General features: G+C 47.7%; 1 protein-coding gene across 2 annotated transcripts; it reads right to left on the bottom strand.

The window, feature by feature from the left end:
• Positions 1-12580: 12580 nt before the first annotated feature.
• Positions 12581-20374, bottom strand: LQY1 (DnaJ/Hsp40 cysteine-rich domain superfamily protein). Of its 2 annotated transcripts, XM_048715769.2 has the most exons (7): positions 20079-20226; positions 19904-19987; positions 19693-19744; positions 18577-18723; positions 17270-18188; positions 16963-17179; positions 12581-12994 (listed from the first exon to the last, which is right to left on the bottom strand). In XM_048715769.2, the coding sequence occupies exons 5-7, from the start codon at positions 17555-17557 to the stop codon at positions 12879-12881; spliced, it is 621 nt and encodes a 206-aa protein (XP_048571726.2). In that variant the 5' UTR covers positions 17558-18188; positions 18577-18723; positions 19693-19744; positions 19904-19987; positions 20079-20226; the 3' UTR covers positions 12581-12878. The 2 variants fall into 2 exon arrangements, with proteins under 2 accessions (XP_048571726.2, XP_048571727.1); XM_048715770.2 differs by lacking the exons at positions 12581-12994; positions 16963-17179 and having other exon boundaries at positions 17956-18188; positions 18577-18733; positions 20079-20374.
• Positions 20375-72089: the final 51715 nt, after the last annotated feature.

Genomic DNA, 72089 nt, shown 5'->3' with positions numbered 1-72089 from the left:
ATGATTTCCTGGCTATGGACATTGGATGTCATTGATAACGGGATCACATCATTAGGAGAATGATGTGATGGACAAGACCCAATCCTAAGCATAGCACAAAGATCGTGTAGTTCGTTTGCTAGAGCTTTTCCAATGTCAAGTATCTTTTCCTTTGACCATGAGATCGTGTAACTCCCGGATACCGTAGGAGTGCTTTGGGTGTATCAAACGTCACAACGTAACTGGGTGACTATAAAGGTGCATTACAGGTATCTCCGAAAGTGTCTGTTGGGTTGACACGATCGAGACTGGGATTTGTCACTCCATATAACGGAGAGGTATCACTGGGCCCACTCGGTAATGCATCATCATTATGAGCTCAAGGTGACCAAGTGGTTGGTCATGGGATCATGCGTTACGGTACGAGTAAAGTGACTTGCCGGTAACGAGATTGAACAAGGTATTGGGATACCGACGATCGAGTCTCGGGCGAGTAACATACCGATTGACAAAGGGAATTGTATACGGGGTTGATTAATCCTCGACATCGTGGTTCATCCGATGAGATCATCGTGGAGCATGTGGGAGCCATCATGGGTATCCAGATCCCGCTGTTGGTTATTGACCGGAGAGTCGTCTCGGTCATGTCTGCTTGTCTCCCGAACCCGTAGGGTCTACACACTTAAGGTTCGGTGACGCTAGGGTTATGAAGATATGTATATGCAGTAATCCGAATGTTGTTCGGAGTCCCGGATGAGATCCCGGATGTCACGAGGAGTTCCGGAATGGTCCGGAGGTAAAGAATTATATATAGGAAGTGCTGTTTCGGCCATCGGGACAAGTTTCGGGGTTATCGGTATTGTACCGGGACCACCGGAGGGGTCCCGGGGGCCCACCGGGTGGGGCCACCTGTCCCGGGGGGCCACATGGGCTGTAGGGGGTGCGCCTTGGCCTTCATGGGCCAAGGGCACCAGCCCTACTAGGCCCATGCGCCTAGGGTTTCCACCACGGAGGAGTCCAAGTGGTGGAAGGCACCCCGAGGTGCCTTGGGGGGGAGGGAAACCCTCCCCTGGCCGCCGCACCTAGGAGATCAGATCTCCTAGGCTGCGCACCACCCCCCTTGGCCCTCCTATATATAGTGGGGGAGAGGAGGGATTTCATACCTCAGCCTTTGGTGCTTCCTCTCTCCCCGTTAAGTCTCTCTCTCGTAGTATAGGCGAAGCCCTGCTACTGTGACGCCCTGCATCCACCACCACGCCGTCGTGCTGCTGGATCTTCATCAACCTCTCTTCCCCCCTTGCTGGATCAAGAAAGGAGGAGACGTCATCCGTTCCGTACGTGTGTTGAACGCGGAGGCACCGTCCGTTCGGTGCTAAGATCATCGGTGATTTGAATCACGTCGTGTTCGACTACATCATCCCCGTTCTTTGAACGCTTCCGCTCGCGATCTACAAGGTACGTAGATGCATCTAATCACTCGTTGCTAGATGAACTCCTAGATGGATCTTGGTGAAACGAGTAGGAAAAATTTTGTTTTCTGCAACGTTACCCAACAGTGGTATCAGAGCTAGGTCTATGCGTAGTTCTCTTGCACGAGTAGAACACAAAGTAGTTGTGGGCGTTGATTTTGTTCAATATGCTTGCCGTTACTAGTCTTATCTTGATTCGGCGGCATCGTGGGATGAAGCGGCCCGGACCGACCTTACACGTACTCTTACGTGAGACAGGTTCCACCGACTGACATGCACTAGTTGCATAAGGTGGCTAGCGGGTGTCTGTCTCTCCTACTTTAGTCGGATCGGATTCGATGAAAAGGGTCCTTATGAAGGGTAAATAGCAATTGGCATATCACGTTGTGGTCATTGCGTAGGTAAGAAACGTTCTTGCTAGAAACCCATAGCAGCCACGTAAAACATGCAAACAACAATTAGAGGACGTCTAACTTGTTTTTGCAGGGTATGCTATGTGATGTGATATGGCCAAATGGATGTGATGAATGATATATGTGATGTATGAGATTGATCATGTTCTTGTACAAGGAATCACGACTTATATGTCGATGAGTATGACGATCTACAAGGATGATCATGGAGCCCCAAGATGGAGATCAAAGGAGCTGTGTGATATTGGCCATATCATGTCACTATTATTATTTGATTACATGTGATGTTTATCATGTTTTGCATCTTGTTTACTTAAAACGACGGTAGTAAATAAGATGATCCCTTACAACAATTTCAAGAAGTGTTCTCCCCTAACTGTGCACCGTTGCTACAGTTCGTCGCTTCGAAGCACCACGTGTTAATCGGGTGTGATAGATCCTTTCGTTCACATACAACGGGTGTAAGAAGTTTTACACATGCAAAAACACTTAGGGTTAACTTGACGAGCCTAAGCATGTGAAGACATGGCCTCGGAACACAGAGACCGAAAGGTCGAACACGAGTCGTATGGAAGATACGATCAACATGGAGATGTTCACCGACGATGACTAGTCCGTCTCACGTGTTAATCGGACACGGATTAGTTGACTTGGATCGTGTAACACTTAGATGACTAGAGGGATGTCTAATCTGAGTGGGAGTTCATTAATAATTTGATTAGATGAACTTAATTATCATGAACTTAGTCTAAAATATTTACAATATGTCCTGTAGATCAAATGGCCAACGTTGTATTCAATTTCAACGCGTTCCTAGAGAAAACCAAGCTGAAAGACGATGGCAGCAACTATACGGACTGGGTCCGGAACCTGAGGATCATCCTCATAGCTGCCAAGAAAGATTATGTCCTACAAGCACCGCTGGGTGATCCACCCGTCCCACAAAACCAAGACGCTATGAACACTTGGCAGACACGTACTGATGACTACTCCCTCGTTCAGTGCGGCATGCTTTACAGCTTAGAACCAGGGCTCCAAAAGCGTTTTGAGAGACATGGAGCATATGAGATGTTCGAAGAGCTAAAAATGGTTTTTCAAGCTCATGCCCGGATCGAGAGATATGAAGTCTCCGATAAGTTCTTTAGCTATAAGATGGAGGAAAATAGTTCTGTCAGTGGGCACATACTCACTATGTCTGGGTTACATAACCGCTTGACTCAGCTGGGAGTTAATCTCCCGGATGACGCGGTCATTGACAGAATCCTCCAGTCGCTTCCACCAAGCTACAAGAGCTTTGTGATGAACTTCAATATGCAGGGGATGGTAAAGACCATTCCTGAAGTATTTGCAATGCTGAAATCAGCAGAGGTAGAAGTCAAGAAGGAATATCAAGTGTTGATGATGAATAAAACCACTAAGTTCAAAAAGGGCAAGGGTAAAAAGAACTTCAAGAAGGACGGCAAGGAAGTTGCTGCGCCCGGCAAGCAAGCTGTCGGGAAGAAGTCAAAGAATGGACCCAAGCCTGAGACAGAGTGCTTTTATTGCAAAGGGAAGGGTCACTGGAAGCGGAACTGCCCCAAATACTTAGCGGATAAGAAGGCCGGCAACACCAAAGGTATATTTGATATACATGTGATTGATGTGTACCTTACCAGTACTCGTAGTAACTCCTGGGTATTTGATACCGGTGCCGTTGCTCATATTTGTAACTCACCGCAGGAGCTGCGGAATAAACGAAAACTGGAAAAGGACGAGGTGACGATGCGCGTCGGGAATGGTTCCAAGGTTGATGTGATCGCCGTCGGCACGCTACCTCTACATTTACCTACGGGATTAGTGATAAACCTCAATAATTGTTATTTAGTGCCTATATTGAGCATGAACATTGTATCAGGATCTCGTTTAATACGAGATGGCTACTCATTTAAATCCGAGAATAATGGTTGTTCTATTTATATGAGAGATATGTTTTATGGTCATGCTCCGATAGTCAATGGTTTATTCTTAATGAATCTCGAGCGTATTACTACACATGTTCATAGTGTGAGTACCAAAAGATGTAAGGTTGATAATGATAGTCCCACATACTTGTGGCACTGCCGCCTTGGTCACATAGGTGTCAAACGCATGAAGAAGCTCCATGCAGATGGACTTTTAGAGTCTCTTGATTATGAATCATTTGACACGTGCGAACCATGCCTCATGGGAAAAATGACCAAGACTCCGTTCTCAGGAACAATGGAGCGAGCAACCAACTTATTGGAAATCATACATACTGATGTGTGCGGTCCAATGAGTGTTGAGGCTCGCGGTGGCTATCGTTATGTTCTCACCCTCACTGATGACTTGAGTAGATATGGATATGTCTACTTAATGAAACACAAGTCGGAAACCTTTGAAAAGTTCAAGGAATTTCAGAGTGAAGTTGAGAATCAACGTGACAGGAAAATCAAGTTTCTACGATCAGATCGTGGAGGAGAATACTTGAGTCACGAATTTGGCACACACTTAAGAAAATGTGGAATAGTTTCACAACTCACGCCGCCTGGAACACCTCAACGTAATGGTGTGTCCGAACGTCGTAATCGCACTTTATTAGATATGGTGCGGTCTATGATGTCTCTTACCGATTTACGGCTATCTTTTTGGGGCTATGCTTTAGAGACTGCCGCATTCACTTTAAATAGGGCTCCGTCGAAATCCGTTGAGACGACACCGTATGAATTATGGTTTGGGAAGAAACCTAAGCTGTCGTTTCTAAAAGTTTGGGGATGCGATGCTTATGTCAAGAAACTTCAACCTGAAAAGCTCGAACCCAAGTCGGAAAAATGCGTCTTCATAGGATACCCTAAAGAAACTTATGGGTATACCTTCTACCTCAGATCCGAAGGCAAGATCTTCGTTGCCAGGAATGGATTCTTTCTAGAGAAAGAGTTTCTCTCGAAAGAAGTAAGTGGGAGGAAAGTAGAGCTTGATGAAGTATTACCTCTTGAACCGGTAAATGGCGCAACTCAAGAAAATGTTCCTGAGGTGCCTGCACTGACTAGAGAGGAAGTTAATGATGATGATCAAGATACTTCTGATCAAGCTCCTACTGAAATTCGAAGGTCCACAAGGACACGTTCCGCACCAGAGTGGTACGGCAACCCTGTCTTGGAAATCATGTTGTTAGACAACAGTGAACCTTCGAGCTATGAAGAAGCGATGGCGGGACCGGATTCCGACAAATGGCTAGAAGCCATGAAATCCGAGATAAGATCCATGTATGAAAACAAAGTATGGACTTTGACTGACTTGCCCGTTGAACGGCGAGCCATAGAAAATAAATGGATCTTCAAGAAGAAGACAGACGCGGATGGTAATGTGACCATCTATAAAGCTCGGCTTGTCGCTAAGGGTTATCGACAAGTTCAAGGAATTGACTACGATGAGACTTTCTCACCGGTAGCGAAGCTAAAGTCCGTCCGAATCATGTTAGCAATTGCCGCATTCTACGATTATGAGATATGGCAAATGGACGTCAAAACGGCATTCCTTAATGGTTTCCTTAAGGAAGAGTTGTATATGATGCAGCCGGAAGGTTTTGTCGATCCTAAGAATGCTAACAAGGTGTGCAAGCTCCAACGCTCGATTTATGGGCTGGTGCAAGCATCTCGGAGTTGGAACATTCGCTTTGATGAGATGATCAAAGCGTTTGGGTTCACGCAGACTTATGGAGAAGCCTGCGTTTACAAGAAAGTGAGTGGGAGCTCTGTAGCATTTCTCATATTATATGTGGATGACATACTTTTGATGGGAAATGATATAGAACTCTTGGACAGCATCAAGGCCTACTTGAATAAAAGTTTTTCAATGAAGGACCTTGGAGAAGCTGCTTATATATTAGGCATCAAGATCTACAGAGATAGATCAAGACGCCTCATAGGTCTTTCACAAAGCACATACCTTGATAAGATTTTGAAGAAGTTCAAAATGGATCAGTCCAAGAAAGGGTTCTTGCCTGTTTTGCAAGGTATGAAATTGAGCTCAGCTCAATGCCCGACCACGGCAGAAGAGATAGAAGAGATGAGTATCATCCCCTATGCCTCAGCCATAGGTTCTATTATGTATGCCATGCTGTGTACCAGACCTGATGTAAACCTTGCTATAAGTTTGGTAGGAAGGTACCAAAGTAATCCCGGCAAGGAACACTGGACAGCGGTCAAGAATATCCTGAAGTACCTGAAAAGGACTAAGGAAATGTTTCTCGTTTATGGAGGTGACGAAGAGCTCGTCGTAAAGGGTTACGTCGACGCTAGCTTCGACACAGATCTGGATGACTCTAAGTCACAAACCGGATACGTGTATATGTTGAATGGTGGAGCAGTGAGCTGGTGCAGCTGCAAACAGAGAGTCGTGGCGGGATCTACATGTGAAGCGGAGTACATGGCAGCCTCGGAGGCAGCACATGAAGCAATATGGATGAAGGAGTTCATCACCGACCTAGGAGTCATACCCAATGCGTCGGGGCCAATCAAACTCTTTTGTGACAACACTGGAGCTATTGCACTTGCCAAGGAGCCCAGGTTTCACAAGAAGACAAGGCACATCAAGCGTCGCTTCAACTCCATTCGTGAAAATGTTCAAAATGGAGACGTAGAGATTTGTAAAGTACATACGGACCTGAATGTAGCGGATCCGTTGACTAAACCTCTCCCTAGGGCAAAACATGATCAACACCAGAATTCCATGGGTGTTCGATTCATCACAATGTAACTAGATTATTGACTCTAGTGCAAGTGGGAGACTGTTGGAAATATGCCCTAGAGGCAATAATAAAAGCATTATTATTATATTTCTTTGTTCATGATAATTGTCTTGATTCATGCTATAACTGTATTATCCGGAAATCGTAATACACGTGTGAATACATAGACCATAATATGTCCCTAGTAAGCCTCTAGTTGACTAGCTCGTTGATCAACAGATAGTCATGATTTCCTGGCTATGGACATTGGATGTCATTGATAACGGGATCACATCATTAGGAGAATGATGTGATGGACAAGACCCAATCCTAAGCATAGCACAAAGATCGTGTAGTTCGTTTGCTAGAGCTTTTCCAATGTCAAGTATCTTTTCCTTTGACCATGAGATCGTGTAACTCCCGGATACCGTAGGAGTGCTTTGGGTGTATCAAACGTCACAACGTAACTGGGTGACTATAAAGGTGCATTACAGGTATCTCCGAAAGTGTCTGTTGGGTTGACACGGATCGAGACTGGGATTTGTCACTCCATATAACGGAGAGGTATCACTGGGCCCACTCGGTAATGCATCATCATTATGAGCTCAAGGTGACCAAGTGGTTGGTCACGGGATCATGCGTTACGGTACGAGTAAAGTGACTTGCCGGTAACGAGATTGAACAAGGTATTGGGATACCGACGATCGAGTCTCGGGCGAGTAACATACCGATTGACAAAGGGAATTGTATACGGGGTTGATTAATCCTCGACATCGTGGTTCATCCGATGAGATCATCGTGGAGCATGTGGGAGCCATCATGGGTATCCAGATCCCGCTGTTGGTTATTGACCGGAGAGTCGTCTCGGTCATGTCTGCTTGTCTCCCGAACCCGTAGGGTCTACACACTTAAGGTTCGGTGACGCTAGGGTTATGAAGATATGTATATGCAGTAATCCGAATGTTGTTCGGAGTCCCGGATGAGATCCCGGACGTCACGAGGAGTTCCGGAATGGTCCGGAGGTAAAGAATTATATATAGGAAGTGCTGTTTCGGCCATCGGGACAAGTTTCGGGGTTATCGGTATTGTACCGGGACCACCGGAGGGGTCCCGGGGGCCCACCGGGTGGGGCCACCTGTCCCGGGGGGCCACATGGGCTGTAGGGGGTGCGCCTTGGCCTTCATGGGCCAAGGGCACCAGCCCTACTAGGCCCATGCGCCTAGGGTTTCCACCACGGAGGAGTCCAAGTGGTGGAAGGCACCCCGAGGTGCCTTGGGGGGGAGGGAAACCCTCCCCTGGCCGCCGCACCTAGGAGATCAGATCTCCTAGGCTGCGCACCACCCCCCTTGGCCCTCCTATATATAGTGGGGGAGAGGAGGGATTTCATACCTCAGCCTTTGGTGCTTCCTCTCTCCCCGTTAAGTCTCTCTCTCGTAGTATAGGCGAAGCCCTGCTACTGTGACGCCCTGCATCCACCACCACGCCGTCGTGCTGCTGGATCTTCATCAACCTCTCTTCCCCCCTTGCTGGATCAAGAAAGGAGGAGACGTCATCCGTTCCGTACGTGTGTTGAACGCGGAGGCACCGTCCGTTCGGTGCTAAGATCATCGGTGATTTGAATCACGTCGTGTTCGACTACATCATCCCCGTTCTTTGAACGCTTCCGCTCGCGATCTACAAGGTACGTAGATGCATCTAATCACTCGTTGCTAGATGAACTCCTAGATGGATCTTGGTGAAACGAGTAGGAAAAATTTTGTTTTCTGCAACGTTACCCAACATGAGCTCCTCCACAACACCGTAAACTTGCAGTCTTCATCCCGCGCAGGAGCATGCTGTGACCCGCTCCTCCACATTGTCGGATGACATCGTGATTGTGCAGGCGACCCCCACCCCACGGTCGACATCAACCTCAACGTCATGCCTGGATTCGGTGACGTCGGCCAGTCGGCCCCCGGGATGCAAAAGAAGCAACCGCAGGTGATTCCTACGACCAACCTCCCCGATGCTCGCAGGCTGTTCGACGAAACACCCGACCTGAGGTAGGCGCATCATCTACGTGGGACGTGGCCAAGCCTTCCACCCCGAGGGCCATGGCCAAGATTTTGACCCCGACAAGACCCAAAGCCAAGAGGATTGCAGCCAAGATGATAGTGACGAACACATTGGCGGCCACGACAACCAAGAAGAGACCGACGACCAAGACGATTCATTGCATGAAGACATCTATTGCGAATACGAAGAAGAGGGCGTTGACATTAAGGGAGAGCCATTGTTTATCGATGAGCTCACCCTAAGAGTCAATGCAAAAAGAGGAAGCAAAGCATTCACACGAGATCATACACCAAAGACGATGACAAGTTGATTTGCGAGAGTTGGAAGGAAATAGGGCAAGATCCAAAGACCGGTACCGAGCAAAAGGTTTCATTTTAGGGGGAGAGTTCATGCGACCTTTCATGAACGTAGGAAGCTTCAGCCCTATAAGTTTGCGAGCACCCATGGCATCAACTCAATCCAAAAGAGGTGGGGGTTTATGCAACAAGAATGCTACAAGTTTTGTGCCATGCTTGAGAGCGTTGAAGCGAGTCCTGTGAGTGGCCTAAGTGTGGGTGATTTGGTATGCACTTCTTCTCTTTGTTCCTATGCCATGTTCATGTTTGTTGCATTTTGTGTCATTCATTATTACACTGTGGCCTTCACTTTTATTCTGTAGGCATTCCAAACTGTGAAAGCCTTCAAGATCCAACATGTGAACAAGTTATTCACCCTCACCCGTTGTTGGACGCTCATCAAAGAACGCCCCAAGTTCAAAGACCAATATGCCGCTCTAAAGAAGAATGGAGGGCCGACAACCGTCGTTGGGCATGAAGATGGATTGAAGCGGCCGAGGGGTAAGACCAACTCAAAGGTGGACGAGAAGCGTGATGCAACATCTTTCACCTTGCAAGAAACTTTACAAGGCATGATGACCCAAAAGAAAGCAAGGGACGAGAGGAAGGGCAAGAAAAAGAATAACAAATGAAGGCCTACATGAAGCTACAAATGAAGAAGCTCAAGATGAAGGAGGCTGTCAAAAGGAGGAAGCTCGAGATCGAGGAGGCCGTCCAAATGAAGAAGCTCAAGATCGAGGCCACCAATGCAAACACCAAAGCAAAAGAGGTGGTGCTAGCTTTCATGACCGTGCACTTGAGCTAGATGTCCCCGAAAAGAAAAAGTTGGTTCAAGAAGAAGCAAAAGGAGATGCTCGAGCAAGATGATTGAGCAACCGCTAAGAGGAACATCATTTTGTATGCCGGCATGAACTAGTGTGCCGCGAGACATGAACTATGGCCGTTTTTTATGCGCTGACAAATGTGCCGGCCGCTGACTTTGTTTGCCGGCGTGAAACTGTGAGGGTGATCATTTTATGGCCGCTGGCATGAAACTATGACTGCGAGGCCTAAATTTAAGTTTTCATTTCCTTTGCAAAAATTTCAGGCGGCCGGATGAACGGACATACGACCAGCGTAAATGTAGAAACGGCCGGACGTAGCCTACCCAAATGAATAGAATCCGGACAACTCGGACATCCGTTTGGATCACCCGTTGGAGTTGTCCATCCACAAACCATGAAAAAGCATATCACCTGCCGTGCGTCAGGGCTTTAAGAGGCTCTTAATTATAAAGTTTTAATCAAAGCCCAATTAGCTCCACCCAGTTAAAGAAGATGCAGTGATGATTCCTGCCAAAAAGAGATACCGTGATGATTTCCTCGCGTGCGAAGGCCCGAGGGAAGATCCCAAGCTCAAAGAGAGATCAGTGTGCTTCCTTTTGTGAAATGAAAGCGCTGCGGGAACTTTCTTTTGCAATATTCAATTGCGGGCAACCCAGCTTTATTGATCATGGATGCAATCTGCTTTGCGAGAGGGGGGCTCTCCCACTTACCATTGCTGGCTAGCTGCATAGCTTCCAACGGATAATGCTACGTACTTTAGCCAGAAAAGATGCTGATAAAGATTGCATGGCGTACAAGAAAGCTGAGAAAATGTTGTGGTATTTCCCTCAACCAATTCAACGACACCTTGAGCTGGGCCCGAGAGGATCCTCCCGGTTCCACAGCACAGCGCAGAGCAAGGTTAAACCGGACTTTGGGTGCTGTCCTGCCGCCGAGTCGGACCAAAAACCTGATGTTGGAGAAAAAATAATTCAACCGTCGATGGTCAGGGCTGTTATCGAACCCATGAGCAGTTTTTTTTTAAGATATATAAAGGCAAAATGATTTCCGACAAACGCACAGTTTAATGTAAGAAACAATAAGAAGGAGAATAGGTCAGGTTTAAGGTTTTACCTGCAGCGTGTACTTGCGTTTGTGATCCTATCTAGTTATTTAACATGACTGATAGACACCGTTATATGTTTTTTTTTTTGAAAAATGAGACTTGCCCCCGGGCTCTGCATCTGAACAATGCATGCAACCATATTATTAAAAGTCTCAAAGTAGTACGAGTCAAAAGAATGTTACATCTCGCAAATGGAGCAAAGAACACATAAAAAGCTCAATACCACAACCGGTATGAATAAAATGACAAGATCCCTAGACTCCTATCTTGTTATGCGACCGCCATCCAAACCGGTTGAATATAGCCCGTGCTACCATCTTCCACTGGTTGCACCCAGTAACCAATGGCTTTCCGGAGTCCGTAGGAGTGAGTAAGGACCACGTACGGATCCATGCCGTAGCTCTGAAGACACCGTTATATGTATGTAATCAACATGTTGTTTATGTGAGGTGCATTCGAATAACTCCAACCACGACAGTGTCATCCCGATGTCGTTACCTCTTCGGCGGTGTGTTCTTGCAGCTATACGTTCCAACCAATGGCCAGGTTCGCAACATTGAGGTGTGTGTGCTCTTGAAGAAATTGCTGAGCTCGTATCTCAAGCAACCACGACGCCTGTCCCCAACATCATAAAACCCTGTGGATGTGAGGTCCTGAAGAGGCATATCTACTCGACGTGGTTCCGGGTGAATAGTCAATGATGACAGAGTCCGTGGAGATCACCCGCCTTCATGAAGGCATTGTTTGTTAGCCCTTGCCCTTGCCATTGGCGTGGGTCCTTGGTCTTCGCTGGCGGTGACAACGGGTTCGGTGATGGTGCTGTGCTACCGTCGTTTCACCCTCTGTCCTTCATGGGGTGCTTATGACGTTGATTCTTCGTCACTACTCATCCTTGGACCCCTCCCATGGCGGTGTAAGTGTTGTGATGACTTTCATGATCTCGCCACTATCTCGGTTGATCTTTGCCCTTCGGTGACCAGGATGCTCGCCCCACCTTGCCAAATGTTTTGGTTGTCTCTGTGGCAGAGCTTCCATTCAAGGTTCATGTTCATTGGTAGTCCCATGACTTGCACTACTCTTGTGTCATGCTCATGTAGTGGAGCTTGCGGTCAATGATAGTCGTTGATAGCATCTGCTCATTTATAGCACAGTGGGGATACCGATACCTACCCGGGTGTTCTGGAAATTTGGAAGTTCTTGGTATTATAATACCCTTCGTCGGTGCACCTCATTCGTGGTGATGATCAGTGTGTACGCCAACTGGGTCGTGCTTTGTCATTGGCACCCACTTCCCTCTTTTCTTCCTGCCCCATGTTTAATCTCTTGATTCCTGCATTGTGTGTTTGTTGTGACAATGGCATGTGTCAGATGGTCGATGGGGCTTCGTTGCTTGTGCGACTTTTTAGCCTGGTTTTCCTCATAAATAGGGTCCCTCTCTTAGGTTTTCAATCTGGTCTCCCTCGTAAATTGGATCTATCTCTTTTTTGAAATGATGTCAATTCAGGTGGAGAGCCCTCTCCCCGGCCTGACAGATTCAAAAAGAATAGGAAATCCTTCTGTTACTTCATCAGATATTTATGTCCTACGATGCATTACTAGATTATCAAACACTTGCTAGGACAAACCAGATGTACCAGACAGTTTACTTTGTGCAAAGAATATTTTGAACCGGGCATTACCCCTTTCCATTACTGCAACATAACGGAAATACAACAGTCCAAAGAAGGAGAAAAGGGGAAGCGAGTTCAACGCATCGCCGGGAAACCCACTGTGAGCACTCGCCATCGAGATTACTCACTGTGGGGCGAAAACCCGACGACACCATATCTCTGCAGCTAGGGACCAGTACCAAACAGCCCCAAAAGAGCACAAAACACAAGCTCGCAACAGTCGAGCAGAATAAGTTCAGTCCCACATAGGGGAGAGCAGCTCAAATATCAAGCTAAACCACAGGGACACATCTCCAGCAGAATCAACAGGTCGCCTCTTCACGGTTCGCAGCACAAATCCTCATCATCATCGACGCATTTTCCTTCAGCATCTTCGCGCCGTCCCTCATGGCAGTCGTGTCATCCTGCTTCATCATTCCTGCCCAATAGCAAATTAAGGCACAAGTAGAGAAGATACATTCAAACGGGCTTGTAAGAGGTTTGAACTCAAAGGTGGCCCTGTTGCGACACGACCAGATCGCCCAGCATATAGCAACGATTCTTGCTGTATAGAACTTCCCCCCCAGGTAAGAATGTAAAACACCAAGAGTAGGCCTGCCAAATATTATCAGGGCATAAAGCAGTGCCAAACATACATGCCACTGCCCTCCAGGTTATCCTGGCAACAGGGCAAGCGAAGAACAAGTGCTGTGCGGTCTCTCTTCCTCCGCAAAAAGAGCATTTTGGATTCCCTTTCCAACCACGATGTTTCATCACATCCCTAGTCATGATAGCATCCTGAAAAAGTTGCCACAGGAATATTTGAATTTTGAGAGGGATTCTGGCACTCCAAATCCATCTGTAGTCGCACCCAACAATATTCTTTTCCAGGAACGAGTACACCGATTTGGTGGTAAAAGAGGTTCTACCACCCAAGCCCCATTTGATCACATTAGAGGCATCTGAAACACATGCTTCCCTGGCCATATTACCAACCACGACCCATTGATCAAAAAGCTCACCATTTAGTCTCCTTCTAAAGAATGAGGAGGGATCAGCATTTAAGCACTTATTAACAGTGCACTCAGGATAATTGTAGATCGAGAAAAGATGAGGGAACTGCTCAGCCAGAGGGATATTGTCCCCAATGGGGTCAATCCATAGCCTAGCAATGTTTCCTGATTGAACAATTACTCTCCTCCCTGCCATATAAAGATTTTTCACCTTCATGACCGCTTTCCAGCATGGTGAGTCATTGCACTTCATTTTAATGTCAGCCACAGTAGCCCTACTGAAATATTTAGCTTTCACAATATCCTGCCATAAGCCGAATATAGTTTCTAACTTCCACCACCATTTAGTAAGCAGGCTAAGGTTCTGCTTATGCAAATCTTTCACACCCAGCCCTCCTTTATTCTTGGATCTACAAATTCTAGTCCACTCAACAAGGTAATACCGTTTCTTATTCTGGGTCACATGCCAATCTCCTTCTACATTTATCAATCCTGGCCAGTATAGTTTTAGAAAGAAGGAACATAGACATATAATAAAAAGCAATGCTAGAAATGTTAGCATTGAGCAGCGTTAAACGTCCCCCAGATGAGGCATTGCCCCCCAGGCCAGAGTCACATCTCTTAATGAATCTGGACTCTAAAAAGTCCCAGTCAGCAACTCGCAAAGAAGAAAAGGTCACTGGCACCCCCAGATATTTCATGGGAAAGTGCCCTATTTGACAATCGAACATATCAGCATATGCTTTAAGGATATCGTCATCCCCCCTACACACAGGATCTCACTTTTTTGGAAATTGATTTTGAGCCCAGACATGAGCTCAAAAATGTATAACAACAACTTCATGTTCACAGCTTTTTCCAGATCATGATCAATGCACAAGACCGTGTCATCTGCATATTGCAATATGGCCACTCCCTTTTCAAAAAGGTCTGGAGCGAGCCCAACAACTAAATTATTCTTCTGTGCCTGCAGCACCATTTTACACAGGCACTCGGCAGCAATATTAAAAAGGAAGGGTGACACCGGATCCTCCTGTCTAACCCCTTTAAAGCTCTTGAAATATGGCCCCACAACGTTGTTCAACTTCACACTAACTGTGCCATCAACCAAAACACTTTTAATCCACCCACACCATATGGGACCAAACCCTCTCATCTCGAGACATTCCAAAGAAAGTCCTAATTCACTTTGTCATATGCTTTCTTGAAATCAAGCTTAATGACAATGCCCACCTTCTTCTTGATGTAAGTATGATGCAGAATTTCATGCACAGATAATACTCCATCCATGATATTTCTATGCTTGACAAATGCATTCTGGTGTCTACTAAATAGCTTATCAGCAAAGGGGGTCACCCTGTTATCCAGCACCTTAGTTATCAACTTATAGGGACATCTAAGCAGGCAGATCGGCCTGAACTGCTGAATCTTATTGGCCCCGTTGATTTTAGGCAGTAAAGTAATAATGCCATAGTTCAATCTACAGACATCAAGTTCCCCAGCATGAAAGGCAGTAAACAGTCTCATGATATTGCTCTTCACTATCTCCCAGCAATGCTGGTAAAATTCAGCGGGGATATTATCCGGGCCAGGGGCCCTGTTACTTTTCATGGAAAACAAGGCTCTCTTCACTTCTTCCTCTGTGAAAGGTTTATTAAGAATCTCGTTGTCCAGCTCATCGAGCTTTTCTTCTGCCCCCCAAATATCCGGGTCAAGGTGGAATATGTTTCCCTGAGCCGGCCCAAAAAGATTTTTGTAAAAATCAGTGGCATGCTCCAGCAGTTTCTCAGTCCCCTCAATCACCGTACTCCCAGCATGAAGCAAATGTATAGTGTTTTTCCGCTTATTACCGTTAGCAATTTTTTGGTAATAAGCGGTGTTGTGATCCCCCCCAAGCAGCCATCTTTCATTAGATTGCTGCAGCAGAAAAAGCTCCTCATTGACAAGAATTCCATTCATCTCCACAAGGAGACCAGTCCTCCTACAAAACAGTTCATGGTCTATCTCCCCCTCCTCTTCTATTTTCTCAATGAAAGCAAGTTCTTCTCTAATCTCCTGCTTCCTTTTCTTTTCATGACCGAACTTATTCGATCCCCAGCCTTTGAAAAACTTCTTAAATCTTTTTAACTTGATATTTAGAATATCAACAGGATCGGTGGCATTCACGTTCTGATTCCAGATTTTGCTAACTAGAGGAAGAAATTCCTCAGATTTTAGCCAGCTTATTTCAAATCTGAACTCTCTTTTTTGTGGGGCTCTGATAACATGGTTATCAGAGTACAATAAGAGAGCATTGTGATCAGAAATCTCCCTAACGAGTTTCTTCATGTTAACCATAGGAAACATCTCCTCCCACTCATTACTCATAAGAACACGATCCAATTTCTCCAAGGTCGGATGAGCTTGGTTATTAGACCAAGTGTACGCCCCCACTCATATAAATCTCCCTCAAACACATAGTGTTAATGATTGAGTTGAACAGGTCAGAATGTGCTGTTCGACGCCATCTTTTATTCTTTTCTTCACTATGTCTGAGGATATTGAAGTCTCCCCCAATCAATAAAGGAGTTTGAATATGGCAACAGAAATCGGCCAATTCACTAAGAAAATCACTTTTATCCCCCTCATGGGCTGCTCCATAGACACTACAGAGAGTCCAGATCTTTTTCATACTAATATCATAAAGAGATACCTGGAGAATGAACCTGCCTTTTCTCCAAGCAACTACTTCAAACTTCTCCTTCCGAACCCCACATAGGATACCTCCAGCCTTGTCAATTGAGGGGATCCACTCCCACTCAAACAAGTTGTGAGGGTCGAGCTTTCTAAAATAACTATCCAAAAAATTATTCTTCAACGTTTCTTGCAAACAAAGAAAGTCAAGAGAATGGTCCTTAATCATATGGGACAGGCAGGTTCTCATTCCTTTCTTTCCTGCCCCCTGCAATTCCAAAATAGGCCTATCATTTGTATCTTTTCCCCTTTCGCCCTCTTCTGGTGGCCCTGGTATTATGGACAGGGCTGCCAGCCTGTGTTCTTTCCACATGATTTTTTTGACTTCTAGTAATGGGCCTGGAAGTAGCCACTTTCACTTTAGGGCTTTTCCTTTTCCTAGACCGGACCAAGGTAAATTGCTCTTCCATGTCCTCTTCCCCATCCCCCAGTCAGTACTAACAGGGGTTTGGTCTCCCTTACCATTAGTGATATACATCATTTCTTCCTCTACCCTCACATTTTGACCCCTCTCTGTTTTGGACATTTCCCCCCTGACTATTTCAAGTTCTCTAATAATATCCACATTAGAGAAGTTATTGTCAGGGAAAGCTACCCCCATTTTCACAGCACAGTTCAGGATTAGCTAGTGCATCAAAGGAGTTATGGTTAGCTGAATTACCTTCAAAATTTTTCTTCTTGGAAATGGCAACAGCTCTCTCTTGCATTCTTCCCTCCATATTCTGCAAGTTCCTCAAGCTAAACCTCTGAACCTCTTCAGATAAAAGGGGAGGGGTAGGAATCACCTCTCCCACATCCTCAGAAGGGGAGGCAGGAAACTGTACCAGATAATCTGATTTCTCCAACTTGGAAAGGTCCTCTCCCTCAAGTTCCACCACCTGTTCATAATCCATAGCCACATTTAAATGAGCTATATCATCATGGGGCATAACAGCAACATGTGAACATGTATCAACATTTTTTTCTACCTGAATCTCATCAACATTATGCTTGGTGTCATCAACACCTAGCATTGCCTGAGAGGCCTGCGCTTTTTCTTTGTTATATGCCTCCACAACCATGGTTTCAATTAACAGTGTGTTATCTTCTGATTCCTCAGATTCCATGCTTTCTCCTTTCTCATCGACAGGGTTCTCGTCCCCATCACCACCATTTTTACTGTATCCATCATTTTTTCCTTTGTGTCCAGACTTAGGGTCATGCTTGCCCCATGTGGATGTTCTCACAAAAGGGGATTTGTTAACATCCGCCTCCATCTGCACTTCCCTTTTCTCTCTTTCTGGATCACGAACCAACACCTTCTCGATTTCATAGAAAAAATCAAAGAAGTGCGTACCCAACACTGCCTCAGCAACCCCAGGGAGCTCGTCCACGTTGCGACATATTCATGTACACGTAAGTTTTACAAGGGATGACCTGTGGTCTTAGGTCAACACTGCCCTCACTGTGCTCAGAAGCCCTCAATTTGGTTTCCACTATTGTGTTACATCCACTAACCAATTGGCTGAAAAGTTGACATCCTAAAGATTGTGGCATATAACTTGGCTGCTCCACAATATAAGCACCAACGCAATGCAGAGTCATCTTCTATCTTCTAGTACATTGGAAAGAACACGCTATGTGACATATATTGAAAATGTTCAACAAGAAAATATCATCTTTGCCCACTGAGGGACAGTCATTTTCAGACATCAAAAGAGTGTGCATGTACATCCATACATATTTACCAAAAAGGGAGATGAATATAATACAACACAAAACAATCATATCATTCCTGATGGACACATCGTCACCAAGTATTCAGCATCATCCTTAGATCAGATTCCTCACCTTACCGTCGTTAGCTCGTAACGAAAAAATCTTCAGTCATCATCATCCTTGAACTCCCTGGTTAGTCAACCAAATAAACAGACCATCAGACATCTCCTTTGTTCAAGGTACATCCATTTATTCGGAATGTCGCCACTTGGCCAAAATGTTTGGGCATAAGAAACGGGTATATTCAATACTCCTGTTATCAAGGGCATAAAAGGCAAGGTCCCGGCATGACAGGTTCCTATACAATATGAAAAACACTATGGGCCATCTGTAGCTAAGTAATTTTGTCATCTCTACATGAAAGATCCACATTATGATGGCTTCAAGTAATTTTTATGTGTTAAGCATGCTTTCATTTGGGTAATTCAATAGTACCACTCTGAAGTTGTTAAATAAACTAGCATGGTGTTATTCCACAGACAAACATATATGAAAGCATTAGAGAACAACCCATTACCTGCGATCAAGATAGCGTGGCTGAATGCCACTACCTTGGCATGTGGTACATGTCAATGAGCCAATGCCATCGCAGTTGACACACTTTGATACTTCAGATTCACCATTGCCAATTACTACAGTAACAGTCCCTGCTCCGGTGCAAAACCTGCATACCTCTGGAAAATCAACGATTTCTTTTCAACATTTTGATCTACTAGATGCTGACACAGAGAAAAAGGAAAAGAATAATGTGTGCGGCATGCACCATGAAGTCATCATTTGATTTTGCTATGGCTAGTCATCCTCTTCCGGTTTAAGGGAATAGTCTAATTAAGTTGTTGAAACTCACAAAGAGAACTTTTGATTCTTTTTTATCTAAGGATTCCATTTAAGATATAGCTATTTCAGACAGGAGAAGGCTTGTCATTTGACATCATACTCTTTTAACATCATCAGCTTCGTTGCTTAACGCCTTGTGCAATCAAACAAATAGTCGAAGAAATATCAAAATTCCTTTATTAAGTTTGACGACTGAATTCTCCCAATGCCACCCGGTTCTATTGCCACATCAAATTAAGAACTAGCTGGAAAGTGGAAACACCATGTGGTCGAGGAAGAGAAGGTTGTGTTATATATAAAGCACCACAGATTATTCTGCCTGACATGGAAGATGCCACATATGGTTGAACCAAGTTACTATTGGATATAGTGTTTTGCAAAAAATAAATTGATTTTTTTTTCAAGAAACAGGCCGCAGCCCAATTCCATTTCACTGAGTGAAACAATGAATACATCAGTTCAATTATTCAGTTATAACATAGGTGCAAAACAAAAATTATTCAGTTAACATCCACCGTACAAGGCACGAAAGACCTAGATGCAACGCCCAACATCTGAAAAGGTCATTCCAGCTAAAACAAGACTACCAAAATGGAGAGCAAATATAATGCAAGCTAAACTAACCGGTTGTTACATCTTATATGGAAATTTCCTATCAAACTCAAACTTTAACGCTTCCAAAATCCAACAGTTCGTCTCATTGTACATGTAGTGTACCATGGCATTGGAACGAACATATTAAAATTTTGAAGAGCGGACCAAATTAGGACATCAATCGAAGGGCATAATCACATACGCGCGCCGGAGCCGCTGCAGGGGAAGCACGGCTGGTTGTTGTCTCTCTTCGCCTGCATTGGAGAAAATCAAAATCACATTTTGCATCAATGCAAGGGCATGGTCTAGGCTCTTTCAGTTTCAGTCAACATGTTTCTAGAAAAAATGCTACTCCTAATCTTACTTCAGCAAACTTAATTGTCCGAATACCATTCTTGCTTAAGAAAACTTACGGAATTATCAATTTGATTCTCGTAGAAAATCGGGATGCCTATCCCGGCGGCGACGCTGACGACGCCGACAGTTATGGCCACGACCTGAAGCCACCAAGAAACCGCTCGTTAAAACTCGGCAGGAAATCAAGTGGCAACCTCCATAGAACGGGCGTTGTAGCCTTTTTGGGCGCACCGTGTTCTGGTCGAACTCGATGGCCTGGATGCGTGGGTACCGCGCGCCGGGTCTCCGCCGCCGCGGGAGCGCCGCCATGGTGGCGGGCGAGCATGGCGTGGAGGAGAGGAAGGAGTACTGGGTGGTGGTGAGTCGGGAGGAGGTGGTGGCCATGGCCATAGACGCGTCGCCCGTTGGACGCTGCTGCTTCAGATGCCTGGGCAAGCAGGCACGGTGATCATGGGTAGCCGCAGCAGGACACAACGCCACACTTCTCACCCCTTGCGGGCACTGGTGGCCAGGGCTTGGTCTTCTCGGATATGGGCATTATCCATTCTGGAAGTTTGCGAGCCTCACAACTCTCTACCCTTGGATTGGAGGCAGGCCAGTTGGGTCGCTGATCAAGCTGCTGAGGACCGAGCTGGTAATGTGACCATCCAACGGTGAAGAGTGCTCGTCAGAAAATATGGCACATCCGCACGTGGTGGCCAGCTCGATTAGTTTCAGATTTGATAAAGAACAGAAAGATCAATCTAAGAGCATCTCCAACAACAGCTATATAACTGGGGCATTAAACTGGTAGTACGTGGGTTCCTTCGGTGTACCGGAGCACAGGCCTCCGGCGAACAATGCACGATAGTGTGGGACTCAGTTTGCACCCCAAAGTGGGTTGGTGGCCTCGGCACTCCGAACATGAAGTGGCTTAATATAGCGATGCAGGCAGATGGCCGTAGCTACAACGTACCGATCCTACAAGGCCATGAGCGGAGTTCCAAATCAACGTGCCTGAGGAATCAAAGCAACTTTTTAGGGCGGCGACTCACTGCACAATTGGTGATAGGAACAATGCTCTATTCTGGGAGGACAGATGGCTGAATGGCCGAAGGATACAAGAGGTGGCGCCGAACATATATGCCCTAATCAAATCCCGGGTGCGCTCTAGCTGCACTGTTAGCCATGCATTGACGGACGGCGGCTAGGCTACCGGTGTTGGGCCGGAATTGACAGCCCCAATGTTGCAGGAATACCTAAACTTGTGGACTGAGACAACGCGGGTGCAGCTGAACCCTGATGTACGCGACTCCATAGCTTGGTCCTGGGAGAAGGACGGGTGCTTCTTGACGAGGACATCATACGCAGCGAGATTCTGGGGCAGAGAGGTGGCCTCGACGGCTGAGTTCACTTGGAGATCCAAGGCCCCACTTCAATGCCGTTTTTTTCCGCATGCTTGCCCTACAGAACAGATGTTGGACATCCGACCAACTGGCTCGTCGTGGACTGGACCACCAAGAGCAGTGCCCTTTTTGCCACCTGGAAGAAGAAACCATAAACCATCTACTCCTCTATTGCGTGTTTGCCAGGGGAGTCTGGACAGTAGTATGTGGAGAGGTGGGCAAGCCGGAGTGGGCTTCGAGAAGGGGTGAGTTTATTTCGCAATGGTGCGCCGGTAAGTGTGGGACGGGAAGAGCCAAGACGGATGCCAGGGCGATCCTAACCCTCGTACATAGTCTGGGAAATGCGGAAGCACCGCAAGGCCGTTGTGTTCGACGGCACGACCCCATCCATGAACCATGTTATCCTCAAAATTGAGGCCGAGGGAAGAGCGTGAAAGCAAGCGGGGATACTCAAGGGGGACGTTAACACCTTCCTTGGGGAGTTAGTAGTGTGGGATAGTATGAGTAGTTAGCATCGATACAATAGTGTGTCGCGTGGAGTTGGTGTTCATGTTGGGTAATATGTAACATCAACATGGAGGGGCTCTCTACCCCTACTTTCTTCTTTAATATATAGTACGTGTAGAGAAAAAACTGTCATTTTAAAGTTGTTGATGGAGATGTTATTCAAAATGGAGGCCATATTGATTAGCTAGTGGCCTTGGCCAAAGTGAGTGGTCTTTTTTCTTTGAATGGCCAACCGGGGGTGGATATCCCCACCTGAATATATTTGTATTGAATTTGCCTAGAAGCCACACAGCTCCATACAAGACAGGTTCAAGTGAACCAAAGTACACATGGAAAACAAGAGAGGAGACACAACTAAAACACACACACACACACACACACACACACACACAGGCGAACCCCAGAAGACCCGTCGAGGAAGGGCACATAAGGAGAAGAAGGCCTCTAGACAACACCAAGCGGTGTTGTTGCCAGGCCTCGATAAGCCCAACCACCAACAATTCGAAGCCGGAATCACCACCACCACCGACCGCCATCACTAATCTCATCAGCACAACCAACTGATGAGTGCTATTTTTACGCTCATCACACGTAAGATTAAACCAGTTTATTTCACAAAAACTAATATATCCACTTCCATATTGCTACTAATGACTAATGAATGCAAAGGATTCCACAAACCTATCTTTATTTAGTTTCCATAGGAAATGGGGCTAAACGTGGACAAAATCAAGCACATAAATGGAAAGGAGTAAAAAGGAGAGGAGAGCCTAGGTGGGAAGCGCAGGAAGACTCCAGAGCACAAGAAAGCGCCTCATACGAGCGTATGCGCTCGTATGAGCTACCAACGGTGCCCCTGATCTAACCCAACAAATATCATGAAGGGTCCAACACCAAAAAGAGAAGAGAACATTGCAGAAACCTTCATCTTCGTCATCCACAACAACCCTAGCCGCCACCATTTCCCGTCTCCATAGCCACAACCATCACCATAACACTCATCCAAATTAGCCATACTTTGTAATTGTCTATCGCATCCGACAACTATTGTAAGACATATTATCAATCAATCAACCTTCTTGATGTGTTCTTGAAGGAAATATGCCCTAGAGGAAATAATAAAGTTGTTATTTATATTTCCTTATATCATGATAAATGTTTATTATTAATGCTAGAATTGTATTAACCAGAAACTTAGTACATGTGTGAATACATAGACAAACTGAGTGTCCCTAGTATGCCTCTACTTGACTAGCTCGTTAATCAAAGATGGTTAAGTTTCCTAGCCATAGACATGTGTTGTCATTTGATGAACGAGATCACATCATTAGAGAATGATGTGATGGACAAAACCCATTCGTTAGCTTAGCACTATGACCGTTTAGTTTATTGCTATTGCTTTCTTCATGACTTATACATGTTCCTATGACCATGAGATTATGTAACTCCTGAATACCGCAGGAACACTTAGTGTCGTGGAATTGTCACGGCAGATGTCCTCGTTGAAAGGACTTAGTCATGAGGCCAACGCATCTATGTGGTAGCTTGGGAGGGGTTGAGTGGAATCGAGAGACGCAACACACAAGACAAGGATTAGACAGCTTCGGGCCCCGGGAAACATCATCCGATAATAGCCCTACATGCTGTTTGTGGCTAGGTCCCATTATGCTCATGAGGGAGTCGCCGCATAAGCCGGCTCCCCTTTTAGTTGTGTCTAGCCTTAGTCATTATTTTCTGTCCCTCTTGGGGTGCCCTGCCCCTCCTTATATATGTTGAAGGGGTAGGTTACATGACTAGTCCTAGCAGGATTAGGATTACTCTATTACAAGTGGAGTCCTAGTATTGCTTCCTTTGTAGGAGAATATTCCTTATGCCTTTCCTCTTAAGCCGGCCCACCATAACATGAGACAGCCTTCTGGGCCTTGGGCCTTGTCCTCTATCTGACCCGCCGTAGAGGCCATTAGTGGGTCGCCAGGCTCGTGAGTCGTCAGTCCAATAAGCCGCTAGACTCGTGACGCACCAATCCTCCAGCGGGTTACCAATAAAACGCCAAGTCCGGCCGGGTCATATATCCGGCCGGGTCCTACTGCGGGGTATGTCCCCGACATTAGCCCTCAGTTTAATTTGGATTTATCCATGTTAAATTGATCCTGCAAAATAACGCAAGAACAAATTTGACAGGTTGTGCTCCGGGTTAAATATTCTTGTAAGCCAGCACCTGAACATTCTTAAATCCTTCTTCTAGAAAATCCGTGTCAATAAGCCAACTTCATAATCAATTTGCTGACATTGGTTTCTCACAGAGAAAAATTGTGAAGAATAATTCATTTGACTCAGCTCCCAATGCTTAAAAATATTGGTCTTGAAATACTCATCTGATCTTCAGCCGGCTTCAAAATGTAGATCTTGCCACTTTGAAGAAATCCATGATGTTCATCTCAGTCTCTAGTAAAGACTAAATACTCCATATATGTAGCCCCCAAGTGCCGGGTTGTCATGCTTGCAGCAACCTGGGACTTGTAATTGCCTTATGCTCATAAAAACTTCAACCAGTGTAGCCCCCAAGGGCCGGGTCATTATGCAATAATGAGCAGGGACTTTGTAGATATGATTATGTAGACTTGAACAACAACTAGTAGCCCCCAAGGGCCGGCTTAGTAAGATAATACTAAGCTGGGACTTTATATATACTTCATTGAAAATGATATCATATGATGTAATCCTCTCCATGGGGCTCGAACCCACATCCATATGGTTAAGAGCTTTGTACTCTTCCAACTAAGTAGACGGGCAAAACTAAAAGAGGAGAGAAGAGAGGGGTTGAGCGGAATCGATAGATGCAACACACAAGACAAGGATTTAGACAGCTTCGGGCCCTGGGAAACAACATCCGGTAATAGCCCTACATGCTGTTTGTGGCTAGGTCTCATTATGCTCATGAGGGATTCGCCGCATAAGCCGGCTCCCCTTTTAGTTGTGTCTAGCCTTAGCCATTATTTTCTATCCCTCTTAGGGTGCCCTACCCCTCCTTATATATGTTGAAGGGGCGGGTTACATGACTAGTCCTAGAAGGATTAGGATTACTCTATTACAAGTGGAGTCCTAGTCTTCCTTCCTTTGTAGGAGAATATTCCTTATGCCTTTCCTCTTAAGCCGGCCCACCATAACATGAGCCGGGCTTCTGGGCCTTGGGCCTTGTCCTCTATCTGACCCAACGTAGAGGCCATCCGTGAGTCGCCAGGCTCGTGAGTCGTCAGTCCAATAAGCCGCCAGACTCGTGACCCACCAATCCTCCAGCGGGTTACCAATAAAACGCCAAGTCCGGCCGGGTCATATATCCGGCAGGGTCCTACTGCGGGGTATATCCCCGACACTTAGTGTGCTATCAAACGTCACAACGTAACTGAGTGATTATAAAGATACTCTACAGGTGTCTCCGATGGTGTTTGTTGAGTTGGCATAGATTGAGATTAGGATTTGTCACTCTGATTGTCGGAGAGGTATCTCTGGGCCCTCTCGGTAATGCACATCACTATAAGCCTTGCAAGCAATGTGACTAATGAGTTAGTTGTGGGATGATGCATTATGGAACGAGTAAAGAGACTTGCCTGTAACGTGATTGAACTAGGTATGGTGATACCGACGATCGAATCTCGGGCAAGTAACATACCGATGACAAAGGGAACAACGTATGTTGTTATGCGGTTTGACCGATAAAGATCTTCGTAGAATATGTAGGAACCAATATGAGCATCCATATTCCGCTATTGGTTATTGACCGGAGATGTGTCTCGGTCATGTCTACATAGTTCTCGAACTCGTAGGGTCCGCACGCTTAACGTTCGATGACGATTCATATTATGAGTTTATGTGTTTTGATGTACCGAAGGTTGTTCAGAGTCCCGGATGAGATCACGGACATGACGAGGAGTCTCGAAATGGTCGAGAAATAAATATTGATATATTGGAAGGTTCTATTTGGACACCGGAATGGTTCCGAAGTGTATCAGGTATTTTCCGGAGTACCGGGAGGTTACCGGAACCCCCCGGGGGATTAATGGGCCACAATGGGCCTTAGTGGAGAAGAGAGAGGGCCGACCAGAGGTGGCGTGCACCCCCTTGCCCAGTCCTAATTGGACAAGGGGAAGGGGGTGCCCCCCTCCTTCCTTCTCTTCTCTCCTTTTTCCCTTCTTCTCCTTCTTGGACTAGGAAAGGGGGGAAACCTACTCCTACTAGGAGTAGGAATTCCCCCCTTGGGCGCACCCCTTGTGGCCAGCCCTCCTCCTCCTCCCCTCCTTTATATATGGGGGAGGGGGGCACCCCATAGACACACAAGTTGATCTTTAGCCGTGTGCGGTGCCCCCCTCCACAGTTTTCCACCTCGATAATATTGTCGTAGTGCTTAGGCGAAGCCCTGCGTCGGTAACTTCACCATCACCGTCACCATCCCGTCGTGCTGACAAAATTCTCCCTCGGCCTCAGCTGGATCAAGAGTACGAGGGACATCACCGAGGTGAACGTGTGCAGATTGCAGAGGTGTCGTGCATTCAGTACTTGACCGGTTGGATCACGAAAATGTTCGACTACATCAACCGTGTTACTAAACGCTTCCGCTTTCGGTCTACGAGGGTACGTAGACACACTCTCCTCGCTCGTTGCTATGCTTCTCCTAGATAGATCTTGCGTGATCGTAGGCAAATTTTTGAAATAGTAAGTTCCCCAACAGTGATATCAGAGCCAGGTCTATGCGTAGATGTTATATGCACGAGTAGAACACAAAGGGTTGTGGGCGATAATAGTTATACTGCTTACCAACATGTCATACTTTTCTTCGACGGTATTGTTGGATGAAGCGGCCCAGACCGACATTACATGACCGCGTTCATGAGACTGGTTCTACCATCGTGCTTTGCACACAAGTGGCTAGTGGGTGTCTGTTTCTCCAACTTTAGTTGAATCGAGTGTGACTATGCCCGGTCCTTGTTGAAGGTTAAAACAACACACTTGACCAAAAATCGTTGTGGTTTTGATGCGTAGGTAAGAACGATTCTTGCTAGAAGCCCGTAGCAGCCACGTAAAACTTGCAACAACAAAGTAGAGGACGTCTAACTTGTTTTTACAGGGCTTGCTGTGATGGGATATGGTCAAGACGTGATGATATATAAATTGTTGTATGAGATGATCATGTTTTGTAACCGTTATCGGCAACTGGCAGGAGCCATATGGTTGTCGCTTTATTGTATGAAATGCAATCGCCGTTTAATTGCTTTATTTTATCTCTGAGCGGTAGCGATAGTCGTAGAAGCAATAGTTGGCGAGACGACAATGATGCTTCGATGGAGATCAAGGTGTCAAGCCGGTGACGATGGTGATCATGACGGTGCTTTGGAGATGGAGATCAAAGGCCCAAGATGATGATGGACATATCATATCACTTATATTGATTACATGTGATGTTTATCCTTTATGCATCTTATTTTGCTTAGTACGGCGGCAGCATTATAAGATGATCTCTCACTAAATTTCAAGGTACAAGTGTTCTCCCTGAGTATGCACCGTTGCTACAGTTCGTCGTGCCGAGACACCACGTGATGATTGGGTGTGATAAGCTCTACGTTCACATACAACGGGTGCAAGCCAGTTTTGCACACGCAGAATACTCGGGTTAAACTTGATGAGCCTAGCACATGCAGATATGGCCTCGGAACACTGAGACCGAAAGGTCGAGCGTGAATCATATAGTAGATATGATCAACATAGTGTTGTTCACCATTGAAAACTACTCCATCTCATGTGATGATCGGACATGGTTTAGTTGATATGGATCACGTGATCACTTAGATGATTAGAGGGATGTCTATCTAAGTGGGAGTTCTTAAGTAATATGATTAATTGAACTTTAATTTATCATGAACTTAGTACCTGATAGTATTTTGCATGTCTATGTTCTTGTAGATAAATGGCCCGTGCTACTGTTCCATTGAATTTTAATGCGTTCCTAGAGAAAGCTAAGTTGAAAGATGATGGTAGCAACTACACGGACTGGGTCCGTAACTTGAGGATTATCCTCATTGCTGCACAGAAGAATTACGTCCTGGAAGCACCACTAGGTGCCAAACCCGCTGCAGGAGCAGCTCCAGGTGTTATGAATATCTGGCAGAGCAAAGCTGATGACTGCTCGATAGTTCAGTGTGCCATGCTTTACGGCTTAGAACTGGGACTTCAACGACGTTTTGAACGTCATGGAGCATATGAGATGTTCCAGGAGTTGAAGTTAATATTTCAAGCAAATGCCCGGATTTAGAGATATGAAGTCTCCAATAAGTTCTATAGCTGCAAAATGGAGGAGAATAGTTCTGTCAGTGAACATATACTCAGAATGTCTGGGTACCACAATCACTTGACTTAGCTGGGAGTTAATCTTCCAGTTGATAGTGTCATTGATAGAGTTCTTCAATCACTGCCACCAAGCTACAAAAGCTTCGTGATGAACTATAATATGCAAGGGATGGAAAAGACAATTCCCAAGTTCTTCGCGATGCTAAAGGTTGCGGAGGTAGAAATCAAGAAGGAGCATCAAGTGTTGATGGTCAATAAGACCACTAGTTTCAATAAGAAGGGCAAAGGGAAGAAGGGGAACTTCAAGAAGAACGGCAAGCAAGTTTCTGCTCAAGTGAAGAAGCCCAAGTATGGACCTAAGCCTGAGACCGAATGCTTCTACTACAAAGGGACTGGTCACTGGAAGCGAAACTGCCCCAAGTATTTGGCAGATAAGAAGGATGGCAAAGTGAAAGGTATATTTGTTATACATGTTATTGATGTGTACCTTACTAATGCTCTCAGTAGTGCCTGGGTATTTGTAAGTGCAACTATCCCTGGGTGGTTTTGGTAATTCCTAACAACATATAGCTCATTGAGCTAATATTCTTTCAAGATAAATATTTCAGGAAAGCTCAATGATTGGCATGGCATGGATTAGAAATGTGGACCCCTCAAAATGCTAAGGACAAAAGATTGGCTCAAGCTCAAGCTCAAGACTTTACATTTTACCTTTTAGTGATCCAAGATCACATTGAGTCCATAGGAAAAGCCAATACTATTAAAAGGGGATGAGGTGTTTCTTAATGGGTTACTTGGTCAAAATGCTTAGTGATATGCTCCAAAATCCTCAACCACTTTCTCATATCCACATATGTCCCAAACCAAAAGTCAAACTAGTCCCTACCGAAATTTTCTATCCGGCGCCACCGAGTTCAGTTGACATAGCCACTGCCACAAAACCCTAGTCACTTCGGTCCCACCGATAGGTACCTCGGTCTCACCGAGATGGGATTGGAAACTCTCTGTTTCCCTTCGTAACGTTTCGGTCCAACCGAGATGAGTGATCGGTCCCACCGAGTTTGCAATGCAAACTCTCTGTTTCCCCTTCGTAACGTTTCGGTCCAACCGAGATGAGCGAATCGGTCCCACCGAGTTTGCCTGACCAACTCTCTGATTGCTTATTACCAAAATCGGTCCCACCGAGTTTGTGTAATCGGTCTCACCAAGATTACGTTATGCCCTAACCCTAATGAAATCGGTCCCACCAAGTTGACATGTCGGTCCCACCGAAAATCCTAATGTTCACATTTTGAACTAAATCGGTCTGACCGAGTTTTCTGATTCGGTCCCACCAAGTTTGGTAAATTGTGTGTAACGGTTAGATTTTGTGTGGAGGCTATATATATACCCTCCAGCCACTCTTCATTTGTGGAGAGAGCCATCAGAACATGCCTACACTTCCATCATACATTTTTTGAGAGAGAACCACCTACACTTGTGTTGAGGTCAAGATATTCCATTCCAACCACATAAATCTTGATCTCTAGCCTTCCCGAAGTTGCTTTCCACTCAAATCATCTTTCCACCAAATCCAATCCTATGAGAGAGAGTTGAGTGTTGGGGAGACTATCATTTGAAGCACAAGAGCAATGAGTTCATCATCAACACAACATCTATTACCTTTTGGAGAGTGGTGTCTCCTAGATTGGTTAGGTGTCACTTGGGAGCCTCCGTCATGATTGTGGAGTTGAACCAAGGAGTTTGTACGGGCAAGGAGATCGCCTACTTCATGAAGATCTACCCTAGTGAGGCAAGTCCTTCGTGGGCGATGGCCATGGTGGGATAGACAAGGTTGCTTCTTCGTGGACCCTTCGTGGGTGGAGCCCTCCGTGGACTCGCGCAACCGTTACCCTTCGTGGGTTGAAGTCTCCATCAACGTGGATGTATGATAGCACCACCTATCGGAACCACGCCAAAAATCTCGGTGTCTACATTGCGTTTGCTCCCTCCAAACTCCTCCCTTTACCTTCATGTGCAATGTTTTACATTCCGCTGCTATACTCTTAGACTTGCATGTGTAGGTTGTTTACTTGAATAGTGCTAAGTTGCTAAAATCTGCCAAGACTTAAAATTGGGAAAAGGCTAGATTTGTATTTGGTTAAGTAGTCTAATCACCCCCCTTCTAGACATACTTTCGATCCTACAAGTGGTATCAGAGCTTTGGTCTCCATTTACCTTGATTTCCATAGCTTTTGGTGATCATAGCCTTGGTTTCACAAACTAGGAGAGTATGGCGTCTAGCGAGGGAAATTACCACCGTAGAGGTCCTTACTTTGATGGTACAAATTTTGCTAGTTGGAAGCATAAGATGAAAATGCATATTCTTGGACATAACCCTGCCGTTTGGGCTATTGTGTGTATTGGCTTGCAAGGTGAATTCTTTGATGGGAGAGAACTGAACCGTGAAGCTAGCATGAAAGAGTTGAAGATGCTACAATACAATGCTCAAGCTTGTGATATTCTCTTCAACGGATTGCGCCCCGAAGAATTCAACAAAATCAGCCGTCTTGAGAATGCAAAGAAAGTTTGGGATACTTTGATTGATATGCACGAAGGTACCGACTCCGTCAAGGAATCCATGTGCTTCAAAGTCAACTTGACAAGTTCAAAATGAAGGATGTTGAAGGTGTCGCTGAAATGTACTCTAGGCTTGCTCTCATCACAAATGAGTATGCCGACTTAGGAAGTGAAGAGATGACCAATAGATTCATCATCAAGAAGATCCTAAGAGCCTTGGATGGAAAATATGATACCGTGTGCACATTAATCCAAATGATGCCCAATTACAAAGATCTCAAGCCAACGGAAGTCATTGGAAGAATTGTTGCTCATGAGATGTCACTCAAGGATAAGGAAGAGCTTCACAACAAGTCAAGTGGTGCTTACAAAGCCTCATGTGATGATCCCACATCATCAAGTGAGAAACAAGCCTTCAATGAAGAATTGAGCCTAATGGTGAAGAATTTCAACAAGTTCTACAAGACTAGAAGCAAGTGAAGAAGTTCGAAGTCAAGGTCCTACAATGGCAAAAGATCTTCAAGTCGTGAACGTAATTGCTACAATTGTGGAAGACCCGGACACTACTCCAATGAGTGTACAGCTCCCTACAAAAGAAGAGAAGATTCTCCCAAAAGAAGAAGTAGAAGAGAAGAATCACCACCAAGAGAGAGAAGGAGTAGAGATGGCCGTTATGAACTAAGAACATCATGGAGAAGCAAGGATTCGGAAAGGAAGGACAAATCATCAAGGAGCTACACAAAACGAAGACATCAAGCTCACGTTGGTGAATGGGTATCCGGCTCCGACTCCGACAATCACTCCAAGAGAAGTTATCACTCCGACTCCGAATATACTCAAGATGAAGGTGTTGCCGGTCTAGCACTTGTGTCAACCAACTCCTACGACATATTTGAGTCACCAAATGAAGGAATTGGAAGATGCTTCATGGCTAAAGGCCCAAAGGTATCACACCCTGAGTATGTTGATTTCAATAGTGATGAAGATTTACTTGTTGACAATTCTAGTGATGAAAACTATGATGATGATTTACTCATTTACAATTCTAGTGATGAAAACTATGATGAACTTGCTATTAATCATGCTAATCAAGATAAAACTAATGACGATGATAAGAAGGAGATTGAGTGTCTAACTAAAGAACTAAACACTCTGAAGTTAGCTCATGAAACTACCTTGGAAAATCATCGAGAGCTTTTAAAGACTCATGAGAAGTTATGCTTCCAAAAGCTCAACCTTGAGCAAGAGCATGGGTTCTTAAAAGCAATCAATGACAATCTTTGCAAGAAAAGTTCTTCTTACATTGCCAAGTGTTTACTGTTGTCTACTTACATGCCACAAGTTAAATCTAGCAACAAGAGTAAGAAAGATTCTTCTTCTAGTAGTAACAATAATCATGCTAAACCCAATTTTGTTGCTTCTAGTAGTTCTCTTGATTCCACTAATGATTCTCTTAGCCAAGTTACACTTGAGCAAGAAAATAGCCTATTGAAGGGAATTATAGAGAAAGGTGTTTACAAAAGCCTTGCCGGAAGTAAGCAATTTGAGGAAATTGTACGCAAGCAAGGAAGACACCAGAAGAATCAAGGTGTTGGTTTTGAACGAAAGTTCAATGCCAATGGAGTTGAGTGCGAAGAAGATCAATACCCCAAGACGAAATTTGTTCCTCAACAAGAGAAGTATGATCCAACTTCTTTCCAAGGAACACAAGGTCAAGACGATCTTCCACCACAAGACCACAAGCAAAAAGGCAAGGACAAGCTTCAAGAGGAGATTGATGCATTTGAGGAAGCTCCCAAAGCCTTGGTCAAGTGGGTTCCCAAGACTACATCAAGTTCTCTACTTCATCAAGTACGACTACAACTTCAAGGATTCCCATCAAGATGGTGTGGATCCCGAAGAAGAACTATACAGTTCTTGAGGGTGACTCAGCCAACATACTTCACTCATATCATTTTGGCGAGGACAAGTGCACACAACTTCCACATCTTGCACTAGTTCAAGGAGTCGCAAACCCTCTTGTTGGTAAGACAAGGGACAAGGTAACCTAATGCTTTCATGGACATCATGCTATGTGAACATCACTCTACGTCTATGGATATCCTTGTTTGTTCCTTGTGGGACTAACCCGTGTAGGTATTGAAAGTGCAACTCACTCTAATGGATTGCTCCAAATGATCTACATCAACATTGAGCACCTACATCTTCAACACCTACATGAAGTCATCATCAACAAAACCCAAGGTTAGTTCATCCCTCTTAGGGGGGATATCACATCTAGGGGGAGCTTTATTCAAATCAATTGAGCTAAATAAACTCTAATGGTGTGAACACAACAATGCTTTATGTAAAAGTGGCAACCCCACTTGTACTTAAACGATGAGTATGACCTACTATCAAATGTTATCATTTGACTCCTCAGTCAATATACTCATATATAGATGACCTAGTCATCGCAAATTGCTTGATAGATGCTAGAGTGATTGTGCATGCTTTGTCACATATTTCATTTGCCATCTTATTGTGTGAGCATGTTGGTTGCATATTTTACTCATTCGAGGACAACCATTTGTTGCTTTGATTGTTTGGCTTTTTCTCTTTTGCCAAATGGATGGACAATAATGCCTAAGAACCTCCTCTAGATATCTATGCTTTTCTTATCTCAAACTCTATTCATGCTACATCACAAAGTTTGATCAAGTCAGATTCGAACCACTCTGTGTGAGGAGCACACGGAGTCCCCGATCGTCATAGACTTAAACTTCCAAAACCTCTTTGTGCATTTCGGTATGACCGAGTCATCCACTTCAGTCACACCGAGTTCACTAAGTTGATCCAGGTTTTGAATCTCGGTGCAACCGATTTGAAATTTTTGGTCACACCGAGTTGCAGTAACTGCTTGCGATTCTGCATCTCGGTGCCACTGAGTTGTTCCACTCGGTCACACCGACAGGGTCGGGATATGTATACTCACGGGTTGAATTTTGGAAATTTCTCCAAAACTCTTCACCCCGCGCATGTCCTACTCTGCCTCCTCGGGTCTCCGGATCGTCTCCTCGCCGCCAGCGACCTCCCGCCGCTGGTCTCCATTGCCGTCAACGGAAATCTGCCCCACCATTGTCACCATAGAAAACTCCCGTCGAACTAGGGTATGGGTTCAATCTTTTATGCTATTCTTTTACCTCTGATTCATAGCACATTGTTTTGCCATGATCCTTACCACGTACGCAAACACTCTATCCACTGAAAACATCCTTTAGGTTAAATTCGATTTCAAAATTTAGGGTTAGGTCTCCGCCGAACTCATCTCGGACCGACCGAGTTGTAGAAATCGGCCTCACCGATTTGGCTTAGGCCATAGCATATGCATTTTCGGTATGACTGAAACTTGCAAATCGGTGTGACCGAGTTCGATTCTTTGTGAAACCCTAGCAGTCTCGGTGCCACCAAACTGTGACTCGGTCTGCCCGAGTTCACTAGTTTAGGTTCCAAAAGCTGCTTCGGTATCACCGAGTTTACAAATCGGTAGCTCCGAAATGCTTTCTGTGGAGAACTAAAACTAAGTTTTTAAGTCATCTGTTTTGAAAAATCTCTGCACTTTGTGATGCCCATCCACTCTACCTCATCTACATATATTCACAGGGTCTGCTGTCAGTAAGTTTGCAAAGATGTCTGATCAGAGTGACAGTCAGAACAAGTCTGAGGAACATGTGCAGCCGAGTGAGGGTTCAGATCCCTCAAGCACTTCTGATGATGGCAGCAGGAGCACTCCAAGTAACTTGCCAAAGGCAGCCACCAGATCTAGAAAGAAGAGAACCTCAGATTCAGAGGATGAGGACTATGTGGCTACTGAGGAGGAAGTAAGCTCCAAGAAGAAGGTGCTGAAAAAGGAGTATGGCACAACTGCTACAATTAAGCCAGGGATGAATGAGAAGGCTCCAGCAAGAAGGATTCCTATGTCTAAGGCAAGAGCCTCCACTCAAGAGACAATGGAGTTCACTCTTGAACCCAAAGAAGGTGGAGAAGACAAGAAGTGGAAGGAGAGGGTCAAGAAGACCATTGCCAGAGTTCTAGGGAGATCATCCATGTTCAAGGATCCCGCAGAAGAAGAGAAAGAGGAAGAGGATGCTCCAGCACCCAAAGCTCAGAAGCTTATGGGAGATGCTATAAAGTCAGGGGTTGCAACATCAAAGCCCAAAGCTGCTCCGAAAGCTCAAGCTCAGAAGCCCACTAAGCCCAAGAGGAACACCAGAAGTATTCCTGCTAAAGAGAAGAACAAGGCCCCAGTGCCTGAAGCTGAAGAAGAGGATGATGAATCCCATGTGTTGAGAAAGTGGAAACCCAAGATCCCAGACCACAATGATACTCATCCAGTGGCTGAAGACATGCACATCAGAAAAGATGCTGGATTGAGATTGTGGAGACAGTTTGATCCCTATGGTGTGAGGAGAAGGACTGCAGTTGACTACAGGTTCCATATAAAAGAACAACAAGAATTCTATGAAACTATTTTGCTTTACAAGAAGCCCATTGTTTGTGACATGAAATGGGTTGATTGGGAATTCATCAAGGAGAATGAAGATCACTTCCCAGGAGTTTATGATAGATTCAAAGCATGTGGAGTAGATGAGTTTGTTGGACAAAAGCTCACAAAATGGAATGATGAGCTGATCATGCAGTTTTACTCCACTGCTCACTTTTACCCAGATGGGAAGGTCATTTGGATGTCAGAAGGTACTAGGTACCAATCCACTGTTGAAGAATGGGCCAAGATGATAAATGCCCTAGAGGAACATGAGGATGACTTGGATGTGTATGCCAAGAAGAAGAAATACCGCAACTCTATGGCAAACATGTACAAGGAGATCACAGATAAAGCCTTGGAGACTCACAAGCTTGGATCAGTACATTACTTGCTGTCTGGTCTGCCTACCATCAACTGGATCCTTAGGCACACATTGCTACCCAAGTGAGGAGATCACAAGATGATCAGAGGGCATTCTATCAACCTCTTATAGCTTTTTGATGGCCCTCAGAAGTTCAAGGTCATGAGTCTGATTGTAGAGACAATCAAGAGTACTGCTGCTGACCAGAAGAGAAGCTGTGGGTATGCTCCACACATCAGGAGCTCATCAACTCCAAGATGGGCACAAGAACATATCTGTTGCATAAGGAGCATCTACCCTTATATCCGGATTTTGAAGACAACACTGTAGTGATGAATGAGGAGGAACCATCATCAGCTCAAGCACAGGAGAAGAGAGCCAAAGAAAAGGCTGAGAAAGCTGCCAAGATGCCAAGTGTTGAAGAGGCATCTCAAGTTTTCCTGAAGAGCAAGCAAGATCAACTTGCATATCTGATCCAATCTACACCGAGGATTGAGAAGGGCTTGGCCACCCTGACTCAAAACCAGGAGAGCTTGGAGAGGATAATAGAAACCAAATTTTATGATCTCGATCTGAAGGTAACTGAGATTCAAACAACAATTGAGCAGCTCCAGGAGGAAGCAGAAGAGAAGAGAGGGAAGGCAACTACTGATGCATTTCACTGAGTGCCTAGAGTACAGAGGTCTGCTGCAGTGCATGTACCTGATACAAGAGCCACAACATCAGCCCCAGTAGCCACAGCCTCAGTACCACCTCCAGCAGCCACTCCACCAGCTCCAACTACGTCAACGGATGCCTTCGTCCTTGGAGTTATCTCTACACCACCTCCCGAAGACCAAGCCTAAGAGACACATAGCACTATGCATATTTGAACTTTTTGGTAACTTGTTGCCAAAGGGGGAGAAATATGTATAGATCATAGGCTTCGAGAGAGTGTTTTGCTTCTTTGCCTTTTGGTTGAACTTTTTATTGTATGCCTGTGTGAGATACTTTATGTCCTTGTGTGAGATATCTGTGTGATCATGTGATTGATCATATGCTACTTTAATGCTTGCTTGGATGATACTATCTTTTATATCTCTATATGATCATTCAGTTTGCTTGGTGATGAGTGCATGCTTTTTAAGTTATATCATTTTGAGCGCTCCATCAATATGTATGTGACATGTAAGAGTAACCCATGATCCTAATCGATTGTGCATTTGCATTCAAAAGAAAACTTTAAATAATACACAAATTTAGGGGGAGGTCTTGCTTATCACATACTTCTCAAAGCGATGATGTATTTCAATCTTATAATCATTTGTCAAAGCTTTGATCTATATGTTGTCATCAATTACCAAAAAGGGGGAGATTGTAAGTGCAACTATCCCTGGTTGGTTTTGGTAATTCCTAATAACATATAGCTCATTGAGCTAATACTATTTCAAGAAAAATATTTCAGGAAAGCTCAATGATTGGCATGGCATGGATTAGAAATGTGGACCCCTCAAAATGCTAAGGACAAAAGATTGGCTCAAGCTCAAGCTCAAGACTCCACATTTTACCTTTTAGTGATCCAAGATCACATTGAGTCCATAGGAAAAGCCAATACTATTAAAAGGGGATGAGGTGTTGCTTAATGGGTTACTTGCTCAAAATGCTTAGTGATATGCTCCAAAATACTCAACCACTTTCTCATATGCACACATGTCCCAAACCAAAAGTCAAACTCGGCCCTACCGAAATTTTCTATCTGGCGCCACCGAGTTTAGTTGACATAGCCACTGCCACAAAACCCTAGTCACTTCGGTCCCACCGATAGGGATCTCGGTCTCACCGAGATAGGATTGCAAACTCTCTATTTCCCTTCATAACGTTTTGGTCCAACCAAGACGAGCGATCAGTCCCACCGAGTTCGCAATGCAAACTCTCTGTTTCCCCTTCATAACGTTTCGGTCCAACCGAGATGAGCGAATCGGTCCCACCGAGTTTGCCTGACCAACTCTCTGTTTGCTTATTACCAAAATCGGTCCCACCGAGTTTGTGTAATAGGTCTCACTGAGATTACTTTATGCCCTAACCCTAATGAAATCGGTCCCATCGAGTTGACATGTCGGTTCCACCAAAAATCCTAACGTTCACATTTTGAACTAAATCGGTCTGACCGAGTTTTCTGATTCGGTCCCACCGAGTTTCGTAAATTGTGTGCAACGGTTAGATTTTGTGTGGAGGCTATATATACCCCTCCACCCACTCTTTATTTGTGGAGAGAGCCATCAGAACATGCCTACACTTCCATCATACATCTTCTGAGAGAGAACCACCTACACTTGTGTTGAGGTTAAAATATTCCATTCCAACCACATAAATCTTGATCTCTAGCCTTCCCCAAGTTGCTTTCCACTCAAATCATCTTTCCACCAAATCCAATCCTATGAGACAGAGTTGAGTGTTTGGGAGACTATCATTTGAAGCACAAGAGCAAGGATTTCATCATCAACACACCATCTATTACCTTTTGGAGAGTGGTGTCTCCTAGATTGGTTAGGTGTCACTTGGAAGCCTCCGTCAAGATTGTGGAGTTGAACCAAGGAGTTTGTACGGGCAAGGAGATCACCTACTTCGTGAAGATCTACCCTAGTGAGGCAAGTCCTTTGTGGACGATGGCCATGGTGGGATAGACAAGGTTGCTTCTTTGTGGACCCTTCGTGGGTGGAGCCCTTCGTGGACTCGCGCAACCATTACCCTTCGTGGGTTGAAGTCTCCATCAATGTGGATGTATGATAGCACCACCTATCGGAACCACGCCAAAAATATCCGTGTCTACATTGCGTTTGCTCCCTCCAAACTCCTCCCTTTACCTTCATGTGCAATGTTTTACATTCCGCTGCTATACTCTTAGACTTGCATGTGTAGGTTGTTTAGTTGACTAGTGCTAAGTTGCTAAAATCTGCCAAGACTTAAAATTGGGAAAAGGCTAGATTTTTATTTGGTCAAGTAGTCTAATCACCCCCCTCTAGACATACTTTCGATCCTACAGTATTTGATACTGGTTCTATTGCTCATATTTGCAACTCGAAACAGGGACTACGGATTAAGCAAAGATTGGCTAAGGACGAGGTGACGATGCACGTGGGAAATGGTTCCAAAGTCAATGTGATTGTCGTCGGCACGCTACCTCTACATCTACCTTCGGGATTAGTAGTAGACCTGAATAATTGTTATTTGGTGCCAGCGTTAAGCATGAGAATTATATCTGGATCTTGTTTGATGCGAGACAGTTATTCATTTAAATCAGAGAATAATGGTTGTTCTATTTATACGAGTAATATCTTTTATGGTCATGCACCCTTGATGAGTGGTCTATTTTTACTAAATCTCGATAGTAGTGATACACATATTCATAGTATTGAAGCCAAAAGATATAAGTTTAATAATGATAGTGCAACTTATTTGTGGCACTGCCGTTTAGGTCATATTGGTGTAAAGCGCATGAAGAAACTCCATGCTGATGGCCTTTTGGAATCACTTGATTATGAATCACTTGATGCTTGCGAACCATGCCTCATGGGCAAGATGACTAAGACTCTGTTCTCCAGAACAATGGAGCGAGCAACAGACTTATTGGAAATAATACATACTGATGTATGTGGTCCGATGAGTGTTGATGCTCGCAGTGGGTATCGTTATTTTCTGACCTTCATTGATGATTTGAGCAGATATGAGTATATCTACTTGATGAAACATAAGTCTGAAACATTTGAAAAGTTCAAAGAATTTCAGAGTGAAGGGGAAAATCATCGTAACAAGAAAATAAAGTTTCTACGATCTGATCGTGGAGGTGAATATTTGAGTTACGAGTTTGGTCTTCATTTGAAACAATGTGGAATAGTTTCGCAACTCACGCCACCCGGAACACCACAACATAATGGTGTGTCCAAACATCGTAACCGCACTTTATTAGATATGGTGCAATCTATGATATCTCTTATTGATTTACCGCTATCATTTTGGGGTTATGCTTTAGAGACAGCTGCATTCACGTTAAATAGGGCACCATCTAAATCCGTTGAGACAACACCATATGAACTGTGGTTTGGCAAGAAACCCAAGTTGTTGTTTCTTAAAGTTTGGGGCTGCGATGCATATGTGAAAAAGCTTCAACCTGATAAGCTCAAACCCAAATCGGAGAAATGTGTCTTCATAGGATACCCAAAGGAAACTGTTGGGTACACCTTCTATCACAGATCCGAAGGCAAGATTTCCGTTGTTAAAAATGGATCCTTTCTAGAGAAGGAGTTTCTCTCAAAAGAAGTGAGTGGGAGGAAAGTAGAACTTGATGAGGTAATTGTACCTCCTCCCTTATTGGAATGTAGTTCATCACAGAAATCAGTTCCAGTGATTCCTACACCAATTAGTGAGGAAGCTAATGATGATGATCATGAAACTTTTGATCAAGTTACTACCGAACCTCATAGGTCAACCAAAGTAAGATCCGCACCAGAGTGGTACGGTAATCCTGTTCTAGAGGTTATGTTACTTGACCATGATGAAGCTACGAACTATGAAGAAGCGACGATGAGCCTAGATTCCGCGAAATGGCTTGAGGCCATGAAATATGGATGGGATCCATGTATGAGAACAAAGTATGGACTTTGGTTGACTTGCCCGATGATCGGCAAGCCATAGGAAATAAATGGATCTTCAAGAAGACTGACGCTGACGGTAATGTCATTGTCTACAAAGCTTGACTTGTTGCGAAAGGTTTTCGACAAGTTCAAGGAGTTGACTACAATGAGACCTTCTCACCCGTAGCAATGCTTAAGTCTGTCCGAATCATGTTAGCAATTACCGCATTTTATGATTATGAAATTTGGCAAATGGATCTCAAAACTGCATTCCTTAATGGATATCTTAAAGAAGAGTTGTATATGATGCAACCAGAAGGTTTTGTCGATCCAAAAGGTGCTAACAAAGTGTGCAAGCTCCAATGATCCATTTATGGACTGGTGCAAGCATCTCGAAGTTGGAATATACACTTTGATAGTGTGATCAAAGCATATGGTTTTATACACACTTTTGGAGAAGCCTATATTTACAAGAAAGTGAGTGGGAGCTCTGTAGCATTTCTGATATTATATGTAGATTACATATTGTTGATCGGAAATGATACTGAATTTCAATAGCATAAAAGGATACTTGAATAAGAATTTTTCAATGAAAGACCTCGGTGAAGATGCTTATATATAAGGCATCAAGATCTATAGAGATAGATCAAGTCATTTAACTAGACTTTCATAAAGCACATACCTTGATAAAGTTTTGAAGAAGTTCAAAATGGATTAAGCAAAGAAAGGGTTCTTGCCTGTGTTACAATGTGTGAAGTTGAGTCAGACTCAATGCCTGACCACTACAGAAGATAGAGAGAAAATGAAAGTCATTCCCTATGCTTCAGCAATAGGTTCTATCATGCATGCAATGCTGTGTACCAGACCTGATGTGTGCCTTGCTATTAGTTTAGCAAGGAGGTACCAAAGTAATCCAGGAGTGGATCACTGGACAGCTGTCAAAAACATCCTGAAATACCTGAAAAGGACTAAGGATATGTTTCTCGTTTATGGAGGTGACAAACAGCTCGTGGTAAATGGTTACGTCAATGCAAGCTTTGACACTGATCCGGATGACTCTAAGTCACAAACCGGATACGTATTGATATTGGATGGAGGAGCTGTAAGTTGGTGCAGTTCCAAGCAGAGCGTCGTGGCGGGATCTACGTGTGAGCGGAGTAAATAGCTGCTTCGGAAGCAGCAAATGAAGGAGTCTGGATGAAGGAGTTCATTTCCGATCTAGGTGTCATACGTAGTGCATCGGGTCCAATGGAAATATTTTGTGACAATACTAGTGCAATTGCCTTGGCAAAGGAATCCAGATTTCACAAGAGAACCAAGCACATCAAGAGACGCTTCAATTCCATCCGCGATCAAGTCAAGGAGGGAGACATAGAGATTTGCAAGATACATACAGATCTGAATGTTGCAAACCCGTTGACTAAGCCTCTCTCACAAGCAAAACATGATCAGCACCAAGACTCCATGGGTGTTAGAATCATTACAATGTAATCTAAATTATTGACTCTAGTGCAAGTGGGAGACTGAAGGAAATATGCCCTAGAGGCAATAATAAAATTGTTATTTATATTTCCTTATATCATGATAAATGTTTATTATACATGCTAGAATTGTATTAACCTGGAACTTAGTACATGTGTGAATAGATAGACAAACAAAGTGTCCCTAGTATGCCTCTACTTGACTAGCTCGTTAATCAAAGATGGTTAAGTTTCCTCGCCATAGACATGTGTTGTCATTTGATGAACGGGATCACATCATTAGAGAATGATGTGATGGACAAGACCCATTTGTTAGCTTAGCACTATGATCATTTAGTTTATTGCTATTGCTTTCTTCACGACTTATACATGTTCCTATGACTATGAGATTATGCAACTCCCAAATACCGGAGGAACACTTAGTGTGCTATCAAACGTCACAACGTAACTGGGTGATTATAAAGATGCTCTATAGGTGTCTCCGATGGTGTTTGTTGAGTTAGCATAGATCGAGATTAGAATTTGTCACTCCGACTGTCGGAGAGGTATCTCTAGGCCCTATCGGTAATGCACATCACTATAAGCCTTGCAAGAAATGTCACTAATGAGTTAGTTGCGGGATGATGCATTACAGAACGAGTAAGGAGACTTGCCAGTAATGAGATTGAACTAGGTATGGTGATACTGACGATCGAATCTCGGGCAAGTAACATACCGATGACAAAGGGAACAACGTATGTTGTTATGCGGTTTGACTGATAAAGATCTTCGTAGAATATGTAGGAACCAATATGAGCATCCAGGTTCCGCTATTATTTATTGACCAGAGATGTGTCTCAGTCATGTCTACATAGTTCTCGAACCCGTAGGGTCCGCACGCTTAATGTTCGATGATGATTCATATTATGAGTGTATGTGTTTTGATGTACTGAAGGTTGTTTGGAGTCCCAGATGAGATGACAGACATGAAGAGGAGTCTCTAAATGGTCGATACATAAATATTGATATATTGGAAGGTTATATTCGGACACCGGAATGGTTCCAAAGTGTATCAGGTATTTTCTGGAGTACCGGGAGGTTACCGGAACCCCCTGGGGGATTAATGGGCCGCAATGGGCCTTAGTAGAGAAGAGAGAGGGCCCACCATAGGTGGCGCGCGCCCGCCCCTTGCCTAGTCCGAATTGGACAAGGGGAGGGGGCGCCCCCTCCTTCCTTCTCTTCTCTCCTCTTTCCCTTCTTCTCCTTCTTGGACTAGGAAAGGGGGGAAACCTACTCCTACTAGGAGTATGAATCCCTCCCTTGGGCGCGCCCCTTGTGGACGGCCCTCCTCCTCCTCCCCTCCTTTATATACGGGGGAGGGGGCACCCCATAGACACACAAGTTGATCTTTAGCCGTGTGTGGTGCCCCCCTCGATAGTTTTCCACCTCGGTCATATTGTCGTAGTGCTTAGGCGAAGCCCTGCGTTGGTAACTTCATCATCACCGTCACCACACCGTCGTGCTGACGAAACTCTCCCTCGGCCTCAGCTGTATCAAGAGTACGAGGGACGTCACTGAGCTGAACGTGTGCAGATTGCGGAGGTGCCGTGCGTTCAGTACTTGATCGGTTGGATCGCGAAAACGTTCGACTACATCAACTGCGCTACTAAACACTTCCACTTTCGGTCTACGAGGGTACATAGACACACTCTCCCCGCTCATTGCTATGCTTATCCTAGATAGATCTTGCGTGATCGTAGGAAAACTTTTGAAATACTACGTTCCCCAACAGTTCTACAATGGTCTATTCTCCCGATCAGATCGCCATGTGTGAGTAGTTCGGTAAGGTCATGGGTTGAGTCATAGCCCTGCAGCCCTATGTATTTGTTGGAGGGATCAATGGAAGTATTATGATGTCTTGTATGTGTGGAATAAAATTGCTTTGTGGATATTGTTGGAAATATGCCCTAGAGGCAATAGTATTGTATTATTATATTTATCTATTCATAATTAAGAGTTTATATTCTATGTTATAACTGCTATGATCTTGGTATATGCGATTCAGTGGTAAACTCATATGCACTTGTGGAATGATAAACGATAAGATAAGATTCCTAGTCTCACCTCTAAGACTATCTCAAGTGTTGTTTGTGATCATGTTTTCTGGCTCTTGAGATATCATTAAGTGTAACGATGGTCTCAAAATAACTTTGAGAGTATGACGTTAGAAGAATGATCATATTGAATCGACCCAAACTTGTTTGTTACACTTTGAGATAATATCATCACAAGTCAATTGTTATAACATAGAGTGTTAATGTGTGATTTTGTTCCTTACACCATGAGAGTATCGTAGTCACTTCTTGCCATACGATGAACTTTGGGGTTGCTCAAATGTCATCTGTAACACGGTGATCATAACGACAACTTAGATGTTCATCGCAAAGTTTGACAAGGGACTAGATAGCTCAAGAGTGGTGTTTGCTACTCCGACAATGGAGAGATGTTCTTAGGCCATCATCATCTAGCCATACACATGCGCACATGTCACGGGGATACCGGAACACGTTAACGAGAAAGAAGAACAAAACCGGTAACGAGGAGACCCGTATAGTGAGCATGTGTATGACTCAAGAAAATACCGATATATCTTCCCTTGGGTTTTGTAAAGTATCATGAAGAAAAGGGAACATCATAGGATAACCAAAGGTTCACTCAAATGTCATTCATGTATTCATAGGGATCGATATGGACGTCCACGGTTCCGCTATCGGTCATTGAACGAAGGGGTTTCGTTCATGTCTATGTTTTACTGAACCTACAGGGTCACAATCTTAAGGTAATCACGATCTACTGAGTGCTAGTAGGAATGGAATAATGAGAATATATTTGTGGAATTGTTTCATTAATATTCGGAATAGTTTCGAGAGGAACCGGAAGCGTTTCATGGTTACTGGAAGGGTTTCAGAGTTTATCAGGCAATACCGGGTATTTTTGGTAAATAATATATAGATGGAAAATGTTTCCGGTGATGTTAATTTAATAATTAAAGGTTATAGTAATGGTTAGGAGGCTTTTATATTTAATTTGATATTGACGGTCCTTAAGAGGCCAAGTGGTGGAAGGAGAATTGGGCCACATAGGCCCAATAGGGGGAGGCGCCACCTTTCTCTTTAGGGGAGGCCGGATTGTACTAGGGGAGGGAGTCCTCCCCCCTAGGACTGGTGCAAGGGGGGAGGACTCCTTCCCTTGTGTGCCCCCTCTCAACCTATATATACTAGAGGCTTTTGCACCTTTTTAACACACAAGTTTTGGAACCTCCTCTAGTTCTCTAGTTCTAGTTCTAGTTGGTCCTAGTTGATCAATCAGAGCTTGACCTAGATCCTCTAATCCTCATGACTAGAAGCCCAGGGTAGTTCCAGTGTCCTCCCTCTAATTATTCGGTGGCGATAGCACTGGACGGTGAAGCGTTGCCGGATCATGAAGACCATATGCTTGCAACTCGTAGAAAGGTTGTGCTTTCTGTCTTCCATTTGAGGGACTGTTCGCGGGATCGTTCATCTACGGTTTGAGGGACTCCAAGTACGATCTACACCGACTCGTCTACTTCCACTGCTGATACATCTCCAACATATCTATAATTTTTGATTGTTCCATGCTATTATAGTATCAATCTTGGATGTTTTATATGCAATTATATATCAATTTTGGGACTAACCTATTGACCTAGTGCCAAGTGCTACTCGCTGTTTTTGCATGTTTGGTTTTCCAGGAAATCAGTACCAAACGAAGTCCAAATGCTACAAAACTTTTTGATGAATTTTTTCTCGACAAGAGAGACCCTAGAAGCCTCGGGAGGAGACCAGATGGCAAACAAGGAGACGACAAGGAAACAGGGTGCGCCTGATGCCTTGTGGGCCCCTCGTGGTTCTGTCTAGCTTAATTCCCAAACAGAGAGCCACCCAAAATACTTTTTCCACCGTCGCAAGTTTCTATTCCTCCGCGATCCCATCTAGAGGACTTTTCTGGTACTCTGTTTGAGGGATAATCGATCACGGAGGGCTTCTACATCAACCTTGCTTTCCTTCCGATGATGTGTGAGTAGTTTACAACAGACCTACGGGTCCATTGCTAACTAGTAGCTAGATGGCTTCTTCTCTCTCTTTGATCTTCAATACAATGTTCTCCTCGATGTTCTTGGAGACCTATTTGATGTTATATTCTTTTGTGGTGTGTTTGTTGGGATCTAATGAATTATGGGTTCATGACTAGATTATTCATGATTATTAATTGAGTCTTCTCTGAATTCTTTTATGCATGATTATTATAGCTTTGTGATTCTCTCTGATCTATCCATTTGGTTTGGCCAACTAGATTGATTTATCTTGCAATGGGAGAGGTGCTTTGTAATGGGTTCAATCTTGCGATGCTCTATATCGGTGACAAATTAGGGGAGAAGACACGTATTTGTATTGTTGCCATTAAGGGAAAACAATGGTGACAGTGTCATGGACTAGGGGGTACCAACCTGGTCAGCCCATAGTCCTCGGGCTGGGCCTATAGGCCTTCATTCTTATTAAGGTGGACTCCTGAAGCTACACGCAAGATCAAGATTACGCCTACCAAATACTTGATGTATACTCCAAGCCAACTCCTGCTGCCTCCATACGCATCCCTGGATACCGGCCATTTAACCTTAGGAGCCCCACCTATCGTGTATATAAGCCGAGGGGTTTAGCCCGTATAGGGGATTGAATCACAATCACATTCACCTAGCCCTAGGGTTAGAACACAACTTACGATCTCGAGGTAGATCAAGCTTATGTTCGATACATCATCATCAATATAAACAAGAGTAGGACGTAGGGTTTTACATCCATCAAGAGGGTCCAAACCTGGGTAAACATTGTCTCCTTCGTTCCTGTTACCAGCGATCCAATATCCATAGCTCGGGACCCCCTACCCCGAGGTCCGCCGGTTTTGACACCGACACTGGTGCTTTCACTCAGAGTTCCGTTGTGAGATCAATAGAAGGATCCATGGATCATTCGCAGATTAACTACGGCCCCGGCTATGGGGACGTATACGTCCCCGGCAAATTTTTTGTGTTCAGTAGCATGGTCTTCTGCGCTGACTCGGCGGGCCATCTAGCTTCCGTCAAGAACTACGCTCTGGATCAGATTGCGACTTTCGGAGGCTTGGAATACACGGCGGATTCCCGCGGCGAGCTCGTTCTGTCGAGTTGGACGCCTGGCCGGATCAAGGTCTTATCAGACATCAAGGGATCGACTCTGAAACTGATCTCTCGTGGTGACGTCGGATTAGGGTCCCCGACACCGGCAGGCCACACGGAAGAATCAATCACCCCCGCCTCAGACGACCCATTATTGCGTCAAGCCCCGACGTTGGTCTCGACCCAACTTCATTTTCTACGTCCGAACCTAGTATTTGACAACATCAGAGATTTCCAAATGACCATATCCTCACATGAAATATCAGTTTGTCGAGATTTGGATAGCGAGGGTGGCGAGGAAAGGTGATTTCGTGCGTACCTTAAGGCTGACATTAGGAAACATTGTGGGACTATCGGGTAATAGACATTATTAGGAAACCAGAAATTACCAATCACAATTGAATGCTCAATCAAATCTGTCCGTGTCTCCAGATTAGGGGAGGAGCATTGAATGTTCCTAGACCCTGGCAACTCCACCGAGGAGGCCGAGATGGTTGTCAGATGTTGCATGTCCAAAGAATGCAAAGAAGAACAAGAAGCTTCATCACTGCTTTTGTTTTTGAAATTCCATGGAGTCTAGAGAAATCAGACCAAATTTGCAAAGTTCTTTGGCAGAAGCTAGGTCTTGGACAACATTCTTCACAAGGATGGACATGTTAACCCGTACTGCAACCGGGCTATGCGCAACAATTGTATCAATAACTTCATCTGCATGCCACTGAGAATCAAAATGCTTAAACCCATTGAAGCGGCCATTGAACAAATGAAAATGACAAATGAAGTCCGGCCAGATTCTATCCTAGAGACCATGAATGTAATGATAATGACCCACTTTGTTGCCAGCCACCGAAAAAGGGAATGATCTTTCACTGATATGTGTAACCTTAAAACCTTTTGGATGACTAAGGGAGTCCTGGATTACGGGGTCCCCGGGCGTCCGGGCTGTGTGACCTGGGCCGGAATGGTGGGCCATGAATGTACAAGATAGAAGGTTTTCCCCGTGTCCGGATGGGACTCTCCTTTGCGTGGATGGCAAGCTTGGTGTTCGGATATGAAGATTCTTTTCTCTGTAAACCGACTCTATATAAACCCTAGGCCCCTCCGGTGTCTATATATATATATATAAACCGGAGGGTTTAGTCCATAGAGGCAATCATAATCATAGAGGCTAGACATCTAGGGTTTAACTATTACGATCTTGAGGTAGATCAACTCTTGTAACCCCTATACTCATCAAAGTCAATCAAGCGGGAAGTAGGGTATTACCTCCATTAAGAGGGCCCGAACCTGGGTAAACATCGTGTCCCTTGTCTCCTATTACCTTCAATCCTCAGACGCACAGTTCGAGACCCCCTACCCGAGATCGGCCGGTTTTGACATCGACATTGGTGCTTTCATTGAGAGTTCCACTGTGTTGTCAGCAGAAGGCTAGATGGCTAGTTCGATCATCTTCAACGATGCCGTTTCCGGGGATGTTTTCCTCCCTGGTCAAATCTTTGTATTCGGTCGCTTCGTTCTGCGTGCCAACTTGATTGGCCACCTCGATCAAATCGACAACTACGCCCCTGGTCATCAGATTAGTTTTGGGAATCTGAATTATGTCACTAATATCCTAGGATATTTGATCTTCGAAGGGTTCGCGGCCCCAACCACCGCTCCGGCCTCAGATCCAGAGCAGGCTACCAGGTCCGAAGATGGGAGTTTGGAGCCCACCGGACTCTCCGCTGCAAACCACATTGCCATAGATCCGGAGGCGATTGTATCTGCGGCAAACTCAGAAAACCGGACTCGCCCCCAGACTCTAGATTCGAACCCTCGCTCTTAAACGAGGCTCTAGACTTAATGCGATCCGTCACTATTGTAGAGGAATCACTTTCGAACTACGCCCAGCCCGGGCTAGGGGTTGAGAGCGGGGAATTTTATGTCCCCCCACCACCCACTTCATAGCCACTATCGAAAACTTAACCAACATGCTGGACTAAGCCTCCAAAGACATCGACGGCATGGACGACGATGCCAGAGACGAACAAGGCCAAGACCCACCGATTACCGGATGTTGGACGGCCACCTCCACATACGACGTATACATGGTGGACACACCCAAAGAGGATGACGATGCAAACAGGAAAGATCCGGTAGAGGATAAACTTGATGAGGCACCACCAAAACGTCGACGCTAGCGACGCCGCTCAAAATCACGTCGTGGCAAGGACAGTAACACCGGCACCGCAGACGATAACACTCCAGAGGGTGCTGAAGAGCCCTAAGCCCCCGTCGAGACCACATCCGAACAAGATGATGTGGGAAAGGGGCAAGTCAACCCCGACGATCCGATCGGGAACGGGGACTCGGAAGATAGTAATTATCTACCGCTCTTTGAAGATGATGTGAGCCTCGGCGACGAAGACTTGATCGTGCCAGAGGAACCACTCGAGCAGGAGCGCTTCAAGCGCCAACTAATCGCCACTGCGAGAAGTCTAAAAAAGCAGCAGCAGCGGCTCCAAGCCGAACAAGATACACTCAACGACAGGTGGACCCAAGTCTTGGCTGCCAAGGAATACAGCCTTCAACGCCCAACTAAGAGTTATCCGAAGCGTCGGCTACTTCCACAATTCGATGACGAGGCCTTCGAGCCCATACCGTCAAGATACGACCGTGCTGATGAACCAGACCGGCCACCACATGGACGAGATAAAGCGGCTACTTACGCCAAACACCAACCCGCGCCACCTCGCCATAGAGGTAGAGAGACAGCGGCACCAGGATACACCTATGACCTACAGTAGAGCAGGCCAAGCCAGATGAATTTATGGATCAAGGGGGCGTGCCTCAACACGCGAGGACGGCCATCAGGCCTGGCGTGACAGGCACAACCTCACCTGGGCCGAAAACCGCATACAGACTTCATCCGAACTGCACCGCGACATCGCCCGATACAGAGGCGCCGCACACCCCTTATGCTTCACCTATGAGGTGATGGAGCATCAGTTCCCAGAAGGGTTTAAACCCGTGAACATTGAATCATATGATGGTACGACAGACCCCGCAGTATGGATCGAAGATTTTCTTCTCCACATTCACATGGCTCGCGGTGACGATTTACATGCCATCAAATACCTCCCCCTAAAACTTAAGGGACCAACACGACACTGGTTAAACAATCTCCCAGAAAACTCCATCGGTAGCTAGGAAGATTTGGAAGACGCCTTTAGAGACAACTTCCAAGGTACTTATGTCCGGCCACCAGATGCCGATGATCTTAGTCACATAGTCCAACCGCCCGGTGAGTCAGCCAGAAAATTCTGGACCAGGTTCCTAATTAAAACGAACCAAATTGTCAATTGTCCGGACGCCGAAGCCCTAGCGGCCTTTAAACACAGCATCCGCGATGAATGGCTCGCCCGACACCTTGGACAAGAAAAGCTGAAGTCCCTGGCAGCCCTCACCGCACTTATGACCTGCTTTTCCGTGGGAGAAGACAGCTGGCTCGCTCATCGAAACAACAACGCCAGCGACCCTGGCACCTCCGAAGCCAAAGATGGCAACGGTAGGTCACGATGAAACAAACACAAGCGTCAAAGCAACAATGACAATACCGAAGACATGTCGGTCAACGCCGGATTTAGTGGCTCCAAACCCGGTCAGCGGAAGAAGCCATTCAAAGGAAATAAAGATGGTCCATCCAGTTTGGACTGAATACTAGACCGACCCTGCCAAATTCATGGCACCCCCGACAAGCCTGCCAATCATACCAACAGAGATTGTTGGGTCTTCAAACATGCCGGTAAGCTAAACACCAGACATAAGGGGAGAGGGCCACCTAGCGAGGACGACGATGAAGAGCCTCGCCCACCAAACACAAGGGGCGGAAGAAATCCCCCCCGAGGTTAAAACGGTGAATATGATATGTTACTCACATCCCCAAGCGGGAGCGCAAGCGCGCGTTAAGGGACGTCTATGCCATAGAGCCAGTCACCCCAAAATTCAACCCCTGGTCAGCCTGTCCGATGACTTTTGATCGCAGGGACCATCAGACCAGTATCCGTCATGGAGGTTCAGTAGCATTGGTCCTCGACCCAATTATTGACGGATTTCATCTCACGGGAGTCCTTATGGACGGCGGCAGCAGTCTTAACTTGCTTTATCAGGACACTGTCTGCAAAATGGGCATTGATCCGTCAAGAATAAAGCCCACCAAAACCACCTTCAAAGGAGTGATACCCGGCGTAGAGGCCTGTTGCATAGGGTCCATAACACCGGAGGCAGTCTTCGGTTCACCGGATAATTTCCGAAGCGAAGACTTGATCTTCGACATCGTCCCTTTCTGTAGTGGCTATCATGCACTGCTCGGATGAACCGCATTCACCCACTTCAATGCGGTCCCGCACTATGCCTATCTAAAACCCAAGATGCTTGGACCACACAGTGTTATAACAGTCAATGGAAACATGGAGCGCTCCCTCCATATTGAGGAGCACACCGCGGCCCTCGCAGCGGAAGTACAGGGCGGCCTTATCAAGCCGAATACTACATCGACAGCCATGCCCCCGGACACTGTCAAACGTGTCCGGTCCACCCTGCAGAATGACAGTCCGGCTCATCAAGAGCTAGATTAGCAATTCGGCCTCCGTCACAGCCCCAACAGGATTTTGGCATATGTACCACGCGTACATAACTACGTACTAAAGATACCATGGGCAAAGATGGAGGCATATTAAAAATAAAGTCCACAATACGGCTCGACCCTATCTGGGCCCTCATATTCTCCTTTTTCCTCTTGTTTTTATTTTTTCAGGTTCTTTACAACCCACACCACTCTTCGCTTGTACTTAGGGCCCTTTGTCAGGCCCCTTATATACACTCGATTGTTGATCCTCTCAAAGGACCATACACCATGGGGAAAAGCAACGCAGACGTGCGACAGAGTGTCCGAAGGATCTTCAAGATCATCTTTTCAAATTCAGGACCTGTACACAACTTTCCCTTGTTCTCGACATGTAAAATGGCCTCGAAGCTTATGGCATCTTCTATAAAGATACGTTTTGACATACCAATCAGACTATAATGGAAACAGTTTTGCCCAACCTTGTTTAGTATCGGCTTATTTCTTAATCTGTTTTCCCACTTTACGTCCGAATTGGCCTATACACCTTGGTATGACTTAAATCGTGAGGGGCTCTATTCAAGCCATATATATATCCTAAACAATAGAAAGTCTGAACACTTTTATAGCACACTTCGGAGTCCCGAATATAGCATTATATGCTTCGGCTCTGAACCATGTCTTTTGTCAAATAGTTGGGTTGCCCGGCTCCTGTGGTTACCGCCTTACGTTCCGCTTGTTCGGCTAAGGTAGTAAAGGGAAAACTACTGCAATTGTGTTTCTGGTTCGTCCGGATAAACACCTCAGTAGAGAAAGCCGAAAACTGACTGTCATGGTGCGGTGAGAGCTGGTCAGCTATTCGGCGACTAAGTACAAATCTCTTGCAATTTCTTCCGTATTATATGAAGGACCGATCTTCATCTGGTCAGGCGTCTACAACACCCAAGTTCGGATAGCTGAACAATACAAGGGGTTGTGCATACAATCCCATTGTCAAACTCCTATGGCTAAGTGAGAGTGATAAAGCCGCATAGTCTGATTGCCCAGTTCGCCGCACTAACACCTCCTTCAAAGACCAAGTCGTCGGGTTAAGTGTGTTCACGTGCTATTCTGAACACCCCCATACTACTTACGTGGGAGTTGAAGCCGACGACTGACCAACTCTCAGTTACCGTAAATGGCCGCACAGGAGGAAAATATTTTGAGACAAAACAAGCAAACATATTATATAAAAGCTTTGTTTCATAATACAAACTTTGGGCAGCACGGATACATTCATTCAAAAATAATGTCCTTCGAACACTGGCCCTCTACAATGCGGGACCCTTCCAAGACTTCATCAAAATATTGCTCTGGCGTGTGGTGCTCCTTGCCTGGGGACGGTCCCTCGGTTGCAAGCTTGGTGGCATTCATCTTCGCCCACTACACCTTGACACGGGAGAAGTCCATCCAGGCACCTTCGATATAGACCGACCGCTTTATGGCGTCAAGCCGAGGACAGGCTTTGACTAGCCACTTCACGAGTCTGAAGTAGCTGCTGGGTATGGGTTCAACTGGCCAAAAACGGACTATGACATCCTTCATGGCTAGTTCGGCCACCCTATGCAGTTCGGTCAACTGCTTCAGCTGATCACTAAGGGGCATTGGATGCTTTGGCGCAAGATACGTCGAACAAAACATGATGTAGGGTGGAACCCTAGGTGGCCGATCTTTCATGAAAGGAGGGATCTCGCGAAGAACACGAAGAACACGAGGGGGAAAACACGAGGGGAAAGAGAGGAATCACTCAAATCAACAAGAAACAATCACACATGTGCTAGATCCTTGAACCACAAAGAGATACACGATCCGCATCCAACAAAGGACGATACATAGGGTAACCGGTTCTTCTCCGTAAGGAGGTCTTGAATCCACGAGGGGATCTTCCCGTGAGGGGTCTTGAATCCAAGGTGGATCTTCTCCGTAGAGGCCGCGGTCTCTCTCGTGGAGTAGATCCGATATGGATGAGCGAAGCTCTATCTCTGAAAATGAGCTAACACAATGCTAACCCTAACTAGGAGGAGGTGGAGGAGTATATATAGTCTAGGTACACGAAGGGGTAAGTGGGGGATACATGGGCCTTGGCCCGATACTCTGCACACAGACAGGCGCCGGTCATCCGGTGGCTCGCGAGGGTCTGGTCATCCGGTACTTGTCGGACGTCCGGCGTTTTGGCTCGGTTGAGGTGGCGCCGGATACCTGGCGACGGTCGGACATCCGATCGCTGGAGTGTGTCGGACGTCCGGCCGCTGTAGCTTCCGTTGGCTGGCCCTTCTTGCTGGATGAGTGCCCAGGCGTCGGATGTCCGGCGTCGTCTGGTCATCCGGTGGCTGAAGCTTCCGAGCAGCTCCTTCTCTTGCTCATCGCGCTTGGTGTCCTCGCCGTCTTGTCCATGGGCTTCCTCTTGGTTCCTGGTCATGCATAGCACACATGTTTGAGGTAGTAGCCATGTCTCACATGTGGAAAGTGACGATTCAGAGAGGAGCGAGTTCACCTTGTGTTCAATGGTGTATACTTGAGGTTTCGTCTTATGTTCTCTTGGGGCTTGGAGAGTAGTCGGAGTGTACATGGGGATGAACGTGGGATGCTCTGCATCATCTCCCCCCCTTGGGAAAGATCCGACCTCGGATCGTGATCCTCATCACCATGGAAATGATTGTCGTGGACGGACTTGTAGTTGGACGGAGTTGAAGGCATTGCGCAATCCAAGTACTCCAAGGTGTCGCCGGGGGAGTATACATGCAAAAAGAGCAAACACAAACAACACTCGGAAGTACAATGGTTAGCGCACAGAAAGTGTCCATCAAGGAAGTATGAGTCCGTGCGGCAAGATTGTTCATGAAAAAACACATGAAGCTTAGCAAGATGATATGGAATGAGATGTAAAGCATTCATGTGAGCAAAAGAATTCATTGTGCACACAAATGTATTGTGAATATGATCAATGCAACCATGGTCCAAAATGATATCATAATGGGATGGTTTATCAAAAGCATGAACATGGTAATGGGTGCTCAAAATGAGTATGTGATCCGGCAATTGATGATGGGTAATATGATCATGATGTATGAATATGCCATCAAGGTAGATCACATCAAATTTGCTAAGAAAATGCACAAGATCATATATCATGGATGACATGCGAATACAAGATGCAACAAGGCAATCATTATGTGAGTCAATCCATGCATAAGATGCAAATTTATCATGTGTATGATATGTCCAATAATGATCATGACATGTGTGAGCACAATCAAAAAATATGGAGGTGTTGATGTACCAATGCTCGATGTCGTGGCATGAGTGGAGGTTCAAAGGTGCTTCCAATAAGTCCGAGCGCTCCTCAATTTGAAGATCCATAGAGCCAATCTTCAATGCCGATCCTCCCTCCAATAGATGTATCATGTAGACAAGAAGGAAACAACAATGAAAGAATGACCCATCCAATATGCATATGTGAGGATGGCTCAAAGGGAAGGAGGTCACCTTTTGGAGAATGTCGAAAATGTTGGTGTCGCGCATCGTGTACGCCTTCACATGACCAAGTTGTCTCATGGTGGTACCACCTTGTGAATCCTTCAAAATGAAAGAACATGACAAACACTCAGAAAAACAAATGAGGTTAGCGGAAGTGCAAAACCTATCATTCGTGTGGTAAGATACCCAACAAGTGTATGCATCATGCTCATCATAAGAAAGGACAAGGGAGCATTTCATAGTATGGAGGCATATGATGCGAGAACTACCAAATACAATAGGCGCAATCAAGCAAGCATGCATCACAAGTAAAGTGTCCAAGTCTCCACGATCAATAAGCATAGCAAGTTGGCACGCAATACAAGTGGATATGAAGGATGCCACTAATGGAGACAAGAGACAATGATCAAGATAAATCATGTGAGAGGCAAGAGCATATATGTCATCAACCCAAGAAAGCGAGTAAGAATGGAACATGGGCGATGCGACAAAGCAATCAATCATAGTGATCAAGTCAAGCAAGCTAGTATTGCAAAGATGCAACATACTAGGAGTAATCATGGCAAGCATGTCATGTGTGCAAATAGTGGGCATGAATAATGCACATGACATATCACAAGCATGAAGGCAAGATATGAGCAAAATAGCATCAATAGCATGAGGCACATGATAAACATGGCAATAGCAACAAGGATCTCCACCAAGCATGCAAATACACATATGAGTAGTAAAATGGTGAATCATGGGTAAATGCAAGCAAGGGTCACAATTGCATGGCAAAGACACAGAAATAGGCATAACATGCAAAGTGAACACGATATAGTGGGCATAAGGTGACAAATGGTAAATAGCCCATAGCCGTGTGAGATCCAAGTAAAAGAGATGCACGTCGTCGGTGCGTGAAGAGAACGGTGGGAAGGATAGTTCACGGGATCCCAAGTCATCTTTGCTCTCAAGAGATCGTTTAGTCAACTCTTGGGATTGAGAGGTTGACGAGTATACGTGAGTACCTACACAAAACAAAGACAAAGGGAAAATTGTGTGTGTGTGTGAGGGAGTCCTGGATTAGGGGGTCTCCGGACAGCCGGACTATATCCTTTGGCCGGACTGTTGGACTATGAAGATACAAGATTGAAGACTTCGTCCCATGTCCGGATGGGACTTTCCTTGGCATGGAAGGCAAGCTTGGCAATACGGATATGTAGATCTCCTCCCCTGTAACCGACTCTGTGTAACCCTAGCCCCCTCCGGTGTCTATATAAACCAGAGGGTTTAGTCCGTAGGAGGACAGACAATCATACCATAGGCTAGCTTCTAGGGTTTAGCCTCTACGATCTCTTGGTAGATCAACTCTTGTAATACTCATATCATCAAGATCAATCAAGCAGGACGTAGGGTATTACCTCCATCAAGAGGGCCCGAACCTGGGTAAACATCGTGTCCCCTGCCTCCTGTTACCATCTGCCTTAGACGCACAGTTCAGGACCCGCTACCCGAGATCCGCCGGTTTTGACACCGACATTGGTGCTTTCATTGAGAGTTCCACTGTGCCGTCACCATAAGGCTTGATGGCTCCTTCGATCATCAATAACGATGCGGTCCAGGGTGAGGTTTTCCTCCCCGGACAGATCTTTGTATTCGGCGGCTTCGCACTGCGGGCCAATTCGCTTGGCCATCTGGAGCAGATCGAGTGCTACGCCCCTGGCCATCAGGTCAGGTTCAGAAACTTAAACTACACTGCCGACATCCGCGGAGACTTGATCTTCGACGGATTAGAGCCCATGTCAGGTGCGCCGCACGATCACGACGAGCATGACGTAACTCTGCCGTCAGACAGTGTTCGGGAGATCGCATCTGCAACTACTCCAGCCCTCAATCCGGAGCAAATTGCGCCGTCCGAGGACGAGTGGATAGACCCCGCCATGGAGGCCGCACTCTCAGTGGCGATAGAGCTGAATACTGACTTCACCCCTTACGAGAGCCATGTTGCCAAACCATTGGATTCATCTCCGGACATGGGCTCCGAGCCGCTTGTGTCCGTGCCTATCAAATCGATTGGGCGCCAATCATGGAGTTCACCTCCGCGGATATCATTCAGCACTCACCTTTCGGCGACGTGCTAAATTCATTAAGGTCTCTCTCCTTGTCAGGAGATCCTTGGCCGAACTATGTCCGGCTAGAGTGGGATGCGGACGACGAAGAAATTCGTTGCCCACCCACCACCCACTTAGTAGCCTCTGTCGACGATTTAACTGACATGCTCGATTTCGACTCCGCAAACATCGACGACATGGACGACAATGCAGGAGAGGAACAGGAACCAGTGCCCACAGGGCACTGGACAGCCACTTCATCACATGACATATACATGGTGGATACACCCAGATAAAACGATGACGAGGAACGGGAGGAGACAGCGGAGGATGACCCCTCCAAGAAGCAAACAAAGCGTTGGCGTAGGCGCTGCTCCAAATCCCGCCTCGGCAAAAACAGCGATAACAACACAAGAGAAAATAACACTCCAGTCGACTCCAGAGGAAATGAAGACCACATTGCCCCGACGGCAGAGCACGATGAAGCTACAAATGGCGAACATAGTACGGATCCGACGTTTGAACATGGCGACGCCGAGGATAAACCTCATCAAACCCCCTTTGGGGAGGAAACAGTCTGGACGAAGATGCACACATCAACCCGGAAACACACTTGGAGGAAGAGAACCTCCGCAGAAGGCTTATTGCCACAGCGAGGAGTCTGAAGAAGCAGAAGCAAAGGCTTAAGGCCGAACAAAATACGCTCAACAGTAGGTGGAACAAAGTGCTCGACAACAAAGAAAAGTATGGTGGAGGTTACCACACAAAGAGCTATCCAAAGCGCAAGCTATCACCCGAATTCGACGATGAGGCCTTAGAGCCCATACAGCCGAAAAATAAAATGGCCAACCGGCCGGATCAACCACCTTGTGACCATGATAGAGCGGCTAACAATGCCGCACATGAGTCAACACACGATCTACGTGAAGACTTGCGCCAAAAAACCAGTATGACCAGATCCATCTATGGATCTAGGAAGCGCGCTCCGGCACAAAATCAAAACCGAATACTACAACCATCCGAACGCCATGATACATCCAAATACAGGGTTGCCGCACACCCCCTATGTTTCACCGATGAGGTGCTGGACCACGAATTCCTAGAAGGATTCAAACCAGTGAACATAGAGGCGTACGACGGGACCACAGACCTTGGGGTCTGGATTGAGGACTTTATCCTCCATATCCATATGGCTCGCGGAGACGATCTCCATGCCATCAAGTACTTGCCCCTCAAGCTTAAAGGACCAGCTCGGCACTGGCTGAAAGGCCTCCCCGAAAACTCAATTGGAAGTTGGAAGGAGCTTGAGGACGCTTTTCAGGCTAATTTTCAAGGGACCTATGTCTGACCTCCGGATGCAGATGATTTAAGCCATATAATTCAACAGCCCGGAGAGTCAACCTGAAAGCTTTGGAACAGGTTTCTCACTAAGAAGAACCAAATCGTCGACTGTCCGGACGCCGAAGCCTTAGCAGCTTTCAAACACAACGTCCGAGATGAATGGCTCGCCAGACACCTCGGCCAAGAAAAACCGAGAACAATGGCAGCCCTGACAAGCCTCATGACCTGCTTTTGCGTGGGCGAAGATAGCTGGTTAGCCCGCAGTAGCACCAGCAACCCAAGCACATCCGAAGTCAGGGATGGCAATGGAAAACCACGACGCAGTAAAAGCAAATGTCGCAATAAAGAAGACATCCCAGATAATACGGCGGTAAACACCGGATTCAGGGGCTCTCGACCAGGTCAGCGGAAAAAGCCTTTCAAAGGCAGCAGAGATGGACCGTCTAGCCTAAACAAGATTCTAGACTAACTATGTCAGATTCATGGCACCCCTGAAAAACCTGCAAATCACACCCACAGAGAATGTTGGGTCTTCAAGCAGGCCGGTAAACTAAACGCCGAACACAAGGGGGGGGGGAGATACCAAGCGAAGACGAGGACAAACCTCGCCAGCAAAGCACTGGAGGATAGAAAAATTCCCACTAGAGGTTAAAACAGTAAACATGATCCAGGTGACGAAGAGGAGAAGCAAACATGCACTCTGAGACATACGCGCCGTAGAGCCCGTCACCCCCAAGTTCACCCCCTGGTTGGCCTGCCCAATCACTTACGATCGCAGAGACCACCCGACAAGCATACAACATGAAGGATAGGCTTCCTTGGTGTTAGACCCAATAATAAATGGATACCATCTTACACGAGTCCTTATGGACGGCGGCAGTGGTCTAAATCTGATATATCAGGACACAGTCCGCAAAATGGGGATAGACTCGACAAAAATCAGCCGCAGTAATACTACCTTCAAGGGAGTAATACCAGGCCTAGAGGCCCGTTGCACGGGCTCTCTATTACTAGAGGTTGTATCCGGTTCTTCCGACAACTTCCGAAGCGAAAAGTTAACTTTCTACATCGCTCCATTCCGAAGTGGCTATCAAGCACTACTCGGAAGAGCGGCTTTCTCTCGTTTTAATGTAGTACCACATTACGCTTCTCTCAAGCTTAAGATGCCCGGTTCACGTGGCACCATCACAGTTAGTGGAAATATTGAGCGTTCTCTACGCGCGGAAGAATGTGCGGCGGCTTTAACAGCCGAGCACTAGACGACCTCACCAACCAGAATAAATGACAGGTCGTCAAGACCACGGACACGGTTGGAAGAGTCCGGCGCATCACTCATATACATGAGATTGGTTTGATGGTTAAACCCTCATAGACGGTACCAGGGGCTTCACGCGTGTAATCAGGGCTAGTTCGGCTCAACTTGACTTATCTTGAATTTTAATGGTTTATCTAGAATGACCAACTTTTTTGGCACGACAACTTTCACCTAAGTTCTTCTCTTTTACAGACAACAATCGTGCTACACCCGTCCAGGACACGACACAATGGAGACACAGGCGCAGACGTGCATCAGGGACCCACTCAAAGGTTTCTTTTTCAGATTAAGACCCTACGTAAACCTTTTTTATTGTTTCTTGTTAATTCACATCCTCCGGATACTCAATACAACCAAGAAGGATGCCGACGTTATTGGCATGTGGCCACGTCAGGATATTGCACGTACCTGGACAGTCAGGGTTTATTATTAAGTGCATTGTTCAGCCCGACATATGTTATAAAGACCGAATACCTTAGGGAGTGTTCGACATCGCAAGTTTGGCCTTATATGCATCAGCTCCGTATCAAGTCTTTGGTCAAATGTTGGGTTTGCCTGGCTCCCGTGTTTTGCTACCTTACGTTCCGCTCTATCGGCTAAGGCGGCACCGGGAGAACTACTGCGATTGTGCCCTAGTTCATCCGGATGAGCACCTCAGTAGAGAAAGCCGAAAACTGACTGTCATGATAAAGCGCGAGACTGGTCAACCACTCGATGACTTAACGGAATCTTCGGGATTCCTCCGCATTAATGAAGGGCCGTTTCCCGGTCATGTACGTACGCGCCCCGTATTCGGATGAGCGCGGAAGTACCAGCGGCTATATAGTAGTCCCACCGTCAAACTTCTATGGCTAAGTGAAAGTGTTAAAGCAATATAGTCCGATTGCCTCGTTCGCTGCGCTACCACCTCCTTTATGGACCAAGACGTTGGATCAAGTGTGAATACGCGTTTTTTGCAAACACCCCCGCATTATATGCGTGGGGGCTGAAGCCGACGACTGCAAACTTTCAGGTTATATTCATATATACATAAACGGCCGCACAGGAGGCATCATAATACTTTCAGGCAAAAGTATAAACACAACCTTTATAATTCAATAAAACAATGTTTTTACAATGGGAATACATGTCACTCGAACATAATATTCTTCGAGCACTGAGCCTCTATTGAACGAGCGCCTTCAAGGACTTCTTCAAAGTAGTGCTCGGCAGCTACTCGGCCCACGGCCGAACCCTGTGTTGCAATAGTGGTGGCCTCCATCTCTGCCTAGCATGTCTTGACACGGGCAAGTGCCATCCGCGCACCCTCTATGCATGCCGACCTCTTCATAGCATCTATGTGCGGCACAACACCAAGGAATTGTTGCACTAAACTAAAGTAACTATTCGGCCTTGGCCCTTCCGGCCACAGATGATCCACAACAGACCTCATGGCAAGTCCGGACAACCTATGGAGCTCAGTCCACTCGGCCATTCGCTCATTCAACAGCAGCGGACGCACTGGAGCATGGAACTGTGACCAGAACAACTTTTCCACTTCACGATCTTTTTGATCCTTGAAGTACTTGGCCGCATCAGCAGCACTTGCTGCCAAATCCACGTATGCATCTACAGAACTCCATAGTTGATCAAGAGAAGCATACTTCGGATCTCCGAACTTGGTCCGCAATAAAAAGGGCTTCCCAGCCGCGATATCCCCAGCTTGACACGGCTCCTCCTTCGCCGCTCTGATTTTGGAGCGGGCTTCCTTGGCTGCTACCATGGCCTTCTCCAGGTCCGTCGCCTTCGCTTGGCTTTCTTTTTCAAGAAGCTGGTTATGGTCGGTGGCATCTTTCAACTCAACGGCCATCTTGGCTATTTTTCCTTGCTTTGGCAATGCGTAGCCTGTTCAGCCCTCAGCTCTTCGACCGCCTTTAGAGTGGCCGCATCACTATTCCTGGCTTGTTCCTTGGCTCAGGCAAGTTCCGCCCGAAGGGTCTCCACGACGGCAGCTCCATCTGCAGTCACAACATATTAAAGATACTGGCATCATGCTCCTCTTACTATGTGTTGATTACCGGATAAATCACATACCTTGTGCCTCGTCGAGCCGCTTGTTGACAAGCACGATGTTGGCATCTGCCGCATCAAATTGCCGCTTCAGCTCGGCAAACTCATCAGTCCGGCGAGCCACCGGACCTTCAGCCACCTGCACATGAAGGCAGCCTGATTATTACCTGGGACTATGATCCTCTGTTTGCCGCCGTTCTCGACGGCAACCAGAGTCTCAGGGGCTACTATCTGCATAGGGCACACCTAACGCGTGCAGTACTGTCAAAAACATACACTATTTCACGTACCTTAATGCCTTTTAGTTGACTCATAAAAGCTTCATGCAACCAGCTTTCGGTGGATGAAATCCTCTCAATCACCGTACCCATTAGCGTACGGTGCGCTTCTGAGATGGCCTCTTGCTCCAGAAGATCCTTCAGTGCGTCCGACCACACACTATACGGTTCCGGACTCTTTCTATGGTTCTCTTTAGGAGCCGAACAATGAGGACTTCGGGTGGCCAAAGGATTATCCTCTGGTGTCGGAGTAAATGACCACGGGTAGCCTAGCCGGCTCCCCCTGGCCTGTCTGAAAAAAATTACGAGCCGATCCGGCCCTCAAGAATCCAAGACGTGGGGCCGCCTTCCCCTTGCCGTCTGTCTCCCAGGCCAACTATCGGGAGGCGGCCCGGCTTTAGCCCTCATGAAGAAAGCCGTGGGAGGGCCGTCTCCAAGAAGCCGGCCGCAAGAAGCCGACTCCCACAAAGCGGTCAAGATCGTACCCTTGAAGTCTGCATCCACATAACGGCGATGTAACGGGGCGTGGCTACAGTAAAGCCTGCCACCCCCGAATTCCGGAGCACACCTGGCACAGTGCGCTGTATGGGGTGGCCATGACCCGTCCGGCGTGGCACTGTTGCCATGTTGACCCTGATGCCACCCACGAGGGGCTGTCAGCGCGGCCCACGGGCGATGGGCCCCTTCAGGCAGAGAGACACCCGAAGGCGGCCAGGCCTCCCCCAGTCGGCCTGAGACGGGGCCGGCTCCCCACGGCCGGCTTGCTTCCCCCCTCGAAGGAGACGCCCCATTAAGGGGACAAGACGAGGCGTGGCTACGGCGATCGCCTGCCGGGCGGCAGCACTGTAGCCACGCTTACCTCGGCGAAGCCCTCGTCACCAGGTTTGAGGCAACAGTGACCAGCCACCGACAAGGCCCTTGACAGTGGGGCCTACCTGTCGACCAAGGAGCCGGCAGCCGGCGGGGCCCACCAGCCGGCGGGCCCCAGCAGCTGGCGCAGAAGCCGGCGAGCGTAGACACAGACGGCTAGGGCCCACACCCAGCCGGGTTACCATTGTACCCCCGGGGGGTGGGCCTATATAAACCCCCCAGGGCACCCATGCAAAGGGTTGATCTGAGCTAGTTTTAGACACCATATAGAGAGGAGAGGAGAGCTAGCCGTGCCCTTCTTCTTCTTCTCGCCAAACATCTCGAGGAGCATCTTGTAGCCACGCGTTCATCTAGTGATCATGCGGAGAGCCCGCAGAGCAGCAGTAGGGGTGTTATCTCCACGGAGAGCCCCGAAGCTGGGTAAGATTCGCCGGCGTGCATGTCTTCGCCTCATCCCGCTTCCAGGCACCGGCGACGTCTTACTGGCTCCCACAATGATAAGCCACCCGTTGGCATATGTCGCACCTACCACCCGACATTTGGCGCCCACCATGGGGCCAGGTGCACCGTCGTCCGGAGACCTGTTCTGGACGGGAACCCTCTTCCTCCCCAGCGAGCGTAGCCAGCCCGGCACGCCCGATGGCGCTTGCCATGACGCGCTGCAAGGCGTCGCCAACGTCTGCGCAGCGAGCGGCCTCGCCGATCTCCTTGACGAGACCCTCATCTCCGACGAGCTCGCCTCTGACGCAGGCACCGACCACCTCGTTAACCTCCTCGGCCAGCTCCACGTCTCCGGTGAGCTTGCTGTGGACTTGGAGTCTGTTGGCTCCACCGATCCGATGCCTGTCGACTCCGACACGGCCTCGCTCGACGCTTTCCCCACCGACGTCGCGATCTACAACGATCCTCTTCCCCAGGCCAACGCCCTCGACGCCCCGCATGCAGCGGTCCACGATTTGTCCATCCCCCTCCCGGCCGATGCCGACACCGAAGCACTGGAGGCTTGCCGCCTCGCCCTCCTCGCGGAGGGCCGGAAGTTGGCTTCCATGAGACGCCTCACCGAGGCCCACCAGCGCGAAGCCGACCGCGCCGCCTTTGGCACGCCGCCCCCAGGCGGGCCAAGCCGAGCCGGCGTTGTCAGACAGCGCGACGCTGCCCTCGCCGACACGCTAGGAGTCGACTGCCCAGTCTACGCCACTCCTCTTGAGAACCTGCGCACCGCCCAGGCGGCCGTAGACGAGCTAGTCGGACTGGGGGCCGAAGAACTCCCCCACATGACCAGACGCATCCAGCAACTAATCGATGCAGCCGCACAGCAGCACGAAGCCGACGCCCGCGCGGAAAGCCCTCCCCCGCGCCGAGAGCACGACGCGACGTCCCGGACGCCGACTGTGGGTAAAACCCGCGCGCGACACGAGAAGGAACCGGCTGCCAGCCGAAGCCGAACCCGGACCTCCATCGAGCGAGACGTAGAAGGCCGTCCCCGGGCCGTGGAGCGGCGGGGCAACCCTCCTCCGCCTCCGCCTCGTGGGGAGAGATATCCCACCCCATCGCCTGTCACACATCTGACTCTCAGCGGCTGACTAGGTCTCCGTGAAGGAGTCGGCGAGAACGACGCCCGCCATCGGATCGACCGCCTAGCGCGATCCCGGACGCTAGAAGAAGAAGATGATGTCGGCCCGCCTTGCTTCGGCCCCCGCATCCGTGACGAGCCTTTCCCCAAAGGGTTCTCGCTCCCAAGAGACACGCCCAAGTACAACGGCTCCGTGAAGCCGGAAGATTGGTTGATCGACTACTCCACAGCGGTTCGCATAGCAAACGGCAACAGGCGCATTGCCGTGAAGTACGTGCCCCTCATGCTGCAAGGCACGGCGCGGACCTGGCTCAATAGCCTCAGGCCCTACAGCATCAACAGCTAGCTAGACTTCACGGAGGCCTTCGTCCGCAACTTCACCAGCATCTACAAGCGGGCCCCCAAGCCCAGACAGCTCTCCTTGTGCGTACAAGGCCCCGCCGAATCCACTCGCGACTACCTCACGCGTTGGGCCGAGCTCCGCAACTCTTGCGAAGGGGTGCACGAGGTGCAAGCCATAGAATACTTCCCCGCCGGATGCCGAGAAGGTACCCTCCTTAAGCACAAGCTCCTCTGCGACGATCCGACTACCCTCGACGAGCTTCTGGTCATAGCGGACAAGTACGCCACCGCCGACTCCTCAATGAAGACTGAACTCCGGGTAGACGCGTCCGGGAAGGTAATCAACCCGGCGCCCAAGACGCCAGCTGGGGACTCCGGCCGACGCCCGTACCAGAACAACCACAAGCGTAAGGGCCCCGTGCCGCTCTCCACCAGCCGGCAGGTGGCCACAGTCGAGGACAAGCAGCCCGAAGGGCGGCCCGCACCCAAGAAGCAGAAGGGCGGCAGGCCGGCGTGGTAGCCGGCTTTCTCCTACGAGCAAACTCTCGATGCCCCGTGCAAGTTCCACAGCGGCGCGAAGCCGTCCAACCACACAACCCGGAAGTGCCACTGGCTCACCCGAATCTCCAAAGGCGAAGGGCTCGCGCCGCGTCCGCCTGCTGGTCCGCCGCCTCTGGCTCCGCAGCTGCCGACCGCTCGGCCAGCGGTCGGAGCTGTGCATGATGAGTTCCCTGACGAGCATGCCGCCTATGTCGTCTTTACAAGCCAGCCCGAAGGCCGGCGTAGCAGACGCCGAGAGCACCAGGAAGTCAACGTGGTCGCTACCAACCCCGCCGAGCACATGCACTGGTCAGAAAAGCCTATCAGCTGGAGCCGGGCCGACCACCCAGAGGTGATGCCATCTCCCGGCTCTTATGCGTTGGTTTTGGATGCCACCCTTGCAACGGACAGACGCGCCGCCCGTTTCTCTCGAGTGCTGATAGACGGCGGGAGCAGCATCAACATCCTGTACCGTGACACCCCGGAGAAGCTGAACGTCAAGACGAAGCAACTCATGCCTACTCGGACTGTGTTCCATGGCATTGTACCTGGCCTGTCCTGCGCCCCCATTGGCAAGATCAAGATTGATGTTCTCTTTGGGGACAAGGATCATTTCCGCCGAGAAGCGATCTGGTTTGAAGTGGTGGACCTGGAGAGCCCCTACCATGCATTGCTTGGCCGTCCTGCCTTGGCCAGGTTCATGGCTGTTCCCCACTATGCTTACCTCAAAATGAAGATGCCGAGCGCCAAGGGTATCCTCACCGTAGCCCGCGATTACAAGAAATCTTCCGAGTGCGCTGCAGCCAGCAGCCGGCTGGCCGAGTCCCTTGTGATTGCCAAAGAAAAGAAGATGTTGGACCGAGTCGTGGCCATGGCCGGCAAACACCCGACCCTGCCCCCCGATCCCAAGGAGTGTGATGCCCAAGGATCTTTCCAGCCGGCCAAGGAGACGAAGAAGATACCTCTTGACCCCGAGCACCCAGAAAGGTTTGCCGTCATCGGGGCAAACCTAAATAGCAAATAGGAAGGCGAGCTCGCCGACTTCCTCCGTGAGAATCGGGATATCTTTGCATGGTCCCCTAAGGACATGCCGGGTGTTCCGAAGGAATTCGCCGAGCACAAGCTACACGTCCGAGAAGGCGCAAAACCAGTCAAACAACCCCTCCGCCGACTGTCGGAGGAGAAAAGAAGGATTGCGGGAGAGGAGATAGCCCAGCTTTTGGCAGCCGGCTTCATTATGGAGGTTTTCTTTCCAGAGTGGCTCGCCAACCCGGCCCTCAACAAGTGGCGCATGTGCATAGACTACATGAGCCTCAACAAGGCCTGCCCCAAAGATCCCTTTGCCCTGCGAAGGATTGATCAAGTGATAGACTCCACGGCCGGATGCGAGCTGTTGAGTTTCTTGGATGCTTACTCAGGATACCACCAGATAAAGCTAGATCCGGCTGACCGCCTGAAGACCGCCTTCATCACGCCATTCGAAGCTTTCTGCTACTTGACTATGACATTCGGCTTAAGAAATGCCGGTGCCACTTTTCAGCGTTGCATGCAGAAGTGCCTCCTCAAGCAGCTCGGCAGAAATGCCCACGTCTACGTAGACGACATTGTGGTGAAGACGGAGAAGCGCGACACCTTGCTGGAGGACCTCAAGGAAACATTTGAGAACCTACGCCGGTTCCAGATCAAGCTCAACCCCGAGAAATGCGTGTTCGGAGTGCCAGCTGGCCAGCTCCTAGGCATCCTGGTCTCCAAACGCGGCATCGAATGCAACCCAATAAATATCAAGGCCGTTGAGAGAATGGCGATTCCCACCAAACTTCGAGACGTCCAGAAGTTCACCGGGTGCTTGGCCTCCCTGAACCGCTTCATCAGCCGGCTCGGAGAGAAAGCTCTCCCCCTCTACCGCCTCATGAAGAAGACCACTCACTTCGAGTGGAACGACCAAGACGACCAAGCTTTTCACGAGCTGAAGAAGATGCTGGCCACGCCGCCTGTCCTGGCGGCGCCGACTGAGAAAGAGCCCATGCTCCTCTACATTGCCGCAACCAGCCGGGTGGTCAGCACCGTCATCGTAGTCCAGCGCCTAGAAGAGGGCCGAGCCCAGCCGGTCCAGAGGCCGGTGTACTATTTGAGCGAGGTGCTGTCTACCTCGAAGCAGAACTACCCGCACTACCAGAAGATGTGCTATGGCATGTACTTCGGCGCCACGAAGTTGAAGCCCTACTTCCAAGAGCACCCCATCACGGTCGTATGCACCGCCCCGCTTGCCGAGATCATAGGCAGCCGGGATGCATTCGGCCGGGTGGCGAAATGGGCCATTGAGCTGGCCCCCTACACGATCTTCTACCAGCCTCGCACCGCCATCAAGTCCCAAGCATTGGCCGACTTCCTCGTCGACTGGGCCGAGACCCGATACCTACCGCCAGCTCCCGACTCCACTCATTGGCGCATGCACTTCGACGGGTCCAAGATGCGCACCGGCTTGGGAGCCGGCGTCATCCTCACCTCTCCCAAAGGCGACAAGCTCAGATACACGCTGCAAATTCACTTTGCCGCCTCCAACAACGTGGCCTAGTACGAGGCGCTCATACACGGGCTCTGGCTTGCCAAAGAGCTCGGCATACGCCGGATCCTATGTTACGGCGACTCGGACTTGGTAGTCCAGCAATCATCCGGCGACTGGGACATCAAGTACGCAAATATGGCAAGCTACCGCTTCCTCGTTCAGCAGATCAGCGGGTACTTTGAAGGATGCGAGTTCCTCCACGTACCGTGAGCCGACAACGAGCCAGCTGATACCCTGGCTCGAATAGGCTCCACTCGGCAGGCAATACCAACCGGTGTCTCTCTGCAACGCCTCCTCAAGCCGTCTATCAAGCCGTCTCCAGAGTCCGATTCCATCTTCGTGCCGCCTGACCCCGACGCGGCGGGGTCCCGCTCGAAGAACCAAGCAGGTGACTCGGGGACTTCGATAGTCGGCCCGGGGACGTCAGTAGGCGGATCGGGGACTTCCGTAGTTACGCTCGACCCGGGGACTACCACACCCGGCTCGGGGACTGCGGTAGTCGGCCCGGGGACTGCACCAACACAACAGGCGGCCGACTCTAGCATTTCACCACCCAGCCCGCCCGCCCTGGTCGCAGTAGCCGTGTTGGCAATAGAAGAAGTCGCAGCTCCATCATGGGCTCAGTCCATCCTCAACTTCCTAATAAACCAAGATCTGCCGGCTGACGAAACAGAGGCAAGACAAGTCCAACGCCGAGCCGGAGCATACACAATCGTCAACAGAGAGCTCGTCAGGCGCAGTGTCACTGGAGTCTTCCAGCGATGCATCGAGCAAGAGAAGGGCATTGCAATCCTCAGAGACATCCACCAAGGAGAATGCGGCCACCATGCGGCCTCAAGATCACTCATCGCCAAAGCTTTCCGCCATGGGTTCTTTGGCCGACTGCTTTGGATGACGCCAAGGAGTTAGTTAAACATTGCAAAGGGTGCCAAGTCTTCAGCTCCAAGCAACACATGCCGGCTTAGGCACTCAAGACCATTCCCCTCACTTGGCCCTTCACCGTTTGGGGACTGGACATGGTGGGCCCATTCAAGACGGCGCGCGGCGGCATGACACATCTGCTTGTCGCCGTGGACAAATTCACCAAATGGATTGAGGCAAAGCCGATCAAGAAGCTGAATGGGCCGACTGCTGTGACATTCATCGCAGATATAACAACTCGCTACGGCGTGCCACACAGCATCATCACCGACAACGACACGAATTTCGCCAAGGGAGCATTGGCACGTTTCTGCGCGATGCAGGGCATCCGGTTGGACTTAGCGTCCGTTGCCCACCCGCAGTCAAACGGCCAAGTCGAGCGAGCCAACAGCCTCATCCTTTCCGGCATCAAGCCCCGACCGGTCGTACCACTGGAACGTTCGGCCGGATGTTGGCTCGATGAGCTGCCGGCCGTCCTCTGGAGTCTGCACACCACCCCAAACAAGTCAACCGGCTTCACTCCTTTCTTCCTCGTGTATGGTGCCGAGGCGGTCATCCCAATTGACATCGAGTTCGACTCGCCTCGGCTAACCATGTACACAGAGGCGGAGGCCAAGGAAGCACGAGAAGACGGTGTCGACCTGCTGGAAGAAGGCCGGCTGTTAGCCCTCAGCCGGTCCGCCATCTACCAGCAGGGCTTGCACCGCTACCACAGCCAGAAGGTCAGACCAAGATCTTTCCAAGAAGGCGACCTCGTGCTCCGGCTGATCCAGCGAACAGCCGGCCAGCACAAGCTCTCGGCCCCTTGGGAAGGCCCCTTCGTCATCAGCAGAGCGCTGGGAAATGACTCCTACTACCTGATCGATGCACAGAAGCCGAAGGCACGAAAGAGAGACGACTCCGGCAAAGATTCGGAACGACCATGGAACGCCAACCTCCTCCGAAGATTTTACAGTTGAAATGCAGTATGTATCACGCTAACTTTTGTACTAAGTACGAGACAATAGGCCCCCCGAGGAGAGCTCGGGGACTGCCATCTTTTATCTATAAAAGAAGAGTATCATGCTTATGATCATGTCATTACATTCACTTTTTTAGTCCAGCACCGGGTTCGACTAGTCGGCCCGGGGACTGGCCGCCTTGAGTTATATTAGAAGTCCTACCCGCGGTCAGACAAGTAGTGTGCCGGCACCCAAGCCTTCTCTTGCCAAAAGTCGCAGTTCGAAGAACCGGCTGTCCGGCTGGCAAGAGTTAAAGGCAGGAAAGGACGCCCACACGAACGGCTAGGGACTAACGGACTAATATAACAAAAGCTGGTTTTTCTCCCACCACCGACCGACTAGCAGAGTAGCCGGCCGGCCGGCTTCCATTCACCTCGCTTCAATCTAAGAAAGCTCGAGTACTTGCCTTCCCCAAAAAATAAATAATAATAAAATAAATATAGCCAAGTTCTTCCTTAGCCGCAGGCTGCAGAGCAGCTGCCGGTTGGGAAGGCAGCAGCTAGGGGAAGGCGGCAAAGGAAACAGCCTAAAGATAAAAAGCATACGCGAATGGAAGCCAAACACACACACGATCATATTTACACAAAAGGCCTTCGAAAGGCCAGCATTCAACATAGTTTGAATACACCCCCAGTGGGTGGAACTGCGCAAGTTTTATAAAAATTGTTTAAAGAGTAACAAGCAGGAAAAGCAAGGATGACAGATTAAGCCAAGGGAGCGACTGGCGAGTCGGGCAGGTCGGTAGAGACGGCAGTGCTGGCTGGAGGAGTGGCCGGCTGGCGAACCTCGGCATGATCACCACCTCCCGCAGAGGGCGCGCTAGCACGCGCCTCGTTGCCGGAGGCACAGTCAGGCTGGGGCTGGCTAGCCGCTTCACCGGCCGGCTCGACGTCTTCGCCTTCCTCCCCTTCATCGTCTTCACCTTCATCGCTGGAAGCGATCTCCTCTGCCGAGTCCTCACCCGCTGCCGGGTCCAGCCCGAACCATTCCTCCGGCTGGGCAACGCCATCGTCATTTATCTCAGGAGCAAAGACGCTGATGTCAGTGCACTCGGCAATCATCGAGGCACGCTGAGCGATAGCCGGCCGCACCTCCTCCATCTCCTTGTCGGCCTCCAGCCGCCAGGTGCGCAACTGGTCCAGGTTCAGCCCGGGATACCAGGCTCGGACGAACTCCAGCGCCCGCCCAGCTCCAAGCCGGGCCGCCGATGCCTTCCAGGCCTCGAAGCGGCCAACCGCAACCTCCAGCCAGTCGGCAGTCCGACTCGGGGTGTGGGGAATCGTTTCGCCTGGCCAGAGGGCGGCCAACACCTGCGCCCCGGCGCGCTGGAGGCGGCGGAGCATGCGGTGGGCCGGCTGCAGCCGGGCTTGAACCGCCTAGAGTTGCTCCTCAAGCGTCCGGCTCGCGTCTGGCGCAATTTCAGCCCCCGCCTGCCGGCGCGCCTCGCGGTGGGCCTCGATGGTCTGGGTGGCAAAGACGGAGTAGCCGGGGAAGTAGTCTGCACAAAGAACAAAAAGCAGCACAAGTCAGAACACAAATCAGGGGGCAAGGGGCAAGCAAGGAGTGAGGAAGGCGGCTTACCATCGATCAGATCCTCAATCCGGCCAAAGCCCTCGCACAGCGCTTGTTTTGCCTCAGCCCAGCCCGCCGCTTCGGTCTCGAACTCAGCTTTGAGGGCGTCCTCGCTGTCCTGCGCCTTCTTCAGGGCCGCCTTGTGGCTCTCCTCCTGGTCGGCCAACTTCTTGGCTAAGCGGTCACTCTCCAGGACCAAGGTGTTGTACTCGGCTTCCTTGGCGCGAAGGGCGTCCTGGGCCCCGCTGAGCTGCCCCCTCAAGTCGGCATTGGCTCCTGCAAGCATGAAGATAAAGGAAAAATCAATAAGGAAGAAGTCGTTAGGGAAGATCCGACCCGACTGCTCAGCAGTCGGCCCGAATCTCGGGGACTACACCCAGTGGGTGCGCTGACGCGCCACCATAGGAGATGAACGAGACAAATCACGCACTCCGGCTGTTGGTCAGGTCCTCGGTTTTCCGACCCAGCTCCTGAGCCTGGGAGTTGAAGGCAGCAGCGCGGAGGTTATGGTATTCCTGGAAGATCAGACAGGATGCAAGAATAAGATAGCTGTCAGGACCTAGTAAGTTCCAAGCCGCCTGCTCAGCAGCCGACTCGAAACTCGGGGACTACACCCAGTGGGTGCGCTGACGCGCCCCCACGGAAGAAATCAAAAAAGTAAAACAACCAAGGCCAGAGGGCTC

Source organism: Triticum urartu, chromosome 4A (genome assembly GCF_056163025.1).
Source record: "Triticum urartu cultivar PI428250 chromosome 4A, HENAU_Tu73, whole genome shotgun sequence".
Taxonomy (NCBI): domain Eukaryota; kingdom Viridiplantae; phylum Streptophyta; class Magnoliopsida; order Poales; family Poaceae; genus Triticum; species Triticum urartu.
Note: the sequence above shows the minus strand (reverse complement) of the source record. Positions and strands in the feature narration are given on the sequence as shown.

Coding starts and splice junctions, on each gene's coding strand:
- LQY1 (XM_048715769.2), bottom strand. CDS start 17,557: ATGGAGGCGGATGTTAACAAATCCCCTTTTGTGAGAACATCCACATGG. Junction 17,180..17,269: donor ATAATGTTGATGAGATTCAG/GTAGAAAAAAAT, acceptor GATTATGAACAG/GTGGTGGAACTTGAGGGAGA. Junction 12,995..16,962: donor CAAGAAGAAAAATTTTGAAG/GTAATTCAGCTA, acceptor GCTATTGGGCAG/GAATGATGAAGCAGGATGAC.